Source organism: Melitaea cinxia, chromosome 25, assembly GCF_905220565.1.
Source record: "Melitaea cinxia chromosome 25, ilMelCinx1.1, whole genome shotgun sequence".
In the NCBI taxonomy this organism is placed as follows: domain Eukaryota; kingdom Metazoa; phylum Arthropoda; class Insecta; order Lepidoptera; family Nymphalidae; genus Melitaea; species Melitaea cinxia.
The window spans coordinates 9,906,418-9,978,506 of NC_059418.1; the positions used below are offsets into that span (position 1 = coordinate 9,906,418).

The 72,089-nt window shown below is 33.9% G+C and overlaps 1 protein-coding gene across 1 annotated transcript; it reads left to right on the top strand.

The window, feature by feature from the left end:
- Window positions 1-23,360: 23,360 nt before the first annotated feature.
- LOC123666107 lies at window positions 23,361-55,308 on the top strand. Its single transcript, XM_045600313.1, has 6 exons — window positions 23,361-23,417; window positions 23,664-23,765; window positions 51,423-52,443; window positions 52,627-52,851; window positions 52,991-54,238; window positions 54,563-55,308. The coding sequence occupies exons 1-6, from the start codon at window positions 23,361-23,363 to the stop codon at window positions 55,306-55,308; spliced, it is 3,399 nt and encodes a 1,132-aa protein (XP_045456269.1).
- The last annotated feature ends 16,781 nt before the right edge of the window (window positions 55,309-72,089 follow it).

The following is a 72,089-nucleotide window of genomic DNA, read 5'->3' on the forward strand; positions in this document are numbered from 1 at the left end:
CGTATAAGTGATGTAGTCAAAAGTGTGTGTGTGTGTGTGTGTGTGTGTGTGTGTATTGTGAATGAATAGACTTAAAGTAAGGAATGTGTCGCGTTGAGTGTTTTCTGTTGTGCTTTACATCTGTTTAGTATGAAAATTTTAACCATAGCAATAACGATTCAGAATGCAACATGCCAAGGCTGGGTATAGGCCTCTTTTTCCATGCAGGAGAAGGATAGTTGGCGGATATATTTCCTACTACGAGTGAAGGATCGCTATGAGGTGTTTATGATAACAACCGGGACCGACAGCTTAACGTGCTCTCCGAGGCACGGTGAGGGGACACAGAAAAATAGACAACCAGATCTATTACGGTATCGCTGTTTAGGCGAGTACATGGCACACTGCCCTGTGCCCCTGTCGGACAGCGGTGCCTTAGGTGTGTAGGTCCGTTTCACCCTGTTACGGGGGACGGAACTTCAAAAATTACTGAATAATGACCTGTCGTAGTGCCATTACTAGCCAGTGCATGAAAGCGCACCAACCAGTAACTCTCAACATTGTCACCACTGACTATGTTTACTATGATAAGAATCTTGTCACCGCGACTCAGTATTTGCAAAAAGCAATGAGCGCCATCTATCAACAAGTTGAAACTTACACCGAGCATTCAATACGTCAGACCTGTTCTTTTGTGAGAATGTTTTTTTTTTTAATTTCTATGGAAATAGGTAAGATTGCGTTTCACTTGATGTTGAATAATTTTCATCACTCATAATAATTACCGTAACAAGGAAACCTAAGTAATGACAATTATTTTAAAAAAAAAAATAACTTTATTCTGTACACCACATTTTACGAATCAAAAATTTATATTTAAGCTTATTAAGGTCCGTAATTACAAAGTAATCGTTTTTTGAATATAGAAACCGAAATTTAAAGTTTTTAAAATTATACTAGCGAATAATATTATTTACAACTACCCCTTTTAATATAATTAAAATCCCTCGAATTAACCACAACTGAATGTGTAAATAACTTCAAGAAAATATATTTTAATTATATCTTGTCATTGAATGGTTTTATTCACTTTAAGAATTTAATTTTGCAAAAAAAATTGTTCAACGTAATATTAACTCACTGGTCCACACTTTCTCAATTTACTTTTTTTGCTTACATAAATGTTGTTAAAATATATTTACTTTGACAACTACGGAAGTGCTGCCCACGCCTTCCTTAGTGTCAAGAAGGTAAAACACTGACTTTGTAATTACCTTTGTATTCTGTAAAATATGTAAAATCTTGCCACCGCGATTTAGAATTCGTATTTGATCACGAGTCCTATCTATCAACGAGTTAAAACACAACGAATATTTTCTGTGCCTCCTGTGATAAATTATATAATTTAAGTCGAGTTATATTTTTTTGTGATGGGTATTATCAGAGAAAAAAAAAAAGATTTTGTTTGGTCTACTTACGTTATTCTTTCTTCTATAGTTTCCGTTCTTGTAAAAAATAATATAATTGTCGAAGATCCGAAAACACCGATATTTATTAATTTGCACCCTTGTCTCAGTAATCAATCACTTCAAGTATTCCACACTATTTTTTCGTGCTTTAAGATTTAAATACGATTATATTTATTTACACATTTTTTTCAGTACATTTTCGTGAATACATCAGTATTATATTATATTATATTATCAGTATCTAGATTTATATATTTTTTAATTGAAACTTATGTAAACTAGTAAAAATAATCTACGATACACACAACAGTGACAACCTTGTCACCGTGATTATTAACTTGATTAACTGAGGTTAGGCACAGCAGGAACTTTCCTGTTCAAAATAAGGAGCAGCTTACGGAAGATCACAAATAAATAAAACTGTTTTCAAGGAGAGTTATGTTCTAGTGGTGAGCAAGGAGACCAGAGCTCCTGGGGGGAATGCGACGCTTTTGGTGTCGTCTGCAACGTTTATAATCTACAGTAATCGCTTACCATCAGGCAAGCCGTACGCTTGTTTGTCGACCCAGTTGCATATAAAAAATAAATAATACTAGATACTGTTATAACAATTAACACTCGCAGTACAAAATTTCGTGTCTAATAAAGTTACGCAGATCAAGCACAGTCAACATTGGATGTTGGAACGTTGTGTATGTAAACATGATGCATTTTCATTACCTAGAAAAAAAATAGGTAAAAAAACTTTTTAAGTTAAACGGTTTTATGTTAAACATACATTGCAATGTTTAAGATAAATGTACTAAAAACCAAAAAATAATAAAATAGATACAGTCGTGGGAATTATAAACATATGCATAGACTAGACTAAAATAAAACCGTGGGGCACGTCAATTGTCTACAATCGTTGATTAAAATGTTTGTTTTGTAATGTTACACTATAATTAGGCAGTTGTTCAACCGACAAAGATGGACGTGTGATAAGTAGGGCTAGAATGTGGAAACAAGCTAGCAAGCTCGATTATAAGCGAGTTTTAGGGTTTCATAGTGGTGAGCGAGTAGTACTTTTATCATATGTTTTGTCGATTAAAGACAAACTACGAGCAGTGAAACGATTCCTCGCCAGCCAGCAGTGTGAATGTCCAACGATAAACTAGTTGAAACATCTCTTTTATTTACATGGAGTGTATAACTATTGGAATTTCCATGAGCAAGAAAATAGTAAGTAATTTCCTCACCGTCTGCGGGCCAACTGCCTATTTTAACGACGAATTAAACGATTCTTCTATCGCACATTAAGTCGATAATTTGTAGACAATTGACGTGCCCCACGGTTTTATTTTAGTCTAGTCTATGCATATGTTTATAATTCCCACGACTGTATCTATTTTATTATTTTTTGGTTTTTAGTACATTTATCTTAAACATTGCAATGTATGTTTAACATAAAACCGTTTAACTTAAAAAGTTTTTTTACCTATTTTTATTTTCTAGTTTTTAGTTTTTATTTCGCATTCTGTTTAATTCATTTAGTGCTTCATTATTGCAAGGCCCATCTTAAATATTGAGGTTGTATAGTGCACTTTATTCTTCTTGTCAAGCCCTTTTATTTGATACCCATATTGGTGGGATTGATAAAAAATTGTTATCAGACATTTGGTAGCGGCGGCCAGCTTAGATTTCAATTTTGCATAGTAAATTGTATTCTACTTGTTGAGACCTTTCATTTGATACCCATGTTGATGGGATTGATAAAACCTAAGTTATCCGCCATTTTGTAGAGGCCGCCATCTTGGATTTTAATTTTATATAGTACATTGATTATACTGGTTGAGCACTTTCATTTGATACCCATATTGATGGGATCGATAAAACCTACGTTATCCGCCATTTTGTAGCGGCCGCCATCTTGTATTTCAATTTTTTATAGTATATTGTATTCTGCTTGTTGAGCCCTTTCATTTGATACCCATATTGATGGGATTAATAAAACATAAATTATCCGCCATTTTGTAGCGGCGGCCATCTTGAATTTATAATGATAATGAATAAACATAATTGTATTGTCACCAAAATCCAAAGTGTATACAAAATTTCAGATTAATCGGTTGACAGGAAGAGGGTGAAATTTGAATTACTAAATTTGACCCAAGAATAAATAATAAATAAAAAATAAAACAAACGGGGTGAGCTAAATAAAACCGTTTAAAAAGAACATACTTGATACATACACATATAAGTATATGTATAATCAATATATCAAGCATAGTCAATATTGGATGTACTGGTATGTTTCTACTTGTTACTAGATGGCACTCATCGTTGGTTGTTTATTTTGAATCGCGGTAACGACATTTTTGTATTGATATATAAAGTTGATTACGATTACTGCGAAAATTGAAAATTTCGGGAAGTCCATAACACAACAAGAAAAAAAAAAAAGAAAAAAAAAAAAAAAAAAAAAACAACAAGTATGTTGGCACTTCCCCTAATTTTCACAAATATTTAAATTATAAATTTCAAAACAAATATTCAACGTCGTCACGGACGACACTTACAGACGGTTACCAATACTGGATCGCTGTGAGAAGATTAATAATGAATCATACAAACAATTACACAATGAAATGGCGTACAAAGTTAATGATCAGTGTTTATCGTTATAGCTATTTCAACTATATGTAGTCTCTGAATGTCACATTACTCTTCTAAACACAGCTCTGCGAGATGAGCGGACAGTGGAGATTTATTACTGTCGTTCCAATGAAACCTTCGGCAACGGAACTGCAAACGTAGTGTTTTAAATTTAGCGGCTGTTTACTTAGCGGCTTTTTTTATCGGATACACTTTGGAGAGTGCGCGCAGGAACTCCATAACCTGATTCCCCCTCTCCCTTCCATCATCGTACAACCAGACGCTCTGCGTTACGCCACACTTATATGGTTGACATTCCTCTTATACGCACTAAGCGATTCGCTAGTACATTCTTGATCCGTACGGCCAAGAATGGAACTCTCTACCAGCGTCTGTGTCTGTGTTTCCAGAAAATTATAACCTGGGGGTCTTTAAGTCGCGGGTGAATAGGCTACTTCTAGCTAAGCGTGTTCCATCTAAGACCGCATTTTCACTTATCATCAGGTGAAATAGTAGTCAAACGCAAGCCTATCATTGTATAAAAAAAAATAGTATCTATTATTTACAATATATACACTGTTTACAGAAGGCATTAATTTAAAAAGATTTAAACCTGTTAAAGCTCAGATCAATAATTGTGTTTGCTCATAAAAGAAAAAAACCCGACTTTAATTACATCGACAAGTAATACAACGTAGGTTGAGTAGGGCGTAGGTAGGGCGCTATGAATCGCGCTGACAAAATATTTATTTGTGAGTATAAAGTCAAATCTGACAATTTCGAAAATAGGAGAAGAGGTTCTAACGTGTTGAACATACACATTAGAACTTTTTCATCCTCATTTTTCAAACATTTTAAACCAAATTATACAAAAAATTTATAAACTACATCTACCGGCCTTCTTAGAACTACAGTGTGTTGACGTAACGGTCAATCATTACTCACAACCACCCACTTAAATTTAATGACTGATGACTCGTAAATTGGAATGAGTTTGTGTGGCATTTTACTAATCATTGTTATTTATATTATATCTATCAATGTGTCTCAATATAATAAAATAATAAATTATTCTGAATATATAAAACGAGAAAATAACTCAAAGCCAATTATGAGTTACTTTTGCTTCAAGTTATTTTGTTTACACAGCTTATTTAAACGCCACGACGTACGTACCCTCAGGCACAATGTATACGTCATTGAAATATTAATCTTTAGGAACTTTGTTTTTTGTCCGCGAAATAACGTAATATTAACTCACTGGTCCACTTTTCTTCGTTGATTTATTTTCTAAAATGAATATCGTTAAATGTATCTTGAAGATGCGACCCACGCCTTTCTTAATGTCTAGAAGATTACGATCAAGTTCCGATTAAGGTTTCCTAGTGCGTTGAGAAATACAATAATATTAAATACGATAGAAATGTAAACAAATGACGTATTTTTTTTTTGTTTTTGTGATCATTTATAAATATATAAATAAATAAATAGTTCAGCCTAAAACAGTTCACTTCTGGACACAGGCCTCCAAAAGTTCGCCATATAAGATTAAATGTGGGCTGCGGTCAAAAACCAGCCAGCCCAGCGTGCTGAATATGGGCAACACGCGTAAGTCCACGCCATTTTTGGCGTGAATTTGTGGAGGCCTGTCTCCAACAGTGCACTACGATAGGCTGACGTGATGGTGATGATGATGAAATTTATCTATATTTATTTTAACGAGTCAAAACACAGCTAATATTATCTGTGCCTCCTGCGATAAGCTATATAAGCCGAGTTATATCAGGTAAATTGTGTGAACAGGTGAATCATCACGAGTAGCGACTCTTGTTGACTTTTATGTATTAATTATGGTATGTAAGTTAATGTGTTATGATTCCGTTTCTCCTACATGGTGATAGGGGACGGAATTAGAAAAAATTGACTAGTGCGTCTCTTATGAACTATTAGCGCTAGCTACAGAGCTAACTAAAACGTTAACTGTGCTAACGCTAGCAAAGCAAGACATTCTCATAACTGACTATAAACACAATAATAAAAACCTTGCCACCGCGATTTGTAACTTGATGAGTGCCACCTGTTACCAAGTAGAAACATACACGGTACATTCGCTTTGTTTGATCGGCGTAGCTTCGCTCGAACCATGAGCGCCATCTATCAACAAGTTGCAACATCTATTACGATAAATTAAACGATTAATAACAATAATTTAACAATAGTTATGATTCTTATTCCTTCTATGTTAAGTCAGTTACGATACTTTTTAACCGACTTCCAAAAAAGGAGGAGGGATTCGACTGTATTTTTTTTTTTTTTTTTTTTATGTATGTTACATCAGAACTTTTGACCAGGTAGACCGATTTCGACAAATTTTGTTTTAATCGAAAGGTTGTGTGTGCCAATTGGTCCCATTTAAATTTATTTGAGATCTAACAACTACTTTTCGAGTTATATCTAATAATGCGTTTTTACTTGATGCTTTTTTTGTCGACCTATGTTGTATTATACCGCATAACTTTCTACTGGATGTACCGATTTTGATAATTCTTTTTTTGTTGGAAAGGAGATATCCCTAGTTTGGTACCATGATAAGGAAACCAGGATCTGATGATGAGATCCCAGATAAATCGAGGGAAACTCTCGAAAATCCGCAATAACTTTTTACTGTGTGTACCGATTTTGATAATTTTTAATTTAATCGAAAGCTGATGCTTATCATGTGGTCACATATAAATTTTATTGAGATCTGATAATTACTTTTTGAGTAATCTTTGATAACGCGTAGTTACTTGACTATTTTTTCGTCGATCTACGTTGTATTACTTGTCGATGTAATTGAAGTCGGTTTTTTTTCGTTTGCGAGCAAACACAATTATGACAGAAGAGAACGGTCTCGTTTGTGTACCGCTTACCAGACAATTTTGATCTCTCATCTTTGATAGTTTCCCACAATATTTGAAATTAATTACATATTGCTAATAAATAAATAATGTAATAAAGTTAAATAATCACGGTTTTCCATACCAGAAATGTGTATATTTGTTTTTTTTTCTTAATTAACTCACGTCGTCCTGCCGGTTGTACCGATTTGTCTTTCGTGCAGGAGTCAGACGTGTACTTTGATCAATTATTTTTTTACAAATAGGTATATATATATATATTTGAGTTCACGACAAAAATATAGTTAGTGAGTTCATGTAAAACAGCTGACGCTGAGGTAAGTGACGCTGAGTTACGTTTTTTAGAGCTTTAAGCTTATTGTAAGATACAGGAATATTTATAGGATACTATATTTATAGGATTAGTACATCGATACGAGTAGCAAGCAACCATTTATGTTTTAGTTTTACATTTTATTTTTTTTTAATTTTTGAATTATAATTTGATTCAGTTGTTAGAGCACCTTATTGTTTGTATTACAATTATCATTTTTAAGAAGTAAACTACAGTCGCTTATCAGAGGAAATTCTTTCTTTTCGATTTATATCGACGAGCACGCATTATTAGATATAGTTCGAAAACTATGCGTAAAATGTTGGTCAAAATTAATCAAACAAAATTAATTTGAAAACCGTCATTGGATAGAAGTACTGGTGGAGACAGATTACAAGTTATAATTACTACCTATGAGACTATATTGTCATAATTTTAAAAGACTTCATCAAACTAGAGATATAAAAGCCGTAATAAGATAAATTGTTCGAAAGTAACAAGAGTCCAAATATTAGGGCTCTAAGGATAGATCTGCAGACGGACAATAAATAAATAAATATAAATAACAGAATGACAGCGAAGATTTAGTTACGGGGGGTTCCGTTACACACTGTGATGTGTAAGGAACTGCAAAAATTACTCTCTCAAGTGCTCACTGGGTGGTGACAATCCCAACGGATTTTACAGATATACTTAACAACAACGATCTCGCCACCGCGATTCAGTATTTATAGCCAACGATGAGCGCCATCTATCGACACACATATATGTGTGTATGAATGTGATTATAATTCTGCATTATAAAGTCAAATATTTTACTAACGTTTAAACCTTAATAACTTAACGTACGACGTAACGAAAATATTTATTTAATCATTTCTGATTAACTAAATCAAAATACGAATTACTTTGTACTAAGTAAATTTATTTTTCACTTTTTAGTTTCCTTTTTGAAGTCGGTTTTTTTTTGTTAAAAATTATAATGAACATTATTTCAAGTCCCAGTATAATCTCAGTTATCGGTGCACTAACTCGTAGCATCCCTTATATCTTGTTTAAATATTAATTCGGACGACAAAGGGGTTGGTGAGGCCGGCGGTTCCTTTGTTAGAGAGTGGGGGTGAATCTAGTATAGGTTCACGAGTGTAAAGGATTTGGTTTTTTAACGTATTTTGAGGTTTACAGAATGTTCAGTTTTCGTATTTTTTTCAATGTTTAGGTACTAATAAAATTGGCAATGTTACATTTTTATTTTATTTTTTAATAAGTATATGTTCACTAAAAATATTAAAAATCATATTAATATTTTGTACAAACTTCTAATCATTTTAATTTTTGTATTAAAACTTTTCTTTTTTGTTTGTTACAGGTACGTTTGAATTCAAAAGAACAACACGTAGGTAAGAGACTAAAGCGAACACATTCAAGACAGATGGTCGAGTGGACGACACACCTGACACGTCACTGGAATTCGTGAACAAAGAAACTAAAACGCGGTTTCAAATGAAATAGAAAATTGAAATCAGTCGAGTGTTGTGTTCAGTAGTGTCAGTTGATGTTATATTATACCTTAAACTGTTAGTAACGCATTTACATACATCATTATTTCTTCCTATATATAATATTGTTATTAATACATAGTATTAAAAAATGTATTCCACCAATACTGATATATTTGTATTGATGTATCCCACTTAGTGACCTGTACATATCCTGCATCAAAAATTTACAAACTAACAATTTTTAGGTCTACAATACAAAAATAAACATATAAATAATGAAAAAAGATTAATTTCAAATTTTTAGTTTTCATCTTATATCTTAAAGTTCACGACAGCCGTTTCCTATTCCGTCTCAAACTTAACAGATGTTTAAACAATATCTCATTATTATTAATAATAATAAAAAACTTGTAAGAGACTTTTCCCGTCTTTGTAAAAGAATACGAACCGAAATTAATTATTCATTATAATAAATATTCATGGTTCTGTAAGGGCTGTTATCTTGTTATGGGGCCCGCGAAGAAAACGACGATTTTCAGGATATTACGAGATTAATATACATTTTAAATCTAAGAGCAGTCGTTTGTTACAAAAAAAAATTATTACAAGATGAAAAAGTATTTTCGATTTACTTTCGAATTGACATTTTGTTTATTAAGAACAGTCATCAGTTATGGGTAGACTGGTAGAGATCTCTTACAGAGATAAGTTCGCCCTTGCCAACATTTTTTGTAAAAATGACTTGTAATTGTGATTTTTTTAAAGTGCAATAAAGATTATATATTAACAGTCGTTGCTTCTGTTCAGTTTCGTACGTTAAGAATAAATAAAAAACATCAGCAATATACGTACGTACTTAAATATTAAATATAATATATGCATTACAAGACGTTAATTATATACTATTATATTATATTTCAAGGCAAGCAGAACTGCGAGGCATGACTTGTATGTCAAATATAACTTCTTTACTTAAATAACGTCAACACTTATCAGTTGTAATGTACTACGATAGACTAGATTTAGGCTAAATGTTTTTATTTCAAAGTTTTCCATGTTGAATCCCACGAGTATGGGGGAAAGGGTGGTCCACCACAGACAGTGCCTCCTGTACTTGGGTAAGCCTAGGTCATGACCCAGCTCGGGCTTCAGCATCGAATCATTCGGATCGCAGTAAAGACTGAACCTCCCATCAGCCATGCATCCCATCCCACTATGTCGCCGCTTGGGATTTGGAGTAATTTTTTGTAGAGGTTTTCTTCCTCGCGGTCCGGCTGGATGAGGCAAGACCCTCGATCACGTATGTGGCCGCGAGACATGACCGACCCCACGAGACGGGATTACGAGTGCACGGTGAGAGACCAGGACTCCCGACCACTCTGTCCGACGGCGGGGTGAGCGCACGCCGAACTCGTCCATCATCCGTGGTGACACGCGAGAGGTGTTACCGGAGAAGTCCCCCCACCGTGTGTACGCTCACAGGTCCACTCTGATAGGGTCAGAGGAATACCCGGAGTGCGTTCCCAACGAGTTGCTCGTTAGCCGCGAATAGCAGCTCCACAACCGAGGAAGTGCTGCCCATCCCGTTGTCCAGGGTGCATCGAGAAGAGGTAACCGAACAATTAACATTTCCTCGCGAAAAAAAGGGTTAATATTTTTTAAATGCGAGTTACAATTGAAATTAACTCATAACGAATCAACTGAAATGAAATTTGTACAAAGTGAATATTCGGCATGTTGTTACTTGTCAATAGATGGCGTTCATCATGGTTTACAAATTATGAATAGCGGTGGCAACATTTCTGTCCTTGTATATAAAATTATTTATTTCAATTATGAACAATTGATTTCACATCCCTGCAAGTAACGCTTACAGCTTTTCGAGTTATAGTAGTATCTAGTTATGCACTTTACTTGACTACTGTTTCATCGACATACGTTGTATTCGCATCATTTTTCACTTGATGTACCGATTCTGATAATAATTGTTTTAATCGAAAGCTGATGTCTGTCTTCTTCCATTTAAATTTAATCGAGACCTGATGACTACTTTGTGAGTAATGATGATGTCGGAGACGCGACGTGACTTGACATTATTTATTTATCATCGTGTTAAAAATAATTTACTTAAGGATTGTTGTTACTATCAGAATTATACATTTAAATATGAAACCATACTATACATAATTTACAAAATCAAAAATCAAAATCAAAAATAGCTTTATTCAAATAGGCTCCAAGAGCACTTTCGAATCGTCATTTTACAAATTAAAACTTTAGAAATTAATTATTATTTTTGTAAAAGTGAAGCTACCACCGATTCGGAATGTAGATTCTGCAGAGAAGAATCGGCAAGAAACTTCGCAGTTACTCTTTTGAAAATAATATATAAACTGTGTTTTAGTACAAAATTAGAAACATGTTGCATGAAATACAGCGTCACTAAGTCCACACATCTTTATCAACTATGTAATCCTGCACCGAGTAATAAGCTTTATCTATTAATTTTTTAGATTAATACTAGAATAATATAATAATAGATTTAATTACTGGATCGATGTTTTCTAAAAATGTACTTTAACGGGATCTCTTATAACTGTAAGGTCGTAAACTAAAAAGTTTATAGCGGCTACTTTAATTTCTAACTTCATATTGTATTTAATACTCGTATTTATCGTAATGACATTTAATTACATTAGAAAAATATTAGAAACGACTCCGGCAACACAGCGGAGTTTTACGCTTTATGGTTCCGTCGACACCATGGGTAACGAAAACGCAAAAAATAAGACTTTCTTTTGTTGTAATTGTAATGTCGATATTATCTACAACAAATACCATAACTTAAATGGAACTGCACAAGTAAAACGTCGTCGTCCAACTTTGTATCAATAAATATATTTTACATCCACACACATCCCACGTGAATGTTAGACCAAAAAAGACAAAAAATCAAGAAAGACAAAAACGGTAAATATGTATAATTTTGCTATCGAAATATTTATAAGTACTTAGAAATTTATCTGTCTACCATAATGAAAGTTGTATAACATGAGATTGTGTGTCTCGTTCGTATTTTTAAAAAAGGCAGAAACTTTGATCTTAGTGAAGTCTACGGTTCTCCTGTTATTAGCCACGATAAAAAATTAAAGGCAAAAGCGAAACGAAAAGAAATAAAGACCTAATGATGGTATTTACAACAAAGCATTATAACTTGTGTCGGTAGATTGGTAATTTACTTTTAATCTACCGTCACATAAATGACTCACTAAAATAGTATGAAAATAAAATCTCTAACTGATTAGTTGTAACTTTCACTAAAAACTAAAAAATTATTTCACACTTTAAAATGTACGGCAGAATTTTGAGTGAATTAACCCAATGAGACAAAGACTATCGTTCGCTAGCCAATATCAAAAGAAATCAATTTTTTTTACCCACTCAAACACGCTTACGTCAACTTGATAACCTACGAATATACAATACATGAAGACATTGTCACACTGCGTTTCTATTGATCGAGAGACGGTACACGTACTAGAAACGTTACAATATTAAATCGAATTATTCAAAGAATAAATCAAAGTAGATTTGCATCGAATTGACTTCTATAATAACAATAAAATTTTAACGTTAACTATTTATTAAAAATACCGACTTCAATTACATCGACCAGTAATACAACGCAGGTAGACGTGTTCAAGTAAATACCTACTACTTACTAGAGATATTTCAAAAAGTTCTTGTCAGATCTCATTTAAAAGAGTACACATGACGAGCACCACCTTTCGATTAAAACAAGAATAATCAAAATCGGTCAATCTACTACAAAGTTTTGGAGTAACATACAAAAAATACAGTGGAATGGATACCCTCTCCTTTTTTTTGGTGTTGGTTAAAATAATAAATGTCCGGAGGTTACAAACTATTAATATTGACTCCGTTTTTAGGTATGGGGGTTCCGTTACACACTGTGACGTGGTAAGGAACTAGAAAAAATTGATCAATGAATGGAACAGACCCATCCCAACAGAATTTACAGATTCACTTAAACACAATAATAACGATCTCATCACCGCGATTCAGTATTCGTAGCCGACGATGAGCGCCATCTATCAACACATATAATGATACTTCGATCTACGTGACTTCGCTGTGACTGTAAAGGAACGACGCTTTGCTACAAAATTTGATCGAAAATTATCAACATTTTGGTAGGTGTCGCTGATGTTGATCATTTCTTTGTATATAATAAAGATATCAATAATAATATAATAAAGATGTGTTACAAAATAAATTTGGGTGGATGTCTCGTCGTATCACTCACTAGATGGCACTGATTGTTGATTTAATTGGTTGTCTGTAAAGTTGGGTTACGGACGATAGTTTAACGTGGTAACGTCACAATAAAACTTCTCCTCGGACGCATTGGCCAATCGAGTGGAAGAAAAATAGATCCGGCGCAAGCGTACAGTGTGTGTAGCTGTAAAATGAGTGTAACGGGAGAATGAGTCATCCTTTGTCGTGCATGCAGCCGCCGTTCGTTGTTTTCTTAGACTTTGTCTACGTACTGTACATGTGTTTCCTTGTTTCTTTATCGTGACGCATTTTTGTTTTATCGAGTCTCAAATCTCAACGATTTTAAAAAACTTAAAATAAGTTGATATGTGATGGAGTTACGAACTAAACATATTTCAACTGCGGTAGCTGCACAGCAGGAAATACCTTGCGCGACATCTGGAGCAGCCTGACCTCGACCTTACACAAGATCTCAGCTAAATAGTACTGCTCTCAAGCAGTATTGCGTTCCTTTGGTAAGGTGAGAGGGATCCTGGGGGGATTGGGGATATGATCGGGGTTGTGATGCTTCTGGTGTTGCAGACGTTTATAAGCTACGGTACTAATCAGTGAGTCGTAGCCTTGCTTGACGATCTAGTTGCATAAAAAAATACAATACAAAGAGTAATAAAAGGTTGCAACCGCGATATTTAGATTATCTTTCTTACTATTTACGCTCTAAATTTCAATAAACCTGCTTTGTTAAAGGATAATTTTAGTTAAAGTCGTCGTCATTCTGCGCAGATTTTGCAAGAACGAGGGTTCAAAGCGCAATTTGATCTTAAAACACAATAAGAGTCCGGCGTGTCAGCGATTTCAAAATCGCTACACGCCGGACTACTTGATACTTTGAAAAATAAAATGTATGAATATTTCACTTGATATTTAATTTTTACTGCAACTTTTAGACATTTTCATAAAAAAAATAAAGACATTGATCTCATAGAGAAGATTTAGATAATAATATTATAAACGTAACACACGCACACAATTGTTAAATATATACGAGTATATTCATACATATATCATTAAATTGATTGTGAAACTAATACTTAATCAAAAGAGTAACTGAATCACCTGGCTTTTACTGGTCAGTGCGATATTTATAGCACAATAATTGTAGGTATACCTATATGAGGTATAACATCATGTATAATTTTATTATACCTACTTTAGTAAGAATTGCAAGTATCAAGATGATTGATCAGAGCTACATCCGCAAGGGAGCGCTCTTATCGCGGCTTGTTGTTATGAATTTTAATATTTGATTAAAACTTGCTGTAGGGTTGAAGATATACGTGTAATAACACTGTTTAGAGTAATGAGAGAAATATCGTCTTAAATATAAGTTTCTCGAAGTGGACCATCTGTAACTGTTCAAATTGCTTTTTGTTTTTTTCGATTACGAATAATGAACTTCGCTGGCAAGATTTTTGTTCTTGTATATATTAAGTAGGTATATTAATTTCGAATAATTTATTTACGTCCCCTGTGAGTGACGTTTACAGTTTTACTTAAAAAATTAACATTTACCATAAAGAAGCTGTATACATTAGATTGGGTGTCTCGTTCATATTTTTAAAAACAGCAGAAACTTTGACCTTATCTAAGTCTACGGTTCTCCTTTTATAAGCCATGATGAGAAATTAAAGACATAATTGTGTTTGCTCGCAAACGAAAAAAACCGACTTCAATTACATCGACGAGTAATACAACGTAGATCGACGACAAAATAGTCAAGTTACTACGCGTTATCAAAGATTACTCAAAAAGTAGTTATCAGATCTCAATAAAATTTATATGTGACCACATGACAAACATCAGCTTTCGATTAAATTAAAAATTAATAAAATCAGTACACCCAGTAAAAAGTTATTGCGGATTTTCAAGAAGTTCCCTGGATTTCTCTGGGATCCCATCATCAGATCCTAGTTTCCTTATCATGGACTAAACTAGGGATATCTTCTTTCCAACAAAAAAAGAATTATCAAAATCGGTACATCAAGTAGAAAGTTATGCGGTATAATACAACGTAGGTCGACGAAAAAAGCGTCAATTAAAAACGCATTATTAGATATAACGAGAAAAGTAGTTGTTAGATCTCAAATAAATTTAAATGGGACCAATTGGCACACACCACCTTTCGATTAAAAAAAAAATTATCGAAGTCGGTCCACACGGTCAAAAGTTCTGATTTAACATACATAAAAAAAACAGTCGAATTGAGAACCTCCTCCTTTTTTGGAAGTCGGTTAAAAAGTGAAATGAAATGAAATAAAGACCTAATGAAGGTGTTTACAAAAAATAATTATTGTGTCGGTAGATTCGTAATTTACTTTTAAAATACCGTCACAAAGAAATGACAAAATAAGACAGTATGGAAATGAGCTTTATTGAGAGCTTAAAAAATTATTCCAATTTAAAATGTACGGCACAAATGTGAATTTCCCCTACGAGACAAAGGCTATCGTTCGCTAGCCAATACCACAAGGAATTTAATTTTTTACGGACCGGAACACGCTTACATCAACTTGATTTCCTACCAATATACATTACATGAAGACATTGTCGTTCTTATTGGTGGGACGGTACACGCATTAGAATCGTTACAATATCAAATTGATTAATTAAAATTATAAATCAGAAAAGAATTGCATAGAATCGACTTCTATGATTATAATAACATTTTAACGCTTATTATTTATTTACAAATTTACACAGCGAAAGCAATTTGTGTAATTGTGTTTGCTCCCAAAAGAAAAACCCGACTTCAATTACATCGACGTAATACAACGCAAGTAGACGCAGTCAAGTAAATACGCATTGTTAGAGATAATTCAAAAAGTCCTTGGCAGATTTCATTTAAACAGGAACACATGATAAGCACCACCTTTCAATTAAAAAAAGAATCATCGAAATCGGTCAATCCAATACAAAGTACTGGGGTCACGCACATAAAATACAGTGGAATTGATAGCCTCGCCTTTTTTAAAGTCGGTTAAAAAATGTCCTGGAGTTACAAACTATTAACATTGACTTGTTTTGCTTTTATTTGTGGTTATATCTCATAGACAACCTCGTGGGCGCAGTTTGTAGTCGCCAGTCTTCCCGCTCCTTCTTTCACTTGTGACCAATGTCTGTATGTGCCATACAGGTGATTATCATGGTTTGTATGTCCGACCTAGTTATATAAAATAAAATAAAATACTAGATTCTGTTACAAATATTATTATTGTTTATTAACTGAGTGACTCTCTGTACCCAGATAAACCCGCGAGGTTTTCGTGTACTTAAATTGCAAATTATAATTTATTTGATATGTATTGGCCAGTAAATTGAAAAAAAAAATTATATAAAATAAAAAAAATACTAGATACTGTTACAAAAATTAACACCCGCAGTACAAAATTTTGTCTTAAATAAAGTTACGCAGATCAAGCACAGTCAATATTGGATGTACTCGTGTGTTTCTACTTGTTACTAGATGGCACTCATCGTTGGTTGCTTATTGTGAATCGCGGTAACGAGATTTTTATTTTATATGTAAAGTTAATTACAATCACTTCGAAAATTGAAAATCTTGGAGTGCCGCATAACGCATCGTTATTCTGCACTCCAAATTTTCGCAAATATGTAAATTATAAATTTCGAAATAAATACTCAACGTCGTCACAGACGACACTTACAGACGGTTACCAATACTGGATCGCTGTAAGAAGATTAATAAATGAATTACACTTACACAATGAAATGGCGTACAAAGTTAATGCTCATTGTTTATCGTTATTGCTATTTCAACTATATGTAGTCTCTGAATGTCCCATTACTCTTCTGAACACAGCTCTGTGAGATGAGCGGACAGTGGGGATTTATTACTGTCACTCCAATGAAACCTTCGGCAACAGAACTGCAAACATAGTGTTTTGAAATTTAGCGGCTGTTTACTTAGTATCTATTATTTACAATATATACACTATTTACAGAAGGCATTAATTTAAAAAGATTTAAACATGTTAAAGTTCAGTTCAATAATTGTGTTTGCTCGCAAAAGAAAAAAACCCTACTTTAATTACATCGACAAGTAATACAACGTAGGTTGAATAGGGCATAGGTAGGGCGCTATGAATCGCGCTGGCAAGATATTTATTTGTGAGTATAAAGTCAAATCTGACAATTTCGAAAATAGGACAAGAGGTTGTAACGTGTTAAACATACACATTTCAACCTCTTCGTCCTCATTTTTCAAACATTTTAAACCAAATTATACAAAAAATTTATAAACTACATCTACCGGCCTTCTTAGAACTACAGTGTGTTGACGTCACGTTCAATTATTACTTACAACTACCCACTTTAATTTAATGACTGATAACTGGTAAATTCGAATGAGTTTGTGTGGCATTTTACTAATCATTGTTATTTATATTATATCTATCAATGTGTCTTAATATAATAAAATAATAAATTATTCTGAATATATAAAATGAGAAAATAACTCGAAGCCAATTATGAGCTACTTTTACTTCAAGTTATTTTATTTACACAGCTTATTTAAACGCCCTGACGTACGTACCCTCAGGCACAATGTATACGCCATTGAAATATCTTTAAGAATTTTGTTTCTTGTCCGCGAAATAACGTAATATTAACTGGTCCACTTTTTTACCGACCACCGACCGTCCGCCGACCGTCCGTCCGACCACCGCATGAGTTTTGAATTACCATATAGCAGACGAGAGATGTTATTCGCCGAGAATATACAATACAGTGTAATGTGTTCTATCTCATTCTCATACTCTGTCACACATTTGTGTGTTTGTTTCTTTATCGGGACGCATTATCGTAGTATCGAGTTTCAACTCACAACGACTCTAAAAAAGTTTTAACTTATAATAAGTTGATATTATGTTATAGAATTATAAAACAAAAATATTTCAACTGTCATAGTTGCACAGCAGGAAATATCTTGCACGACATCTGGAGCGGCCTGACTATACCTCGACTTTATACAAGATCTCAGCTAAATAGTTACTGCTCTCAAGCAGTGTTGCATTCCTTTGGTAAGGTGACCAGGCATCCTGGGGGATTGGGGATATCATCGAGATTGTGATACTTCTGGTGTTGCAGACGTTTATAAGCTCTTTTTTAAGAGATAGGAGAATATTAAACAAGACAAATTAAAATTTAACTGCAACCAAAGATCCAAGACTGGAATATGACAATATCTACTTAACTCTCGTCACACATTCATCAGCTTACTCCGTAAATGACGCATGCGTAAAAAAGGAAAAAAAATAGTATCATTATTACATCAAATTATTTAATGATTAAATATATGATACCATTAACATACACTATAGTACCACATTGGCGGTACAGTGGTAGAGAGTGAAGGCTCCATTACAACTTCGATACAGTACATTGCGTTTCAAACTATTTTTATTGTTTTGTCAAATCTTTTTTACTCTCTTGTTGCAGGTACGTTTGAATTCAATGTCATAACATATAGGAAAGTAATTAAAGCAAACATATACAAAAGAGACAGTTACCTGCGTTTGAAATAACATATCTGCTTATCACTGTCCTAGCGGGAGCACTGCAGGATGTCGGATATATTCCTTACTATGAGTAACGATCGCCATCAGGTCTATATGATAAGGACTGCTGTGTGCTCTCCAAGGCATGGTGGGGAGACCAACAAGGATAGACAACCAGACCTTTTAGGAATCGAACCTGCGTTTGTAGGACGTCGTTGTTTAGGCGCATACATGGCACACAGCACTGTGACATCATCGGACAGCGAAGCCGAAATTATGATTTATTCGATGTTATATAATTATCATCACTCGTAATATAGTAACGAGGAAACCGAATTATTATTATTTTTTATTTTTTTTATTTAATTATTTCATGCTTTACTGTACGCGACATTTTACAAGTCAATAATTAATTTTAAGCTATTAAGTTTCGTAATTACAACGTAATCGTATTTTGAATATAGAAACTGGGTTATACTACCAAATCATATTACTCATAACTACCCCATTTAATAGTACTACCCCCACTATGCGTATACAACTTCAAGTCAATGTACCTTACTCACGAGTATATTATCTTGTTATTATGAAGCTCGTTTAATCACACTGACTTACGTACCGCCAGGTGCATACGTCGTTAATATATGAATGTTTAAGAATTTTAGTTTTGAACGAGAAATGGCTCAACGTAATATTAATACACTGGTCCATTTTCTCTTGGTTATATTATTTTGTTACATGAATATTATTAAAATATGCAACCCACGGATAGTGTCAAGAAGATAAAACACCGACTTCGTCACCTTTGTATACTGTAATAAGAATCTTCCCACCGCAATTTAGATTTTGTATTTAATCATGAGTCCTATCTATCAATGAGTCAAAACACAACGAATATTATCCGTGTCCAATGTGATAAATTATATAAGTCGAGTTAAACTTTTTTTGTGATTATTACAAAAAAAGTATGTTGTTTGGTCTACATAAGTTACTCTATCTGCTATAGTTACGGAAATAATTTTTATACAAAATAATATAACTCTGTCAAAAATTCGTAAACATCGATATTTATCAATTTGTACCCTTTTCTCAGTAATCAATCACTCCAAGTATTCAACAACATCTTTCGTGCTTTATGACTTAAAAACGATCTCGTATTTAATTTCAAATTTATTTTTCAGTATATTTTCATGAATACTGGTGTACCTAAAGTTATATCCCTTTGAACCTAAAACTTTTATATACCGGCAAATACGGTGACTTATGTGTATAGGCGAGTCGTAACGATAAGCGATTCATTTTAATTTTTATTATTAATCTCACTTTAGTATAAGTTAATGTATTAGGGTTCCGTTCCACCTACATGGTGATAGGGGACGGAACTAGAAAAAATTCAGGTGAGTGTTCCTTATGAACTATTAGCGCTAGCTACTAAAGCCAACGCTAGCAAAGCAAGACATTCTCATAATCGACAATAAACACAATAATAAAAACCTTGCCACCGCGATTTGTAACTTGATGAGTGCCATCTGTTACCAAGTAGAAACATACACGATACATTCGCTTTGTTTGATCGGCGTAGCTTCGCTCGAACCATGAGCGCCATCTATCAACAAGTTGCAACATACAGCGAACATGTCTAGGAATGTTAAGTCGTTGATTGGTCTATTACGAAGAATTAATCGATTAATAACAATAATTTAACAATAGTTAAGATTTTATTCCTTTATGTGAAGTCAGTTACGATACTTTTGACAGAAGAGAACGGTGTCGTTCGTGTACCGCTTACCAGACGATTTTGATCTCTCATTTTTGATGATTTCCCGCAAAAGTTGAAATTAATTACATATTGCTTATAAATAAATAATGTAATAAAGTTAAATAATCGCGGTTTTCCATACAAGTAATTTTTATATTTACTTGTTTAATTAATTAACTCACGTCGTCCTGACAGTTGTACCGATTTGTTTTTCGTGAAAGACCCAGACTTGTACTTTGATCAATCATTGTTTTACAAATATATATATTAGAGTTCACGACGAAAATATGGTTAGTGAGCTCATGTGAAACAGCTGACGCCGACCTTAGTGACGCTGAGAGTGACATTTTTTTAGAGCTTAATACAGGAATATTTATAGGATACTATATTTATAGGATTAGTATGTCAATATATATAGCAAGCGACCATTTATGTTTTAATTTTACAATTTTTTAATTATAATTTGATTCAGTTGTTAGAGCACCTTATTGTTTGTATTACGATTATCATTTTTAAGAAGTAAACTCCAGTCGCTTATCAGAGGAAATTCTTTAAAGAAATGCTCATAATAAAATGACTTTCAAACGGCAAACGCGTTTTTTCAACCAAATATTATAAAGGCCAAAACGTTAACGAGTACACTTCAGCAAAATGCATCATAACCTCGCATTGGATGTGTATATTCATTTCAGCTTTTCAAGGTAACTTAATTCGTTGGTAATTGTTACAAAAAAGTTATTGGAGTGAATTCTTGTGTAACAACTGAAGCTGACATCTGAGACACAGTGCAAAAAAAATACAGTTGAATTGAGAACCTCCACCTTTTTTGAAGTCGGTTAGCAAGTTATCAAGCCATGATTTCATTTCCTATAACAAGAGTCGATCAAATTAATATAGAGCAACTAGTTGTAATGACACCACACCCGCATATAAATCAAAGCGCATCACAGACAGACGTGCGCTATTGTTCCTTCGCCCTGATCGGATATTTATAGAACTAAGTTCGCAAAATTTACGTTTTCACTTGAACTTGGAAAATGCTCATTAATTTTTATACGACATTTAAGTTTACAGATGTCGACTGTTACTTTAATAGGAAAACAAAATGGTTTGCGCTTTTTATATAATAACAACCGGCAGGTATCCGTAATCATGACTAATTTTTTTAAGCAAAAGAATATCTAAACCTATCAAATATGTATTTTTAATCTACTTATTATGATAATAAGACAAAACTTTAGTAACGAAATAAAAGTATTACGCATACAAGACGTAAAGTTAGATTTGCAAACCGTTATTACGGCCCTGATCTCATAACAGAGACGGTCATTTGTACCCGCTATCAAATAAATAGCACCGTACCGGAATGTAGCTTCAAATTAGGTTTAAACTCAATTATCTGGCAGTAATTATCGGAGTACGTAATCTTAGGATTAAAGGGTGACGATGTTACTGGAATACGACGCCTGAGTACAATAGTCAATTGTATTTGTCTGACGGTTTTAGACTTAGGACATTATACGAGTATGTTTAAACTTATTTAAGAACTATACGCCAAGCTTTTTCAGTTTAGTTCAGTATCAATATCGTTGTGTATATAAATATGTATTTTTGATATCGGAGTGTTTTCTTGTGACTTTCCTCCCATTGTCTAATATATTACGAGTATATGGCCCTCGGTAGCAGTTGTTGTCATAAATGTTATAACGATTGCTTCTAAAACCGTATACAAAATATGTTTCTTACACAATTTTATTTGTACAGTATAAGATATATTGTAACAAATTTAATTGATTTTTTTTCTTATACGAAAGAAAAAAGTTCACATAGTCATTCAAGGAATTTGTTTAAATTGAATTTTTAATCAAAAAGTTCAAGTCTTTATTATTCAGAGAAAAATCTGGCTTCCGGTAAGATCAACACGACGCTAACGACACTGTTATCTTTCGTTCTTTTGATAATGAATCCTCTTTTGTAAAACGAGGTTGTGAGAGTTAATGCCAAATACTGTTTATAATTATGTTAAATAATGCTTATATTGTGTAGTATTTCGTAAAAATTTTTTTCGTTCATGTCTATTAGTTATGAACATTGACCGCCGAGAACCTAGCTATAAGAGGTGTGGTCTGCATCATCGCCCTCCCTGATCCCGCCTACGAACGCTCCTCAACTTTTCAGTTGTAATCAATACGTCGCGCTGTACGAACGTACGCCGTACGTCGCAAGAACCTAAATTTATTTGAATTTACTTCAGAAAGTATCAGCAAATTTATTTGTTGAGGTAATATGTATCTATTGTGACATAAAAGTCAGTTTTATTTAATGACAGTGTTTATTGAATGAAACATTTCATGGTTTACGTGTTGTTTGTTTACAAACAAACGTCGCCTGTGCGCAAGTTCAAGGACGTCTGTGTTGTGACGTTGTTGTACACGCGGCGGTTCTGTGACACTGTGAGGCGTTTAGTTAATAACGAAATAGAAAAAGTGATTATGTGAATGTTTAAACGTTATTATTAGAATTATTAAATAATTGAGAGTTTATATATTTTAAAATTTTCTAGTAATAAAGGATTTCAATAGTAAATGATAGGAAAACTACATAAGGGTGAAAAACGGAGTGAATATAAACAGTTGACATTTATGTGTTTTATTTCAATAGTGACTTAGACTTACAAATACGTACAATATTTAAAAAAAAAACATTAAGTAAATGACATTTGGAATAAAACTTAATAATTTCTACGTAGTAAGTTCCAACTATCAAATTGGCTTCAACAAATAAAACCGAGCCCTCTGGGGCCGGGACGTCGAACCCGAGCAAACCAACAAGAACGCTACTTGTACATCCATTCGTATCATCAAACACGAAAGAAAACGACAAACCAAACAAATACTTGTTAGAAACACCACTCGAGTTGAAGAGGAAGATGCCTCTACTTGAAATACCCGAGGACTTCAACAAGAAACCGAAATTATACACGAAGGTATCAAACAATAATAAGACAAATGAAAACATTACTGAAATGAAAAATACTTCAATACAAACAACTGACGAAAACAGTCAAGAACATTGTCGAAATTCATCAAACGACATCTACTGTCACGAAAGACAGAACAACTGTCAAAGTTCGTCTGTCCAATACTGTCATCATTGTTGCTGTGAGTGTGAGAATAAGGTCAAGTCGTGTGAGGTTAGTGTGAGTGAGGTGTCAAAGTCGTGCTGTCAACAGCGAGCCGTCAAAGTGATCTTCGCGCCAGCAATGATGTCGTCAATGTTTCCTGTGGCCGGAGTGCCGTATGTGGCGAAGACACCGGTGAGGAGTAATGACAAGGTAGGTGGAGATTGTTGTTGTAAGGCAGTGTAAGGTGTTTTTTTTTTTAGTTCAATAAAATATTGATAAAATATATTTATTAGAAATAACAGAATTTCATATTTCTATAGTTAGAACTAAGTACATGTTTTATAAGTTGCAACATCCACTCTGAACAATCAAATTACCAGAAAAAGGACTATGAATAAAATTGCAGTTCTGTTAAATTTATTGCCAGCGTAAAACGAATGAGAAGGTTTTATTTGAAGCTGTATTTTAGGCTTCTAAGCTTATATTGATGGATACAAAAAAAATGTGAAATTAAAGTTTGAGTGTCATAAAAAAGTAATATTTTGTTTTTATAAAGGTGTTTGTATCCAGTTGTTTTAAAAATAAATACAAACGTTTGTATTACGTGATGTTTGTTACTCTTTCATTTAAAAATATACTGAGCTTATTGTCATAAAGTAACGTGGGTGAAATCACAGGGTATATACCAATAAAATTAATAAAAAACCCACCCTTTAATTTGGAAGAAGTCAAAATAGACTTCTATTCGTTTCTTCGACCGCCGCCGGATAAGACGCACTTAGCGAGATAATCGTAAATCAGTCAAGAAGACCTTGTGCGTCCATAGACAGCTGTGTAGAATTAGTAAGTATTATACTTATATACAAACACATTTCATAGGATACATTTTGTTTCTAATTAATTAACTTTACATACAATAAAAGATTGTAAAAACAAATAGTATTTTGTTTTGTTTGTATGTTTTAAGAACTTATAATATAAAGTGTATTTTATTTGAGTGAGCTTGTGTATATGCGTTTGACATAATATTAATGATTAATTTTAATCTAGTATAAAAGATCGTAATGATATGAAATATGAAGCGAGCGAAACTGCCATATAAGTCTGGTGTAGTATATAAAGAGTTATAATTTAAGAAGGGTATTGGGGTTTGTAAGTCGTAAATTATTTCAACTGGGCGCGAAACCCACTCGCGTCTCACGTAGCTGCTATAAAGTCAAATACTGTATTATAAGTGCGGTATCATAATATAGGGAGCTTGGTAAGATTCTTAGATGACTCGAAAAATATTTCTTTTTACGTGTTTAAAGAAACGATTGTGCTTTAGACCACACGACTGAAGTAAAACTTCTTTACGCTCGCTTGGGGAGTAAGCTGGTGAATGCGTGACGAGAGCGTTACAAATGTATATTTACGTACAATCTTCATACGTTTGTTTATATATTACCGCTTATGTGAAAATCTTTGATAAACCTTTATCAAGTGTTTTACGTTCACACGCCATAAGAACATTTCATTTTTCCTTAAATATGTAGCTCCGTAGCGGTACGCTACGTCATGTAGCACAGTGCTACGAACCACTGCACGTGTAAATACTTTTGTGACATTTAAGTATAGAAATATTAACCCCTTTATTTAAACAACTAATTTACTTTACGGTATACTATTATATAAATAATATTATTATGTTTACTATGACAAGGTTTCAAATATTTGATATTGTATAAATCGTAATACTTCAATTGTCAGTCAGGTTACCGCGTTTGTTCGGTAAGCTGTGTAAGATAATTCCACTATATTTGTAACGTCACTTATCGCGATCAGGCAGCCTGACATGACAAGAAGGCTGGGGACTGTTGGGGCGGGGAATATCAAAACAAATTGTTTTAAAAGAAACTTTGTATGAGAATAAAAATGTTGGTACATTCACGATATACATTTTTAAAACATTAATTTTTACTGAATTCTGAAATGCATAGATCGTTCAAAGCAGTTTTGATGAAGTAATATTTATATTGTTAAGATTTCAACGAAAGAAAAAAAAGGGTTCTTAGTTCATCTACTACTCACCTTTGAAAAATATAGCACCTGTGTCAATACAATTAGTATATCATCATAACTTTGTTATTTTTTTTTTAATTTCAGAAAAGTTCTTTTAGATACTTCGTACACGAGTGTACAGCTAACATCACTATCTCCTCGCCGCAGGTCCGAAGAAATAATATTATTGTTGAGGAAGTGTTCCAACACTTATTGTGTACTGAGCGCTTGACCGCTGAGAGCTCACGTGATGAGAGGCTCGTTGAGTGTTTGTTTTATTTAAGGCGGGTGTTGAATCAATTGGATTGACGAATGAATGATTTATAAACTGGATTATTTACTTTTATTTAACATTTATTAATTGCTATATTTGTCTGCAATCAAATTTAATGCACGATTAGGGTACAATTAATGTGTAGTCGTAATAAGAAACGGTCAACGACAAAATGAAACATATCTGACAGATAGTAGATCTGAACTAACGTCTGTACTACAAACAATATTTAATACGTGACGTGTTGTCATCTGAAGTGTTATAAGAATACTCATAAAAAGAATTCTCGTGAGCACCGAGCAGCAGATGAAGACCTTATGAACATAAAGAGATTAATGCGCCTTTAACATTTGATGTAAATTCTTTCAAGTCATCTCTGAGCTATAAAAATATTCTTTATAATTAGAATTTGCTCCTAAGTTTCTTACTTTGATCCTTTATGTCGTGGTACAAGTTATGGCTGAGAGCGTTTTTGTATTTAAAATAAAGTAGAATTAAGAGAACGCAATCCTGTTATAACCTCACTGTCCGCTTGTCTATTTGTTAGTTTATGTTTGGCTTGTATATTTGAAATATTATTACTGTAACAAGAGAAAGCCTCTATAGAAGAATCGTGTTTCTTTTCTGTGTTGTTTTGCTAGATATTAAGAACTGTGTGATGTTATATTTCGTGGTATGGAACTTTTTGTGTCGGAGTTCAACACAAACTTAGTTGGTTTCATTAAGAGATTAACAGATTGATCCTATACATACGGTACGGTATACATATTTTTACTTTATTGATTGCACTAAATCGCTTTTTCTTATAAATTGGGCCATCCCTAAACGAATAGGCGAAGTTTTATCAAGTGTTCAGGGGATCGCTAATAAGCATACAAATGGGGTTCTGCATTCCTTGTGCTAATCACTGTTTTCTTAAACGTTAAAGAGAGATAGCTCATGCGTGAAAGAGACGGGTATAGTTGGAGATTCTGGACATATTTAATAATAGAAGAGTAAGACATTTTCATATTTTTTTTATTTTCGCGCGTGACAGTTTCCCCGACACCAATAACTCACATATGAATATCACATCAGAACACGTGTGTGACGTCGACGTAATAACATTTTCCCCTACTTTTCGTATTTATATTAATATATAATACTCATATTATTAGAAAAAAAAATGATATTAAGGCACTGCGCGAGACAAGGAATAATTTTGAATCGTTCAAAATATGGAAAAAATATTGCTTGACCGGATCGCGGTAGAAACTGTATTTCGGATAACATTTAAATTTTTATACCACTTTTCGGTAACTAAGAGATATTTGTATTTCACGAGAAGTTGGATTCAATTTCACGACTCAAATGACGTCAGGCGATGGTTTATTATGGATAAGACTGTGTACACTTTACATGTATACTTTATAAGCTGGAGATCTGCGAATACATACAAACATAATTATATTATATCTACATGTACTTATAATAACAATAGTGACATTTTTATAAAAGTTACGAGCTATCGAACACCGCACACCGCTTCAACACTGTACACTAAGCAGCTCATAGAAGTAACCACAAGAACTAATCAAACTGTCACAACGGAGGCCTCTCTGTGTTCAACAACAAACGTCTCGTCCGCACAAGTCTCGACGAATCGTAAAGAAATAATAATCTCGATAAAAGAACGCTTCGAGTGGAGACGGACGCGCCGTGTTCGATGTACATTAGTGCTTTAAATAAAACATCGTCTTTGTTTGAGGAAACATTGTGTCTCCTTCACACGGATCACTTGTTACGTTTCTAATAGATTAGATCGGTGAGAGCGAGGCCTTTTTTTTTGGTTCTGTGATTTTGTTTGGAACTAGATTCGCGTTGTGCGGTTGTACTTAGATGTTTGGTTAGTGTATCGTCAATGTGAGTTGTTTCGTAATGTTATGTAATCTATTCCTTATTTAGGAATCTTTTAGAATAGAAATAAAAATATCAGAAAACGATTTGTTGTAAGAAATTATTATTTATAAAAACATATATTAATAGTCTGTTAATTTATAATTCTTAAAAATTGCTTACAAATATTACTCTATATTAAATTTACTCAGCAATACTGCGCCACTGGATACGGCTGCATTCAAACTGACGGGGTTGTGTTCAGATAGCTATTACTTTTGCTTTTTATTGATTTTATTTGTTATTTGATATTTTTATTTGCTTCTATATATATTTATATTGATTTACTAACATTAGATATAAGTTGTTTTTGTAATACTAACATTAAGATATGGACTATGTCTAAACCAAAATAAATAAATAAAAATAAATAAATAAATAAATTACTAGATTAAAATCCTCGCGAGCCTTTTCAAAGCAGCCCTATTTGCCAGTGTATAATATTTGCTACAGTTATACTGAGGCTTAATTTGGACTGAAATTTCTTCTTGCAAATAAAATTACTTTTTATACATCCACCTGGAACCTAACGAGTGAATAATAGCTTGGGGGGCTGCGAACAGTCAATTAGTGATGTCTGTGGAATGTCACGAAGGACGAGTTAAATGAAATACTAGAGAGATTACTTACGGTCGAAATCGGGTGAATACACGTGTACAGATGTGTGTGTTAAACGTAATCCTGTTTACATACTGTAATTACTTCGTTATATAAAGTGAAAACATTTTTGATAGAAAAGCCTTACGTTCCAGTAAAAATAATTACCTTATATTTTATAATATCTTCTTATACTTGTTTAAATTTAATTCAAAATTTGAAAGTATTTAATTATGTCGCTAATCTGAAATCACTATTAAACTACATTTGGGTCACAGTAACGAGCTTATATTGTAGCGTGTGTGTGTGTTCAGGCGTTATACATGTGCACACTCTGTACATAGCCGTGACTTCCACTGGAGAGGTTACTTTATCAATTTCTAAACAACCCTTTCTCTCGAGAACAATTTATGTCATTTCGACCCCCGTGCTACAGATTTTTACTGCTTAATTGCGTTGAAGGGTTAATAACGGGACGTGAAATATGTCCCAGAATAAATATAGGTAGAACACTTGCGTATGTAGGAAGACGGAACACGTTTAAAAGCGAGAAACATTTTAGAACAGATATTTAATATTAGATACAAGAAATCACTCAGTACTTACTTGCGTTCTGACCTTTTCGTATTTCAAGACGTAAAATATTTTATTCTGTTTATTATTTTACTTGAGAAGTTATAATACCACAGACATATAAGAGAAACAGACTGTACACAAATTACACAAACACTTAGACAGTAATAAGCAATATCTCCATCTTGTTCTCACTCGTCTGAATTTTAAATACATCTTTCTTTGTCTTTCAATGTAGTTACACAGACACATACATAGACAAAACCAAAATTGAAGCAATCCGCCATGTTGATAGATGATGATAGAAGACACATGGCTTCCTAGGAAAATTGCTTAAGTGATTTTGTTTCTTATAAATATTGAATATTAATGTGTAAATTGTGAAAATAGGACGGATTAAATATGGTAAAGTGCAATGCCCCACTTTATAGTAGTGCTACATATAATAAAACACCTGACATAACATTTAATAAGTAAGTATTGTTAAGCAAAATAACTTCGCATAAGGTTTTTTGTTTATTTTGCCAATATTCATATTTAATTCAGCTAAATATAAACATCAAGCGTTTGGTTTACGTGTATATTTTAGCAATACGTACCGTATACCTAGCAATTTCATCTATTGTCTATTTCACATATGATGGGTACGGTGACACATGTCAAATTAACTCTATAGTGAGGTGACCATGCATAATTAATTGATGTAATTCGATTATCGAGTACAAATGCGGTTAACCTTTAATCGATTATATAAAAAAAAATTTTAACTGCTTATTAAAAATTAATCATCGCTATAGTGAATAAATAATATTTTAAGGGTGGTGTTAAACGCGAGAAATGAGAATATCGACAAACCCATCAACACAGCTCACGTGGCAAATTATTTGTCGTTCGCCTTTACTCTCCGGTACTTTAGTCGAAGAATGAGCAGTGTCGTCTGTCCATACTTTGCCAACAGTATGATTGGCGTTCAACCATGTCTAGTCAAGGAATACTACGTTGTTCCAAACCGTAATGTTTTTCGTCTTTTCTAAGAATGTCACAAAGTTTTCACGCACTTTTCTGTTTGTTAACTTTTTTTTATTTTATGGAAATCCAATTTTATTTAAAAGTCGCCATAACGATGTCACACTTCCATTAAATAATTTAGCACCTTTCAAAGACATTAATTATTGTAAAACTGTGGGCAACTCATTTCTCCGCTAATAATCATATTCAACCTCAACGACCAAACATTTATTTCCTTTGCCTCTTTTTGGGAGTCGATAACTTATTATCTTCCATATTGGTGTCACCATACTTTTCTTTACTTATTTTTGACACTAAGCTGTGTGGCTACGGCAATAAAGAATATAGCCACCAGCGTCTCTTCCCGTGGGTGTCGTAGGAGGCGACTAAGGGATAACACAGTTCCACTACCACCTTGAAACTTATAAAGCCGACCGAAAGCGGCATAACCATTCAACTGCTGGCTTTGAAATACACAGGCCGAAGACAGGCAACAGCGTCTTCAGTGCGACAAAGCCGGCCCCGCGGTCACCAACCCGCCCAGCGTGGTGACTATAGGGAACACACATGAGTTCACGCCATTTTTTGGCACGAGCTTGTGGAGGCCTATGTCCAACAGTGGACTGCGATAGGCTGAAGTAATTTTTGACACTGTATTACGCCTAATTTCAAGTGCCTGTGCAAGTCGATCCACTATGTGGTTGACAGATAATAATAGACCGCTATTTTCTCACTCCCGTTCAAAGTATTTCCGAAAGCGGACAACCAATTGACTGTTTGAAACGGAAAAAAAGAAGACTTTTGTTCTTTTCGGCATTTTACAGAACAGAACACACACACGAAATGAATAACTAAAAAAAATAATAACAGAACGTAATAACAATAAAACAGCAACAAATACAACTATAGCAACTGGCAAAACCAAAACACGGGAAGCATACAAGAGACAGAAAGTACTGATTGAGATATCTCGAGTCAGTGAGATGACGCGATTCACAAGATGGCCGTTACGATTATTTATTTTAGCCGATTACTACGTGTCAATCCCTATCATTAAACGTTTCGTTTCATGCCTATAATTTTAAGTTATCATTTTTTCTGTACCTTTTTTATTTTGTTTAAAATGTAAAAACGCATATATAAATACAATTCCAATCTAATCAAGCATTAATATTTGCTTTGGAAACTAATTGGTGATTTTTAAAAATGTATATTTATCCGATTTGTTGAAAATAGTGAGCGTGTATTGGAACATATCAAATGTCACCGTACCCATCCTATGTGAAATAGATAGTAAGTTCAGTTAAGTAATATAACATTTTACTTCCCTGAAAATCTGTTTGACAGTTTTGGTACTTAAGTTATTTGGAGGGGCCGGATTCAGATTTACTTCATATATTTTATTAGATTTATTTCATTTTAATGGTATAGGTTATTTCTTTATTCTTGCTTGATACATTTACTTTTTTCAGATTTCCAAATGATGTCCACTGGAGAAATTCCTGGTTGGCAAATATGAATATGACAAATTGGCAGCCCACAAAATCTTGTGTGTTATGTTCAAAACATTTTGAAAATGAATAAAGTAGTAAATTGTTTGATTTGTCAATCATTAATGATAGGCGTAAAAGAAAATTTCTTGAGTTCATTAATAAACAAAACGATAGAGGAGGTTTGATTTACCCATTAGATGGTCTGATTAAAATTATTCAATCATGTGAGAAGGTTTCGAAGATGATTAAAGGAAAAATATTAATTACAATTCTATGATTTCATTGGTGATTTTTTAAATTATGACACATTTGATTCGCAAAATATGACTATAATAACTTGCATTTATTAATTAGAATTATTATTAAGTTTTACGTAGATTTAAGGTGTAAATACGATGCAAAAAAAAAAACTAACAACTGAACGAAATTATTTAAAAAAAATTGTCTTATTTAAAAATAAATAATTCGTAAATTCTTTTTGGTTTCATTTATATTGTCCAACTCCATCACATTTATAAATTAATAGTTGTCCCGACTTACGTTTTCCATCTTAACTAGGTATGAGCTGGAATAAATAAATCATTACAACTTATATTACAACTAAATTTAGACCTACAACAACACTTATAACCTATACCTACACCTTTTCCAATATTTCTCATCATTTAAAGTGTTAATACTTTCCCCGCAATTATTTCAAAATTTGTCATCGCTGAAACCTTCTCTGTACTGATATGATCATTTTAGGACCAAAATTAGTAAAACCTGTCCAGCCGTTCTCGATTTTAGCCAGACATTGGAATTGCAATCAATTTTTTTTTATTAAGATAATCTGTGTTGTAATTTTATAAATTGATAAGTACTGAATACGGCCCAGGAATTGTTGATGTGTGTGTAGATGTGTTAGTGTTGTATAGTTGCCACGGATTTGTAGCTGTCACCTTCGGTCTGTTCCTCTTATATGTCTGTGTATAATACAATATTTTAATGTTGGGATTGTCACATACGTTGGACATTGCAATAGTTGCTGCGATATAAACTAACCTTTTTGTAAAAAAAGCTATTGTAATAATTAAAATACACGGTAAGTTAAAATACCTCAAAATGACTTTAATCTAGATAAAAACATAACCCTACCCGTATTTATATAGCAATAATTATCGATAAAAAATTACAGAGTGGACGGCGGAGCAGACAGAACCCGCTGACCAAATGATTCATATGCTCAGCCCTCCGATCTTTCAATGAACCTGCCAAATGGGTATCTTTATTTTTACACAGACAGGTCAGTTGCTACACATACCTATCCATAATATTGTTATATAGCTGATAAGTTTGTTTGTCTGTATGCTAATATCAGAGAGGATTTATTCAATAAGCTCAAATAATTAAACGATATCGAGAAGTATTCAAAAAGTCAAAAGTAAATGAGTGTTTTGCAGGGTAGTTACCCAATAAATACTGATATTATTCAAAGTTATGCTTCTAATAATTTTCACACTTCAAGATGTGCAGTGTGATGATGATGATAATGATGACATTTATCTATTAACGAGTCAAAACACAGCTAATATTATTATCTGTGCCTCCTACGATAAGCTATATAAGTCGAGTTATATCAGGTAAATTATGTGAAGAGTTCGATCGTCACGGGGACCCGTATTAATTTTTATGTATTAATGATGGTACGTAAGTAAATGTATTAGGGTTCCGTTTCTCCTACATGGTGATAGGGGACGGAATTAGAAAAATTGGACCAGTCTCTTATGAACTATTAGCGCTAGCTACAGAGCTAACTAAAACGTTAACTGTGCTAACGCTAGCAAAGCAAGACATACTCATAATCGACTATAAACACAATAATAAAAACCTTGTCACCACAATTTGTAACTTGATGTGTGCCATCTGTTACCAAGTAGAAACATATACGGTACATTTGCTTTGTTTGATCGGCCTCGCTTTTCTCGAACCATGAGAGCCATCTATCAACAAATTGCAACAAACACCGAACATTCAATACGTCGGACCTGCTCATTTGCGAACTGTGCTTAAGACCAATTTTTTTTACCGTGATTGTTAATTTGTATGGAAATAGATAAGATTGCTTTGCACTTGATGTTGAATAATTATCATCACTCATAATAATTATCGTAACAAGGAAAACTAAGTAATGACGAAGCCTATATCCTATTCATTTTTTTGTTGACTGTCTACCCTGTTATAAAACTTTATGCATGCTACTGGACTCATGCGATGACTTGCATTCGGTGGTAGAAAGGTGAATGCTTGATATTATTACAAAAATTGACACTAGTACAAAATTTCGTCTTAAATAAAGTTACGCAGATCAAGGACAGGCAATATTGGGTGTACTCGCATGTTTCTACTTGTTACTAGACGGCACTCATCGTTGGATGCTTATTATGTATCGCGGTAACGAGATTTTTATTTTTATATGTAAAGTTAATTACAATAACTTCGAAAATTGAAAATTTTGGAGAGCCACATAACGCATCGTTATGTGACTGTCCCAATTTTCGGCATTTTTTAAATTATAAATTTCAAAACAAATACCAATACTGAATCGCTGCGTGAAGATTAATAATGAATCACACTAACAATTACACAATGAAATGGCGTACAAAGTTAATGATCAGTGTTTATCGTTATAGCTATTTCAACTATATGTAGTCTCTGAATGAATGAAATAATGTGTTAAACAACCGCTAAATTTCTACTACTCAGCTTCCATTATTTACAATATATACACCATTGACAGTAGGTCTACATTTAACAAGTCCACAATTAATCTCTACCGACTAATATAATGAAATCGAAACCTCGTCATACAATTTACATTTTAACATATTAAATCTCAGTTCGATAATTGTGTTTGCTCGCAAACAAAAAAAACGTCGTCAACTAGATTGACAATAAATACAACGTGGGTACATACGAAACAATAGTTAATAAATACGAAATACGCGTTATTAGATATGACTCGAATAGTACTTGATAGATATCAATTAACTTTAAATGGAACGACATAACGTCCACCACAGAAATCAGTCCACATGGTCAAAAGTTCTGAGGTAACATACATAAAAAAATACAATCGAATTGAGGACCTCCTTCTTTTTTTAAGTCGGTTAAAATACCTTCTCCAGTTTATATCGACAAGTACGCATTATTAGATATAGCTCAGAAACGATTCGTTAAATTTTGATCAAAATTAATCGAACCGTTCGTTTATAAATCATTTGAAACCACCGTCAGAGGATAGAAGTACTGGTTGAGACATATTACTAGTTATAATTACTACCTATGAGACTATATTGTTATAATTTTAAAAGACTTTATCAAACTAGAGATATAAAAAAATAAAATAAAGTCGAATTAAAAACCTCCTTCTTCATCAATCAGGAATCAAAATGTTATCATATAAAGCTGCAGATGAATGCCATCTAATAATTCGAAAATAGTAGGGGTGAAAGTGACAATAGTAATGGTGACGAGTGTTTGCGCAGCAATCGTACGAGAAAGGAGGTAGTCCGGTATGGACACTTCTGTGCCGTCAACATCTACCCGCAACTAAGGTCTCGCGAACAAGACGTTCGTAGATAATGTCGTAATATCGAGCTTCGCAAATTAAAAATAATAAAATATCCCGTTTTAAATAGTTTTAGTAATGAAAATAACCAATTTAAATTCTTATATAAAAATATTAATTTTCACCTTATATCTTAAATTTCACAACAACCGTCTCATATTCCGTCTCAAACTTAACAGATGTTAAAATAATACCTCATTTTTACTGACAAAAAAGTAATAAAATCTTTTAAGAAACTACAATTTTTTTGTAAAAACATACGAACCGAAATTAATTATTCATTATAATACATATTTATGATTCCGTAAATTCTGTTATCTTATTACGGGGCCCGCAAAGAAAACGACGATTTTCAGGACATTACGAGATTAACATACATTTTAAATCTAGAAGTAATTGGTTGTTACAAAACATAGAATAAATATATTTTAAATGCGAATTATAATTTCAATTAACCCTTAACTGGTCAGTTGTCATAAAATTGTACAAATTGAATGTTCGGTGTGTGTTTCTACTTGTTGGTAGATGGCGTTCATCATGGATTACAAATATTGAATCGCGCTGGCATGATTTTTGTTCTTGTATATTAAGTTATTTATAATTATTTCGATAGTCAGAACCTAGGACCTTGCGAGTAAATGGTTAGAACATTACACGTAGAAACTAGGCTCTGATTGATTTTGACTAATTTTAACAATAGTTTCAACAAGTTTTATATCACCGTGCACTCGTAGTTTTAACAAACATTGTCACTAGAACATCGTCGTGTATAACACACACAATGCCGGACATTTACTCTTTCGCATCTGCGGAACGTGCCTGAGTGTTGTAACATTGTGATCTTAATTTGATATTTTAAATGGTTGTTTAATTAATTTGCTTTTATACAAAATTATGTTTGCTCTCAAACGAAAAAAAAACGACTTCAATTATATCGACAAGTAATACAATGTACGTAAACGAAAAAATAGTCAAGTAAAAACGCATTTATTAGATATAACTCGAAATGTTGTTGTTAGATCTCAAATAAATTTAAATGGGACCAAATGACACGCACCACATTTCGACTAAATTTTCTTTTTATCGAAAGTGGTCCTCCCAGTCAAAAGTTCTGAAGTAACATACATAAAAAATACAGTCGAATTGAGAACCTCTTCCTCAACAACCTTCCTCATCAACAACAACGTTCATTATCAACTCGTAGTGTAGTCTCGAATAGAATATACTTTATTGCACGTCACTTAAGAAAGATTTACATAAAACAGTTATTTAAACATAGAGATAGTAATGTACAAAGGCGGTCTTATCGCTTAGTAGCGATCTCTCGAAGAGAACCTTTAGAAAAACAAAACTATGCATTGAAAAGGTAGGTGCAGCAGCGTAATTATCTGTATTATTTGCAGAGAAACGTTATGTATGCAAATATGATGCATTTTCATTACCTAGAATAATTGTGTTTGCTCGCAAACGAAAAAAAAACCTACTTCAATTACATCGACAAGTAATACAACGTAGATCGACGAAAAAATAGTCAAGCAACTACGCGTTATCAAAGATTACTCAAAAAGTATTAATCAGATCTCGATAAAATTTGTATGTAACCACATGATAAACATCAGCTTTCGATTAAATTAAAAATTATCAAAATCGGTACACCCAGTAAAAAGTTATTGCGGATTTTCGAGAGTTTCCCTCGATTTGTCTAGGATCCCATCATCAGATCCTGGTTTTCTTATCATGATATCAAACTAAGGATATCCCCTTTCGAACAAAAAAAGAATTATCAAAATCGGTACATCCAGTAGAAAGTTATGTGGTATAATACAACGTAGGTCAACGAAAAAAGCGTCAAGTAAAAACGTATTATTAGATATAACTCGAAAAGTAGTTGTTAGATCTCAAATAAATTTAAATGGGACCAATTGGCACACAAAACCTTTCGATTAAAACAAAATTTGTCGAAATCGGTCTACCCGGTCAAAAGTTCTGATGTAACATACATAAAAAAAAAAAAAAAAAATACAGTCGAATTGAGAACCTCCCCCTTTTTTGGAAGTCGGTTAACATGATACGTACACATATATATGTATAATCAATATATCAAGCACAGTAAATATTGGATGTACTGGTATGTTTCTACTTGTTACTAGATGGCACTCATCGTTGGTTTTTTATTTTGAATCGCGGTAACGAGATTTTTGTTTTTATATATAAAGTTGATTACGATTACTGCGAAAATTGAAAATTCCGGGAAGTCCATCACACAACAATTGTGTTGGTCTTCCCCTAATTTTCACAAATATTTAAATTATAAATTTCAAAACAAATATTCAACGTCGTCATAGACGACACTTACAGACGGTTACCAATACGGGATCGCTGTGAGAAGATTAATAATGAATCACACTAACAATTACACAATGAAATGGCGTACAAAGTTAATGATCAGTGTTTATCGTTATGGCTATTTCAACTATATGTAGTCTCTGAATGTCCCGTTACTCTTCTAAACACAGCTCTGGAAGATGAGCAGAGTTGAGTTTTATTACTGTCGTTCCATTGAAACCTTTAGGAAACGGAACTGCACAAATAGTGTTCCGAAATTTCTACTACTCAGCTTCCATTATTTACAATACATACACCATTGACAGTAGGTCTACATTTAACAAGTCCACAATTAATCTCTACCGACTAATATAATGAAATCGAAACCTCGTCATACAATTTACATTTTAACATATTAAATCTCAGTTCGATAATTGTGTTTGCTCGCAAACAAAAAAAACGTCGTCAACTAGATCGACAAGCAATACAACGTAGGTAGACGAAAAAATAGTCAAGTAAATACGCATTATCAAAGATTACTCCAAAAGTTGTAATTAGATCTTGATGAAATTTAAATGTGACCAACATCGGCTTTAAATAAAGTCGGTACACTCAGTTAAAAGTTATGCGGATTTTCGAAAGTTTCCCTCGATTTCTCTGGGATCCTAGTTTCCTTATCATGGTACCAAACTAGGGATATCTTCTTTCTAACAAAAAAAGAATTATCAAAATGGATTCTTAAACGACGGAGTTATCCCCGAACATACATAAAATATATATATATATATATATATATATATTTATATACGGTCGAATTGAGTAACCTTCTTCTTTTTTAACCAACAAACGAACACAACCTTTCACGTTGAACAAGTAATATTTTAATATTACAGTTCTAAAGACAGTCCTGTGACAACGACGTACAGGTGAGTTTTAGTAATATTAAGTTCCTGCGGCCTGTTACGGGGTAGAGAACTCCAAAAATAGTAACTAATTTGTGGTTTTGTTTCGATGTCCGAAATAATCTCATGTAACTATATACACTGTAATAGTGATCTTGCCATCGTGAGTCAGTATTTGAAACTTACAATGAGCGCCATCTATCAACAAGCAGAAACCTACACCAGACATTTGATGCGACTGGTCTGCTGATCTGCGAACTATGACGACTTAAGACGAAACCTTTACTGCGATTGTCAATATGTACGGAAACAGATGAAATTATGATTCATTCGATGTTATATAGTTATCATCACTCGTAATATCGAAACGAGGAAACCAAATTAAGATTTTTTTTGTTTATTTATTTACAACTTTATTGTACGCAACATTTTACAAATCAACAATTTATTTAAAGCTCATTAAGGTTTATAATAAAAAAAAATCGTTTTTTGAATGTAGGGACTGGATATAAAGACATTTAAAGTTATACTAACAAATCATATTATTCACAACTACCCCCTTTAATTTTACTACATCCAATATGCGCAAACGACTTCAAGTGAATGTACCTTACTTACGAGTATATCTTGTTGACAGACTTACGTACCGCCAGGTGCATACGTCATTAATATATTATTCATCATCATTACAGCCTATACAGTCCACTGCTGGACATAGGCCTCCACAAGTTTACGCCAAAAATAACGCGAACTCATGTGTTTTGCCCATAGTCACCACGCTGGGCAGGCGGGTTGGTGACCGCAGTACTGGCTTTGTCGCACCGAAGACGCTGCTGCCCGTCTTCGGCCTGTGTATTAATATATTATTAACCTATAAGAATTTTAACTTTGAAAGAGAAATGGTTCAACGTAATATTAATATACTGGTCTATTTTTTCTTGGCTATATTATTATGTTAAATGAATATTATTAAAATATATCTACTTTGACAGCTAGGTAAGTGCAACCCACGCCTTCCTTAGCGTCAAGAAGATAAAACACCGACTTCATCTTGCCACCGCGATTTAGAATTTGTATTTAATCATGATTCCTATCTATCAACGAGTCAAAACACAACGAATATTATCCGTGCCCAATGTGATAAATTATATAAGTCGAGTTAAACGGTTACCATCAAGTGCGCCGTACTATTGTTTGCCAACCAAAGACTAACACCCGCAGTATACATTTAAAAAGATTTAAACATCTTAAAGCTCAGTTCAATAATAATTGTGATTGCTCGCAAACGAAAACCATCTGATTAAACCTAAAGATTGTAATGTAGCCATATAAGATCAAAAACAGCGGTCAAAAACCAGCCAGCCCAGCGTGCTGAATACGGGCAAGACGCGTAAGTTCACGCCATTTTTGGCGTGACTTTGTGGAGGCCTGTCTCCAACGGTGGACTCGGATAGGCTGACGTGATGGTGTGATGATGATGACGATGACATTTATTAACGAGTCAAATGACAAAAAACAGCGAATATTATCTCTGCCTCCTGCGATAAGCTATATAAGTCGAGTTATATCAGGTAAATTATGTGAACAGGTGAATCGTCACAAGTAGCGACTCATGTTTATTTTTATGTATTAATTATGGTATGTAAGTAAATATATTAGGGTTCCGTTTCACCTACATGGTGATAGGGGACGGAATTAGAAAAATTGGGTTATTGTGGCCATTATAAACTATTAGCGCTAGCTACAGCAGTAACTGCAACATTAACTGCTGTGCTAACGCTAGCAAAGCAAGACATTCTCATAATCGACAATAAACACGATAACAAAAAACTTGCCAACGCGATTTGTAACTTGATTAGTGCCATCTGTTACCAAGTAGAAACATACGCGGCACATTTGCTTTATTTAATCGGCCTAGTTTTGCTCGAACCATGAGCGCCATCTATCAACAAGTTGCAACATACAGATAACATGTCTATGAATCAGTCGTTCATTGGTCTGTTACGGGTAATGAATCGTGGTGTTAAGATTTTATTCTGTCTTTGTAAAGTTTTACGATACTTTTGTCATACTTATGATACTTTGTGATACTTACGCCAGTTACGCCATTTTTGCGTGAACTCGTGTGTTTTGCCCATAGTCGCCACGCTGGGCAGGCAATTACGTATTGCTAGTTAATAAATAATTTAATAAAGAATGTATTAAAGTTAAATTATCGCGGTTTCCCTTACAAAACATGTGTTGTGTTTATTTATTTGTTTTATTAAGTTTAACTCTCGTTGTCCTGACGGTTGTACCGATTTGCCTTTCGTGCAAGAGTCAGACTTGTTCTTTGATCAATCAATTTTATACAAATATACTTAAATTATATATTTGACTTTATAACAAAAATATGGTTAGTGAATTCTTGTGTAACAACTGACGCTGACCCTTAGTGACGCTGAAAGTTGCGTTTTAATAGTGATTTGAGCTTATTGTAAGACATAGGAGTATATGAATATATATATATATATATATATATATATATATATATATATATATATATATATATATATATATATATAGGTACATACAGGCATAGCAGGCAACAATTTATGGTTTAATTTTAAATTTTGTAATTTTTGAATTATTATTTGATTCATTTGTTAGAACACCTCATTATTTTTTAAATTACGATTATCATTCTTAATAGTAAACTCCAGTCGCGTATCAGAGGAAACATACAGATTCTTTAGAGTAATGCTCATTTTAAAATGACCTTCAAACGGGAAACGCGTTTTTTTCAACCAAATATTATAAAGGCCAAAACGTTAAAGACTACACTTTAGCAAATTGTATCTTAACTTTGCTTATTATGAGAACATTATTCTTAACTTTTCAAGGTAGCTCAATTCGTCGGCAACTATTTCTAAAAAATTATCAATCATAAGTTATCAAGCTGTGATTTCCTTTCCTATAACAAAAGCTGAGTAAATTAAATATACAGAAAATATACAGCAACTAGTTGTACAATAACACGCTCTCATCTTAATCAAAGTGCATCACAGACAGACGTGCGCTATTGTTCCTTTACCCTACTACTATATATAGAACTAAGTAGTATAACTACCCTATTTATAGAACTAAGGTCGGAAAATTTACGTTCTCACTTGAGTGTGAGAGTGTTTTTTATAGAAAAACTCAGTTTACTAGTGTCGTCTGTTCCTACAGTAGTCGATTTTCATTAGATTGTTGGTGTAGGTGACTATCGATTGTTATTCATACGTATTTATACCTATATTTCTAAAGGACAATAAAATATGTTTATCCACAGAATATACATTTTGAAACCACTTTCGATCACAATAAAACTTACTTAAATTTTTTTTTGTATGTATGTATGTATGTATGTGTGTATGTATGTGTACATGTATGTATATATGTATGTATGTATGTGTACATGTATGTATTTTGTGTATGTTGTAAATATTTAATATGTGTACCTATATTCTTACGTATGGTCTACGTAAATTTATTTGTTCTCATAATTTTGTATGCTTATCTTATTATTCTATATGTGTATGTATATATGATTTTATGTATTTATAATTTTATTTATATTTTTCTACTTTTTCACAATCTCGCACTTTGTTAGTAATAATCTCCTTGTACCGGGGGTTGTCTGGAAGAGATTGCTTAAAGCAATAAGACCGCCTTTGCATGCTGTCATTATAACTACTTTTAACTTGATTTTATTTTTGTACTGCTGTTTTTTTCTTTTTTTCACTACGTAAATGTGTTTGACTATATTTATGCAAGAAGTAATAAATAAATAAAGAATGAAAGATAAGTTTATGTAGTAATACAAATAAGAATAAAATAATCAATAAGAACTAACAAAAAAAGAATTCACAATTTAAAATTTTGACAGATTTCTCACTACGAGACCAAGGCTATCTTTTGCCAGCTATAACCAAACGGAATCTAATTTTTTTTACCGACCCAACTTACGTCAACTCGATTTCCCTCCAACATACATTACATAAACACATTGTCACTCTGCGTTCCTATTGGTCGAGGGACGGTACACGTATTGGGATCGTTACGATATTAAATCGAATTATTAAAAGAATAAATCAGTAGAAATGCATAGAATTGAATTCTATAATTAAAGTAACATTTTAACGTGACTCATTTATTCACCAATTTAAACAGCGAAAGCAACGAATCTAATTGTGTTTGCTCGCAAACAAACAAACCGATTACAATTACATCGACCAGTAATACAACGCAGGTAGAAGTAGTCAAGTAAATGCTCATTGCTAGAGATAATTCAAAAAGTTCTTGTCAGATCTCATTTAAACGAGAACACATTATAAGCACCACCTTTCGATTAAAAAAAAGAATAATCAAAATCGGTCAATCCAGTACAAAGCTCTGGGGTAACATACGAAAAATACAGTGGAATAGACACCTCTACTTTTTTGGAGTTGGTTAAAAAAATTAAATGTTCTAAGTTTAAAAACTATTAACACTGACTCCGTTTTGCTTAATTGCTTTTATTTGTGTTATATCTTATAAACAGCCCCGTGGGGCAGTTTGTAGTCGCCAGTCTTCCTGTTCCTTCTATCACTCGTGACAAATGTATGTATAGGCCATACAGGTGTGTTCCCAGATCTCTGACGTAGGAAAGCGAAGACTTCGTTATGAAGGTTCCGTTACACACTGTGACGTGGTAAGGAACTAGAAAAATTAATGATATTTAATATTGTTTTTGACGCCCCCAGCTGTAATCGCAACGGAATTTACAGATTCACTTAAACGATCTCGCCACCGCGACTCAGTATTCGTAGACCAACGATGAGCGCCATCTATCAATACGTAGAATGATACTTCGGTCGGCGTGACTTCGCTCTGATTGTGACGGAATAACGCATTGCTTTGATTTCGATCGATCGATCGATCGATGGTAGGTGTCGCTGATGTTGATAACTTCTTTAATTAAATGAAAATTAATTTAGTCGCCAGATTCTTAGAATATTTAATACTAAATTAATAATAATGATGAGTTTTAATGAAATAATACAATTTATCGTAAATTACTATTAAATTAATAAAAATTATTACACATGTATTATACATATAAACCTACCTCTTGAATTACTATATCTATTAAAAAACCGCATCAAAATCCGTTGCATAGTTTTAAGATCTAAGCATACAGGACAGACAGACAGCGGGAAGCGACTTAGTTTTGTAATATGTAGTAACAAGGTCTTAAGTCCTATTATGGTTTATGGAACTCCAAAATAGAATACAGACTGTAATTGCGTTATAAATTTGTGATGTCCGAAATCATCTCATGTAACTATATACACTGTAATAATGATCTTGCCATCGTGAGTCAGTATTTACATCAACTGACAATGAGCGCCATCTATCAACAAGTAGAAACTTACATCGAATATTCAATACGTCAAGCAACAGCTTTCGACGTGAATAATAACCATCAAAATCAGTCCAACCAGTAAAAAGTTCCGTGGTTAATTTACATAAAAACAGTCGAATTGAGAACCTCCTTCATTTTCGGACGTCAGTTAAAAATATATTTGTTATTAGATAATTATTTATGTTGTTTTCCTGAAGATGCTAGCGTAAGTTTTTTTATAGGTGTAGAAAGTAGCGGTGTCGTGTTTTAAATCGTCTGTCATCAGCGCGATAATTTGATATTTTCTTTAATAATAAACTGACATCAAGAGATTAGCGTCGTTGTTGTTCTAGTTGAATAATAAGACAGAATCTTGAATTGTAAAATTGAAGTTTTCTGAAAATCACATTGAGTAATATCGAGGAATACTGTTACTTTCTTGAAGTGACTTTTTTAACAATTTAGAATACTGAGCTATAATGAAATTAAGAACACAGTGAATATTCAATGTATATCTGTGACTACTTGTGCTATATGGAGCCTGTGGAAGTAAGACATTTATTAAATTACTCGTATACAGTTATTATTATTATTACGGACATTGATTACTTTAACATACCTCCCAGTCCTATTACGTAAACTCGACTGTCCATCCGTGTATCCTCTGTCTACCCACTAGAGCTACCCACAGAATAGTAAATGTTCGAGTATGTTTCGTCTTGTTGATAGATGGCGCTGATCGACAGGTACAAATAATAAATCACGGTGGCAAGATTTTCCTTATTGTATATAAAATCACTTAAGACCATTTTGAAAACTGCACACAGGTGAAGAATAGTAAGGATTACACGCTTACTGATCTTCACCTTGTACCTGACATCTATATCCATTTTTAAACATTTTTAAAAAGTTTTAGATTTCCGATCGCTCAGAAGTTCAAATGAAACTAATTACTTATATCGTATCGAGATCGACAGGCACTAATAATAGATCGCGGTGGCGAGATTTTTATTTTTGTATATAAAATCAATTATGATCATTTCGAAAACAGGAATTAGGTGATGAAGAGTAAACCTTACATGCTTACTCTTTATCAACGAATTCCTCTTTCCGAATTTTTAACAGTATTGAAAAAATTCCAACAAGGTATGTCTTAAGATTGACACGACTAAAAATTAAAATCAGTTTCCCTTACAAAACATACGTTTATTCATTTAATTTATCATCAAACGTCACACTTGTGAACAATCGATGAAATTAGTTTAGCTGTGCCGTCCTTACACGATATATTATATAATGCAAATGGTTGTAGTTTTAATTAAGATTTGAGCAAAAACTTGTATTTTTAGAAATATTTGAGGTCAATAATATAGTTGTATTTCCCCTTTTGGCTATAGGATGGGTGAGGTCTTATGTGTTGAGTTGTGTTGGTGGTGAGGCCTTTTTGAATGTTTAATTTAGTTGCTAATTATTTTGTAAAACAAAAGCTTGTTAATCTCGATATAGGTAAATAAATGCATAGAACGCTGGAACTAGAAAGACCGAGCGAGGGCGAATTTAAATATTAGTCAACTGTACGTTTTAATGTATAGAATTTGTAGTAATTATCTTAATGTTAAATGGTTTAGTAGTTTTTTCTTTATAAATAATAAATATCTACACAATACACACACGGTCGTCTGTTCCTAAAGTAAGCAACTTAAGGCATGTGTTATAGGTAACAGCCGACTGGTATAGCTACATTTTTTTTCGATAAACTTATAAATAATACAAATATAAATACACAAACAAATATTTATATTACACCCAAACTTGGGGTGAGAATCGAACCCACAACCCTCGGAGCAGAAAGCAGGGTCACTACAAACTGCGCCAACGGGTTAGTCAAGATAAATAAGAAATATCTTCATTCAAAGTGTATTGGTTAGAAATCACGATGATGTAAGCGTGTTTGGGTCAGACTCAAGATTTGATACTAACAGCGACTACCATCAAAAACAAGTTGAAACTTGCGTCAAAGACTCAGAAACTACGAAAAAAGTATTTGAAATTTATGTCAGTTACAAATACTGAACCGCAATTTTTGAAGTCGGTTAAAAAGGTTGTATTTTTAAAATAACCAACAAACGAACACAACCCTTTACGTTGAACGAGTAATATTTTAATATTGTACAGTTTTAAAGACAGTCCTGTGACAACGACGTACAGGTGAGTTTTAGTAATATTAAGTTCCTACGGCCTGTTACGGGGTAGAGAACTCCAAAAATAGGACCTAAGCTGTAGGTGTGTTGCGATGTCCGAAATAATCTCAAGTAACTATATACACTGTAATAGTGATCTTGCCATCGTGAGTCAGTATTTGCAACTGACAATGAGCGCCATCTATCAACAAGAAGAATCTTACACCAGTCATTTGATGCTACTTATTTGCTGATCTCCGAACTATCACGACTTAAGACGAAACTTTTACTACGATTATCAATATGTACGGAAACAGATGAAATTGTGATTCATTCGATGTTGTACAATTATCATCACTCGTAATATTTTAACGAGGAAAGCAAATTGTGATTTTTATGATTATTTATTTATTACTTTATTGTACGCAATATTTTACAAATCAACAATTTATTTTAAGCTTATTAATGTTTATAATTAAAACAAATCGTCTTTTGAATGTAGAGACTGGATATTAAAACATTTAAAGTACGTAAGTACTAATCATATTATTCACAACTACCGCATTTAATAGTACTACACCCATTATGCGTAAACAACTTCAAGTCAATGTACCTTACTCACGAGTATATCTTGTTATTATGAAGCTCGTTCAATCACACTGACTGACGTACCGCCAGGTGCATACGTCGTTAATATATGAATGTTTAAGAATTTTAGTCTTGAACGAGAAATGGCTCAACGTGATATTAATACACTGGTCCATTTTCTCTTGGTTATATTATTTTGTTACATGAATATTATTAAAATATGCAACCCACGGATTCCTTAGTGTCAAGAAGATAAAATATCGACTTCGTAATTACCTTTGTATACTGTAATAAGAATCTTCCCGCCGCAATTTAGATTTTGTATTAAATCATGAGTCCTATCTATCAACGAGTCAAAACACAACGGATAATATCTATGCCCATAGTGATAAATTATATAAGTCGAGTTATACTTTCTTTTGTGATGGGCATTGTTAGAGAAAGAAAAGGACTTTGTTTGGTCTACTTACGTTATTTTATCTGCTAGAGTTCCAGAAATAATTTTCATACAAAATAATATAACTCTGTCGTAAATTCGTAAACATCGATATTTATCAATTTGTACCCTTTTCTCAGTAATCAATCACTCCAAGTATTGACGAACATTTTTCGTGCTTTATGATTGAAATACGATGTCGTATTTAATTTTTAATTTATTTTTCAGTATATTTTCGTGAATACTGGTGTATCTAAAGTTATATCCCTTGGAACCTAAAACTTTTATAAACCGTCAAATATCGGTGACTTATGTGTATAGGCGAGTCGTAACGATAAGAAATTCATTTTAATTTTTATGTATTAATCTCACTTTAGTATACGTTAATGTATTAGGGTTCCGTTCCACCTACATGGTGATAGGGGACGGAATTAAAAAAATTGTCCTATATGTGTATTATAAACTATTAGCACTAGCTACAGAGCTAACTAAAACGTTAACTGTGCTAACGCTAGCAAAGTAAGACATTCTCATAATCGACTATAAACACAACAATAAAAACCTTGCCACCGCGATTTGTAACTTGATGAGTGCCATCTGTTACTAAGTAGAAACAAACACGGTACATTCACTTTGTTTGATCGGCATAGCTTTGCTCGCCGTTCTCGCGGTTCTTTGCTTCCGTAACCACACAACATAAAACGATTAACGTTACACTAAAACTAAACCCATATTGTACATTACTTATAAAGATATGTATGATATATCCTATATCCTAAATCGACTTTTTAGAAAAGTTTCTCTTACAATAGGATCTCAGTAATTATAAAATATTTATTATACACAATTGCTGAGAGAGAAAAAACGTCACGAAAGTAGTATCTTTGATCTCTGGAGAGCCATTTACTTTTTTGGCTTTATTTTATTTTTATTATTTTTCATCGTTAACACATTAATATTACAAATATTTTACAATAACGACGAGTATTTGAAAGATTTATTGAATGTTTTCTACTCAGATAACTTTAAATACGATCGGTTAGTCGACAACAGTAAGTCAGTTCGTTACACTCTGTTACGAGGGACGAAACTCCAAAAATATCTGTGATTTATGACTATTATATGTTATAATATGTTTCGAATAAAAAGACACATTGCCTATAAACGAAGTGATAAAAAGCTTGTCCTCGCGATTCAGTATTTTTAGCCGGAAACGAGTGCCATCTATTAACAAGTAGAAACTACAAAACTTCTTTTTCAATGTTCTTGCTTAATCTGAATGAATGCAATAGTAATTTTATTTTATTTATGCATTAATTTTGTTTAGTTAGTTCCAAAAGTGGAAAAATAGAACGGGTTTCAACAATGTACCATAGAATGGAGAAGACACGGAAGGGACTGTTTGATGCGGTCGAGAGAAAATTTAGAAGACCGTAGGAATAGTATATGTTCTATAGTTAGCAATTAACCTAGAATAATTTTACTTATTTTTATGTTTATCTTTATCATTCATAGTAGTGGTCATTTATATTATTATTTATTATGAAATCATGCCAATACAAATTCTGTTTAATTGTTCTGTTAAATTCCAAGACAGCTCTGCAGCACGAACAAACTGCGCAGTTTTAATAGTTGTGTTAATCCCCTTAGGGAACAGAACTGAATACTTGAAGGAGAAGCGATTGTCTGACGAGCGAGGTGTATTACCTCTACTTGATGTGAAAACAAAATAATAATATTATAAAATGGGCAGAAAGCAACGGCAAGTAACTTGAACTGTTACTTGTAATTGCTTTCGCCATCGACTAGAACTATATTATTGCATACATATACAACACTATAAATCTTGCCACCGCGATTCAGTTTATGAATCCGCAGATGAACGCCATCTATCAACAAGTCGAAACATAATTATACCAACGAATATTCAGCCGTTGATTGGTCGGTTACAATTACTGAATCGCGGTTGCAAGAGTTAATCTATACTTATTATAAAAATAAGTCCCCCGGCCGCGTCTTTCTGTCCTCCTGTCTGTCCTCCTGTCTGTCCTCCTGTCTGTCTGAACGCGATAAACTCGAAAACTACTGAACGGATTTTTATACGGTTTTCAACAATAGAAAGAGTAATTCTTGAGGAAGGTTTAGGTATATAATTTATTATGCTTTTATGTAAATTAGCTGAAATACAGCGACAAATGTTGAAGAGGTCGCAAAAAATCTCGCCAAATGGGAACTTTCCACGCGAACGCCGCGTAAACTAGCAAAGATACAGTTAAGTAATGTACTAGAGAATTCAAAATCTATAAAAATACTACAAAAAAGTCCGCGATAGCATATCTCTATCTCTTACGGTTGACTTACAATAACCACTTTTATGTTAACATTTTTAATTAAAAACATTACGTTATTTTCAAAGCTATTTTCTTTAGTTCGGTATTAATCCTTATCCAAATGAATATGTTAGTTAGCTTAGTCATTTAATGCAGATTAAAATTGCTCTTTACACTAAATCAATCAGATGAATAGTTTTTGAGATATCGTTGTTAGAAGTAATTAGTAGCGAAACATTTTTAATGCTTGGCGAGCATTGAGATGCCTACGGCGAGTCCATCCCCTCTGCCCCGCATCGCTCGACCGCCTGCTCAAGCTATATAAACCGGGCGATGTAGCGCGCGATCCGCCATAGTAAACAGACTTTGGTAGCAACTGAACGCATTGCGTATATCGACTGTCATCGGCTTACTACGGGTATTGCTGTTCGGCATTAAATCTTGCTATTGGTTCCTATTATTATGCTATTGTTAGTTTTAATTAATTATTTTCATACTTAGTAGGTGGTGTAAGAAACCTTTCAGTTTACTTTCTTCTTTTCGTTTGGTTATTTCGTTACTTTTTAAATAACCAAGTACCTTACTTTTCCGTACTTGGTTGCTATAAATAGATTTTTGTAAATAATTTTCGTGAGTCTATTTAAGTTCATGTATATTCCTTAATTAATTATTTTCATACTTAGTAGGTGGTGTAAGAAACCTTTCAGTTTACTTTCTTCTTTTCGTTTGGTTCTTTCGTTACTTTTTAAATAACCAAGTACTTTACTTTTCCGTACTTAGTTGTTATAAATAGATTTTTGTAAATAATTTTCGTGAGTCTATTTAAGTTCATGTATATTACTTTTTTGTTACTTGGGTGTTGTAGGGAAGTTGTTGTAAATAAACATTATTTAGATTCATTAAACTGTTTCTATTAAGTACCTCTTTATTCAATTTCTTATTAAACTTAGGTAGATAATCATGCCGAGAAGAAGGCCAAATATAGGACGCAGTACGTCTGCTGCTAAAAGACTTCGTTTGAATCGGAATAGTGAAAATAATGAAGAGAGAGAACTGCGTTTATCATTGGACCGTGAAAGACATGTTTCACAAAGACTGCGTGAATCCTCTGCTGAACGTAACGTACGTTTGTCGTTGGACCGTGAAAGGCATGTTTCACAAATACTGCGCGAATCCTCTGCTGAACGTAACGTACGTTTGTCGTTGGACCGTGAAAGGTATGTTTCGCAAAGACTGCGTGAATCCTCGGCAGAACGTGATTTACGTTTGTCGTTGGATCGTGAAAGACATGTTTCACAAAAACTGCGTGAATCCTCTGCTGAACGTAACGTACGTTTGTCGTTGGACCGTGAAAGACATGTTTTACAAAGACTGCGCGAATCCTCTGCTGAACGTAACGTACGTTTGTCGTTGGATCGTGAAAGGTATGTTTCGCAAAGACTGCGCGAATCCTCGGCGGAACGTGATGTACGTTTGTCGTTAGATCGTGAAAGACATGTTTCACAAAGACTGCGTGAATCCTCTGCTGAATGTAACGTACGTTTGTCGTTGGACCGTGAAAGACATGTTTCACAAAGACTGCGCGAATCCTCTGCTGAACGTAACGTACGTTTGTCGTTGGACCGTGAAAGGTATGTTTCGCAAAGACTGCGCGAATCCTCGGCGGAACGTGATTTACGTTTGTCGTTGGATCGCGAAAGACATGTTTCTCAAAGGCTACGCGAATCCTCTGCTGAACGTAACCTACGTTTATCTTTAGATCGTGATAGACACAATGCTTTAATGGAAACTGAAACATCTGAGAGAAGACAACTCCGACTACAAAACGATCGTATTCGGCACATAAATTTTAGGAATAATATGCCAACTAATGGAACACAAAATAATAATAGATGGTCCAATAAAGAGTACTCGGCAATGAATTACAGTACAACAATTGATTATCAAAATTATCGTATCGTTTGTATAGGTTCTCCTTCCATTGTTTGTCAATACTGTTCGGCACTGAGATGGAAAGATGAGTCAAAAGGTTTATGTTGTTCAAATGGTAAGGTAAAATTAGATGAAATAGGTGCTCCACCTGAACCTTTAAATTCTCTACTTGATGAAAGTCATCCAAAGCATACAGAATTTATGCGTCATATTCGGCGGTATAATAATGCGTTCCAGATGACTTCATTCAAAAGTCAACGAGTAGTTGAAAACGGCTTCATGCCAACATTTAAAGTCCAGGGCCAGGTTTACCACCTTGCAGGTAGTCTTCTTCCACAAGTTCCTGACGACCATAAGTTTTTGCAGATATATTTTATTTCCGATCCTGAAGTTCAAGCAACGACTCGATGTAATATTAGTAATAGTAATTCAAGAACACCACTTGATAACTCTATAGTCAGGTCATTGCAAAACATGTTGCATTTGCATAATAGATACGTACAATCTTTTAAAACTGCAATGGAAAGTATCTCTCTCGATGTCCCAGATTACAATGTAGTAATTCATGCCAGCAGGGTACCTGACGGTGAACACCGTGGACGGTATAATGCTCCTTCTACCAGTGAAGTAGCAGTTGTTGCTGGACAACAATTTGACAAAAGGGATATCGTTCTTCGAAGCCGCGACGAAAATCTCCACAAAATTTCCGAACTACATCATTCATATGACAGTCTTCAATATCCATTGATGTTTTGTCGAGGTGAAGACGGATACACAATTGATATTCCCCAAGTTAATCCTTCTACAGGAGACAGAGTACAGAAGAAAGTTTCATGTATGAATTATTATTGCTATCGTTTAATGGAACGCCATAATCATTATAATGTTTTACTAAGGTACGGAATGTTACTGAATCAATATGTTGTAGATCAGTATGCTAAACTAGAATCAGAACGTTTAGCTTTTATACGAAATAACCAAACACAATTACGCGCAGAAAATTATATACACTTACAGGATGCTTTACATTCTAATGAACACACGACAAACAATATTGGGCAGCTGGTAATATTACCGTCATCTTTTACTGGCGGACCAAGATACTTACACGAAAAAACTCAAGATGCCATGACCTATGTCAGGAATTACGGGAAACCTGACCTCTTCATTACTATGACCTGTAATCCTAATTGGAAAGAAATAAAAGATAATCTGCATTCCACCGCAACACCTCAAGACCGATATGACATTTTAAATCGTGTGTTTCATTTAAAAGTACAAAAACTATTACACTTAATAAATAAGGTAAACGTATTTGGTCCGACACGCTGTCACATGTATACGGTGGAGTGGCAAAAACGTGGGCTGCCACATATACATTTGCTTTTGTGGCTGACAAATAAAATCAGGCCCGACCAAATTGACACAGTTATAACGGCAGAATTACCAGACCAAGACGAAGACCCAACATTGTATGACATCGTGGTAAGGAACATGATTCACGGACCCTGTGGAGCTTTAAACCCTAACTCGCCATGCATGCATGAGGGAAAATGTTCAAAAAAATTCCCAAAACCATACCAGAGTCAAACTTCAACTGGTGATGATGGCTATCCAAAGTATAGAAGATTATCACCAGAGGAAGGAGGACGCAAGGCTGCTATTCGTAATTACGAAATTGATAACAGATGGGTAGTGCCTTACAATAAACTATTATTAAAAATTTTCGAGGCGCATGTTAATGAGGAACTTTGCAGTTCCGTGAAATCAATAAATTAAATATGTCACTAAATACATCAATAAAGGAAGTGACCAGGCTACGTTTAGTTTACATTCTACAAATGAAGTAGAACAATTTCAATCTGGCCGCTACATTTGTAGTTCTGAAGCACTATGGCGGATTATGTCCTTCAATATTCATGAAAGAGCACCAACTGTCACACACCTCGCTGTTCATTTAGAAAACGGACAGCGGGTGTATTTCACTGAAAATAATGTAAATGACATTGTGAATAATCCAAGAGATACTACTTTAACAGCGTTTTTCAAACTATGTGCAGAGGACGACTTCGCAAAAACTCTGACCTACGACAAGGTGCCTGCCTATTATACCTGGAATCAAAATACGAAAAAATTCCAACGACGAAAGCAGGGGGCGGTAGTTCTCGGGTACCCTGGCGTGAGAAAAACAGATGCTCTTGGAAGGGTGTACGTGGTACACCCTAATAATGCAGAATGTTTTCATTTGCGGTTGTTACTCCACGTTATAAAAGGCCCTACTTCGTTTAGAAGTCTCCGCACTTTTGAAGGTGTAACTTACGACACATTCCAAGGGGCTTGCAAAGCTATGGGCCTCCTCGAAGATGACAGTCACTGGGAGAGTACGCTCTCTGAAGCAGCCATATGCTGTTCACCAAAATCACTTAGGTGCCTTTTTGCCATTATGATATCGTTCTGCCAAATCACGGACCCGCATCTTCTTTGGCAAAACTATCAGAAAAGTATGTCCGAAGATATACTGCAACGCAGACGACAAGAACTGTCATCAGATGATTTAGAGTACGACCAAAATATTTTTGATGAAGCTTTAAATGAATTAAATAAAGAGGTCGAATCTCTATCAGGTAAAAGTATAAAAGATTTTGGTTTTAACTTGCCGTTAAATTCAAATCTTTATGCAATGAACAACATCGAGGATTTACGAGAGACTGACTATGATTACACCCAACTCTTACAGACAATTCAAGATGAACATCGCTTAAATCCAGAACAAAAAATTGTTTACGACCAAATATTGTCATCAGTTAATAGTAATGAAGGGAAAATGTTCTTTCTAGATGCACCCGGGGGCACGGGTAAAACATTTATAATTAATTTATTATTAGCAAAAGCAAGGTCTGACAGAAAAATTGCTCTTGCCGTGGCGTCGTCCGGTATTGCAGCCACACTTTTGAAAGGCGGGCGAACTGCACATTCCACTTTCAAACTACCTTTAAAAATTTGCAGTGACGACGTCTCTAGCGTTTGTAACATCTCAAAACAGAGTAAAACAGGTAAATTAATGCAGGATTGTAGCTTGATTATTTGGGACGAAGCTTCCATGTCCCATAAAGCATCAGTTGAGGCATTAGACAGGACAATGCGCGATTTACGCAACAGAAATTGCCCAATGGGTGGCTGCACCGTTTTGTTTTCTGGAGACTTTCGTCAAATTTTGCCAGTCATAGCAAGGGGGACTAGAGCTGACGAAGTCAATGCATCACTCAAAAGATCTTATCTTTGGCCACATATTACAAAATGTGAACTTAATACAAATATGAGAATTTTGTCCTCCAGTGAAGACAATAAACAATTTTCAAATAACTTACTTCAAATAGGTAATGGTGCATTTCAATCTGGAAATGTTAAAATCAATCTTAGTAACCTATGTGCTTTGGTTCAAAATGTGGAAGAATTGGTTGAGACCGTATATCCCGATATTACTAATATAACTACAAAGACTTTATGTTGGTTTAAGGAAAGGGCTATATTGGCACCTACTAATGAACAGGTTGATAAAATTAATCATTTAATTATTTCCAAGTTTGAAGCACCATCACAGATATACTATTCAGTTGATACAGTTTTGGATACCGCAGAGGCAGTACATTATCCAACTGAATTTTTGAATTCTTTAGTTCCTCCCGGAATTCCTCCACACAAGTTAATATTAAAAGTGGGTTCACTAGTGATATTACTTAGAAATTTAAATCCCCCAAAATTGTGTAATGGCACGAGACTCAAAATAGTTAAATTAAAAAACTTTCTAATCGAATGCACTATTTTAACTGGCTGTGGTACTGGTGATACTGTTTTAATTCCCAGAATACCGATGATTCCCTCCGAATTACCCTTCCAATTCAAAAGACTGCAATTTCCAATCAAATTAGCCTTTGGTATTACTATTAATAAGGCACAAGGCCAAACTTTAAAAGTTGCAGGAATAGATTTAACTGATCAATGTTTTTCTCACGGCCAGTTATATGTTGCCCTTTCAAGGGTGACATGTAAAAATAATCTGTTTGTGTTTACTAACAATCCGTCAGAAGTAATGAACGTTGTGTATAAGGAAATATTTCAATAGAAATAACCCTTATACACAACGTTTCAAGTAAAAAGTATTCACTTTTAAATATCCGGTGCCTACCTTACAGCTTCATCATCAACAATGTGTAGATATCTTTGTCATCACATATACTTCTTTATCTATACCTAAAACACTGGATGTGTCTATAATATGCGAGGAGTTATTTCAATTACTCTAGGCTCCCATCACCACATCCTGACCTGGTTACTATAGGACCAGCTGCAATATTTACTCTTTCAAACATAATAAGAATTATCCAAGTCGATACACTGGCCTCGAAGTAATAGGGAAACATAGTCATTATTGGGGAGTTTCGACGATGATATGATATACCTAATCATCGTATTTTTAAAAACAGACAAACAAGTTACACATAAAAATACCAAAATCGTCATAGGTTTGCCTATAATATTTAAGAAGTTCCTGCGATTTCACCAGGATCCCATCATCAGATCCTAACTGGACAATGGGACCACCTGCATACGCACCATATATTAAAAAACATCCCTACGAATTGAGAACCTCCTCCATTTTTGAAGTCCGAAATCCACACGGGCGAAGCTGCGGGCGGAAGCTATCTATATAAATAAAAATGAATGTTGTTAAGCGCATAACTCGAGAATGGCTCGGCTAATTTATTTTTTTGTATGTTCCTTAAGGCCCACGGAAGGTGTTAATACAAAAAAAAATTTACTATTGACAGAACGAAGTCTGTCCGGGCAGCTAGTATAAAATAATTGTAACGTAAACACACATATTAAAATCCTTTTTTCCATTTTTAATACTTTCAACAATTTCAACAAGTTTTAGGTTTCCGTGAACTCATTGCTATAAAGAATCATTACTATTAAATATCGTCGTCTGTCCGTCACAAGACTGACACAAACAATTATTAAAATTGATTTTCTGTACATGACGCGTGTGTATTTGATTATTTTATAGTTAAGTAATGCAGTCGATATAACTGAACGAAACCCTTAGTACTTGAGTCCGACTTGTACTTGAACAGTTTTATTGTACATATAGATGAAAAATATATCGATGAGTTGATTGTATTAAAAAAAAATATATATATATATATTAAAGTTTAAACTATCTTTACATAAGAAATGCTTTTTTTTCAATCTTAATATCACTAAGGCTGACTTGATGATTTCAAATCACCGAAATATCAATGATTTCAAAATGCGTTGTAAAACTGTTGATGCAACTTACCTGTTACATACTCCATATTATAGCGTCACTCTTTGTCTCAGTGTGTACATTTGTAAATATATTAATTAAGTAGCAAACAGTAGCAGGTCGTTAAATAAGGTTAACTGTAATTTTAGTCTCTGGTAGTTTTATTGTAATTTATATTTACAGTAAAATATATACAATAAAATTGGAGTGTCTGTTTGTAATAATAATATGCGTCTGTTTATCTGGTTGCTCCGGCTAATCTCAGAAACGGCTGGACCGATTTCGACAGGACTTTCATTGGCAAATAGTTGACGCAATACGAAGTAACTTAAACTAATTTTAGAAATGTATTTATTTTATAACTCCGCGAACTAAAAAATAAATTTTTTGTTAAATTCCACGCGGTCAAAGTTGCGGGCACACCTAATTTTCAATAAAACAGCGATTTAAGACTTATAACACATGACGAGTAGCATTTGTTATTGTGGAAGTATGTACCGAATATTTCTGAAATATATGAATGGGTTTTTGTATAAATAAATTGCATTGTAATATTATCACGAAGTTCACATCGATATACCTCCGTTAAACTTGCTTTGGTCATGATAAACAATCAACTAATACAAACTATCGTAAGTCCTATTTACATTGTAAAGCTATCCGAACAATATACGGACAGGGTAATTCAGTAACAATGTTCCGTGGACATTGGACTGTCATTGTTGTACGGAACTGCAAAAATTGTTTTCGAGTGAAGTGAGGTGAAGTCAAGTTACGACCAAATATATCTTTATTTACTGTATATAGTGTAATTGAAATCTCGCCACCGTGATGTAGTATCTATAACAGATGGTCAACGCCATCTATCAAGAAGTTGTCACACACACCAAACATTCATTTACAAATTAAGAATCGCGATGGCTAGACTCGAGTTCTCTCCATTAAGGTCGGTTACTGCTTTTCACGAGACCGTGATCATCGTCGATAAAAGAAATCGCAACAGTCTACCATCCTACGACTTTTCCGGGGTTTCCTTCTGCCCTGTGAGAATTGCACAAATCCACTTTTTTGTTAATTTCTTAAAACTAACTACAATATTTAGGTAAAATGGCTCGTAACACCCTGTCACGGGTTACGATAATCTAAAAATTTTATATAATTAATATATAAATGTTCATTATTGCTACAAAACAAACAATGTATATATTACAATAAAAAATTTCACAGCGCGATTCATTGTAGCTGACAATGAGAGCCATCTATCAACAATTTCATACAAGACCGAACATTTTTTACAAAGTATGAATCGCGCTGGCAAGATTCTATTTCTCTTCATAAAGTCAATAAAGATAATTGCGAAAATTGATAACCAATCTTTTACGTACAGCTCTTGTATGTGCAGGACTGGTTATCAATTTTTAACAATTTAAACAAAAGATTTAACTATTATAATTAATTAATTTAACAAACCAACCCGCCTGCGCAGCGTGGTGACTATGGGCAAAACACATGAGTTCACGCCATTTTTGGCGCGAACTTGGGGAAGCCTATGACCAGCAGTGGACTGCGATAGGCTTAAGTGAGTATGACATATTTTGAAAGGTCTATTACGTATACAGTCTTCAGTTTGATATTACAAGGAAACGAAATATGAATAAAATTTATTGCGAACGTAAAACGAATAAGAAGGTTTTATTATACACAGCGTGATATTAATCGTTCTTAGTTTTTGCCTATATATCTAGAGAGTAATATAATATTAAAAGTTTTAGTGCTATGAAATACCTAAGACATTGTTTTGTTATATTTAATACTTTTACTAATTGACCGTACATAATATTTTGGTATTACGATTCAAATAACGTCGTGCGTTGGTTTAATCTAGATAAGACTGTGTACACTTTTGTTCCGTTTGCCTCGCCCGATCACGCTTTTCGTAACGATTTCGGCACGCATTCACTAGCTTAATCCCCAAGTCAAGCGTGCATAAAGAAGTTTTACTTCAGTAAAATTGTTTGCATATCATATATATTTTTGGCGGCTAGGGTACCCCTCCGCAACGCCCCGTAAGGAACTTGGTTCAAAAAAGCATAAAACAACAACATACGTTTGAAATCGTGTCTGAAAACAGAATCAAGTTTCATTCGAGCAAAGTGACAATGGTAGTGGTAAACAAGCCCTTAGAATACATTAGAAAGAGGGTAGATGCAAATGATTACTTGTAATCTATTCGTAACTACCTACATACTAATTTTATCAGAACGAAACAATATCAGGAACTAGAACTAACTAACGACAAATATACAAATATGGTAAATAACCCGTTTCAAATATCCATACTATCATAATAAATATTAATTTATTCTACATTTGCGTAGAATCTAGATATCTACTATATGTATGCATGTGAGTATGTATGTGATTATAATTCTGCATTATAAAGTCATAATAAAATAATTGACATCAATACGATTCGTCTGAGCTACATCTGCGAGGAACAGTCTTGTCGCGGTTTGTGGAATGACTATTTAATTAAAAGTTACTAAAAATTATGTCGTTGGTAATTTATGTCAATAAAAAAAAGCTATTTAGAACCCTGAAATATTTAACTGTGTGGCTATGGCATTAAAGAATAAAGCCACCCCCTCCACTCTTCCCGTGGTTGTCGTTAGAGGCGAATAAGAGATAACACAGTTCCACTTTCACCTTGAGACTTAAAAAGCCGACCGATGGCGGGATAACCATTCACCTACCGGCTTTCAAATACACAGTCCAAAGACCGGTAGCAGCGTTTACGGTGCGACAAAGCCAGCCACGTGGTCACTAACCATTTTAATTTTTATGTATTAATTATAGAATATAAGTTAATGTATTAGGGTTCCGTTTCTCCTACATGGTGATAGGGGACGGAATTAGAAAAATTGTGTCATTTTGCGTCTTCTAAGCTATTAGCGCTAGCTACAAAGCTAACTAAAACGTTAACTGTGCTAACGCTAGCAAAGCAAGACATTCTCATAATCGACTATAAACACAATAATAAAAACCTTGCCACCGCGATTTGTAACTTGACGAGTGCCATCTGTTACCAAGTTGAAACGTACACGGTACATTCGCTTTATTTGATCGGCGTAGTTTTGCTCGAACCATGAGCGCTATCTATCAACAAGTTGCAACATACAGCAAACATGTCTAGGAATGTTCAGTGGTTGATTGGTCTGAAACGGGTAATAAATCGTGGTGTTAACATTTTATTCCTTCTATATAAAGTCAGTTATTATACTTTTAAAGGCGGGAGGACGGTCTCGTTCGTGTACCGCTTGCACGATGATACCGTTCTCTCATTTTTGATGATTTCCCACATAAGTTGAAATTAATTATAAATTACTAATTAATAAATAAAGTAATAAATGTAATGTCCGATACAAGACATCTGTTTGCTTATTTGTTTTATTAAATTATGTGGTGTCATGAGACACCAGGTAGGAACGAAGTTCTTTCGGAAAGTATAGAAGCAACACAATTTGAAAAAAAAACTGTTGAATTTTATATAATTTTTTCTAGTTCTTGATTTTTTTTTATTTTGTTGATTGGTTTTTAATTAAGTACATAAAAGTATTTAGGAAATTTAGTATTTTAGAAAATAACGCTTCAGCCTGTAATATCCCACTGTAGGGCATAGGCCTCTTTCCCCATGTAGGAGAAGGATCAGAGCTTAATCCACCACGCTGCTCCAATGCGGGTTGGCGGATATATTCCCTACTATGAGTAACGATCGCTATCAGGTGTACATGATAACAACCGGGACCGACGGCTCAACGTGCTTTCCGAGGCACGGTGGGGAGACCCACAAGGACTGCACAAACACCCAGACCACTGCAAACACCTGTATGGCTAATACAAATGTTTGTCATGTGTGGGGATCGAACCCGCAACCGCCGACGGAACAGGTACAATCCATGGCTGTAACCGTTGCGCCAACGCGGCGTCAAGGCGTAAGAAAATAACAAATAGCGTAAAATAAAATAAATCAAAAAAAAAAAATAATAATAATAATTCAAACTATTATGTGAAATAAAAAAACATGTGTTTTTATTTATTTTTGTCGACAGTATAAAATTACATAAATAATTTGAAAAAAAGTTTACTAGTAATATTTTAGTTTAACAAACGTCATATTATACAGTCGTGTGACTGATATTACGTCACTTCCGTTATATATTTTTCTTACGGTTTTAGTACCAAATTTTTTTCGGTTCGGTCGCCAAGTCAAATGTCATGCCTGCCGTAAGGAACTTCGTTCCAATAATCTCGATAAAAGAACGCTTCGAGTTGAGACGGACGCGCCGTGTTCGATATAAATTAGTGCTTTAAACAAAATATCGTCTTTGTTTGAGGAAACATTGCGTCTCTTCACTCGGTTCACTTGTTACGTTTCTAATTGATTAGATCGGTGACAGCGAGGCGTTTCTTTTCGGTTCTGTGTTTTTATTTGGAACTAGATTCGCATGGTGTAGTTGTACTTAGATGTTTGGGTATTGTACTGTCACTGTGATTTTAGTTTCATCAGTGAGTTGTTTTATAGTCATTTATATTTTGCACATGCTTTTGAGATTTTACTGTAAGCTGCATGAGAAACCGCGGGTCACAGTAACACTATTCTCCTCATAACCACTCTGTACATATAAAATTGTATATCATGTAGTATTATATCGCCTCTTTGATAAAAATCCCTCCCTTGTAATAGAAATTGCTTTTTTAAGTCCATCTGGAATCTAACGAGCGAATAATGACGGGGGGTCTGCGAACAGTCAATTAGCGACGTCTGTACCGTGTCAGCTCGCGGACGACGTGTTCTGTTGTGAGTGCGCGACGAGTTACAGGGAGTAGTGTAGCGGTCACTTCTGATCGACATCGAGTGAATACACGTGTACATATATAGTTATATGTTAAACGTAAACCACAAGTTACATAACAAGCCATTGAGTCTGTCTAGACGCCGTTCTGTTCGAGACCAAATATTTTTTATTTAAAGTTGCTAATGAACTGTTCACGGTATGGTTCACATCATCCGAGGTGTTTTCATACTCCAACTTATCGTACATTCTATAACGCTAATTCGTTTTTGATCAGAGCTTGTCGTGAATACAATGAGCTTTTTGAGAATTTTGATTTATTTCATTTATCTTTAGCTGAATATAAAAAGCAGTTGTCGAATTTCATTAAAACAACTTAATGTGGAATGAATTTTATATTGATGATTTGTGGTTTTTTTTTTAGAGTTTTGATGTTGATTAATTAATTATAGCTTATCATTACTATGGAGTGCTTTTATGAAATAATAATAGTTGGTGGAAACTTGCTAGATTTTGTAAAATTAATTTGTGTTAGTATTTTTTATTATGTATGTCTGTTTGTTTCCCAAATATAAAATAAATAAATAAATAATTCTGTTCACATACCGTAATTACTTCGTTATACGAAGCTATGTAATTTCAAATATAAAGCTTACATTCCAGTAAATAGATTGCTGTATATTTTATAACGTCTCTTAATAATAATTAAAATAAAATAAAAATTTGAATGAATTACTAATGATCAAAAAGAATTATATATTTAGAAAATAAAAATAATTTGAAATTCGAGTTTTTAGCGATTTTTTTTGTAGTTTTGAAATAACCAGTACGACAATACGGCAATTTCGTAGGTAAAAAACCCTATTAAATATAATCAAAAGGTCAAGCGCAGTCAATATTGGAAGTACTCGAAGGTTCTACTTGTTACTAGATGGCGCTCATCGTTGGTTGCTTATTTTGAATCGCGGTAACGAGATTTTTATTTTTGTATATAAAGTTGATTACGATCACTTCAAAAATTGAAAATTTTGTGGAGTTCATAACGCAGCGTTATGAACTCCGCCAAATTTTCATACTCGTTTAAATCATGTAAATTTCAAAACAAATACCTATTAAACGTCGTCACAGACGCACTCACAGACGGTTATCAATACTGGATCGCTGTGAGAAGATTAATAATGGTATTACACTAACAATTAGGTACACACTGAAATTGTCTACAAATTAGTAATTACATGACTGTTCAGTGTTTATCGTTGTAGTAATTTCTCTGAATGTCCCGCTACTCTTCTATACACAGCTCTGTGTGACGAACAGACAGCGGAGTTTTATTAGTGTCGTTCCTTCGAATGAAGCTGCAAAAATAGTGTTTTGAAATTTAGCGGCTGTTTACTTAGTATCTATTATTTACAATATATACGCTATATACAGAAGGCATACATTTAATAAAATAAAGATTAGAAGAAAACAAAAAACCCGCCTGCGTGAAGAACGGTTAATAGAAAATCAACTGATAAAAATTCAATAATTAAACAAAGCCAGCGAAATATATCTAAACAATATCAAATATTATGTACACACTGTACACCTGAAATATCAATACGGTAGTCCTTCGAAGTTTTGTGCAACATCGTACATAACATACAGATTTGATTTATAAAACGTTGAAGATTGAAAATATTAAACATAGGTATATTGACTAAAAAAAAACAATATAAATCTTGTCACCGCCATTCGGGTTCTTTAACTCGGCGTTGCTCGCTATGGGTAAAATTCACCCAGCCCTATAAATTTTTGTTTATATTTTTTGATTAGCAAATCACAGCGCGCCGCGCTTCTTGGTACCTTCAAGTTATGTCTTTGACTTTGTACTCTCGACTCGACAGTCAGTTAGCGCGACGCGCTTGCGAACGGTGGACGTGCAAAGTGAGTATGGGTATTTTTCACCCGTAGCGATTATTTATGTTATATACTTTTTTGAAAATTAATATACGTTGTTTTTGTAATTAGACCATATCATGGCACGCCATGTAGTTGCTGATGAAGATATTCAACAGTATTTGGAACAAAGCGATAGCAGTTGTTCCGAAATTGAAGATTTTGAAGAGTTTAGCGAACACGATACTGACTCAGATCAAGAAGGCGAACTTTTTCACGAAAACTTACCGGAAAGTGCTAGTGAGCCACCAATTTCAGTTACCAGACCAGGCCTTACTATACCAGAATATCTAGAAGACGTCCCTGTAAGTACCTTGCAACGTGGTTATTATTTAGGCAAGGATAGCACAACCCAATGGAAAGTAAACGAACCATCTCCGCGTGTTAGAACTCGTTCTCATAACATCGTGCTAGAGGCACCAGGGCCAAAAGGAGATGCTAAGCAATGTATGAATATTGTTGATGCATGGAATCTATTTTTTCCCAATGACGACTTACAGTTGATTGTTGACTGCACTAATATGTATATTGATAAACGTAAAGAGAAGTACCAAAGAACACGAGACTGTAAACATACCGATGTGATTGAAATGAGGGCCCTGTTTGGATTATTATATTTCATTGGCAGACTACGTGGAGCTCATTTGAATACTGAAGATCTATGGGCTACGGATGGCACTGGATCTGATATTTGCTTAGCAACAATGTCTCGGTCGCGGTTTCATTTTCTTCTTGCTTGTATAAGGTTTGACGATATACAAACAAGATTGCAGAGACGAGAGCATGACAAACTAACGGCAATTCGAAAAGTTTTCAACAATTTTTGTACAAAAATAAAATTATATTATTCTTTGCATGATCAGGTCACTATCGACGAAAAGTTAGAGAAAACACGTGGGCGTTGCCCTTTTCGTCAATACATACCTAGTAAACCGGGAAAGTATGGCGTCAAAATATAATTATTGACAGATGCGAAATCATATTACACTTACAACATGGAAGTTTATGTAAGCAAGAATACAGGGCCCTATGATGTTAGTAATGCAGCTATTGATCTGGTAAAGCGCTTGGTTGAGCCAATAAAACATAGTCATCGGAATATTGTAATGGACAACTGGTTCACTTCTTTTCAACTGCTTCAAGATTTGTATAACGATTACGGTTTGACAGCTTTGGGCACAGTTAGAAAGAACAAAAAAGAAATACTATCAATATTCCTTTCAAATAATAGGGAAATCTATAGCTCCATGTTCGGCTTCCAAGAAAACTGCACTTTGGTTTCTTACGTGCCAAAGAAAGGAAGAGTTGTTTTGTTAGCCTCTGCAATGCATCATGATGCACGAATTGATGTTTCAACTGGTGAAAAGAAAAAACCAGAGATGATCACTGATTATAATAGCAACAAATGTGGAGTTGATGTTGTGGATGAAATGTCTGGCACCTATTCCGTATCTCGCATTACCAAGAGATGGCCGTTGGTAATCTTTTATGGATTATTGGAAATAGGTGGTATCAATGCATATATAATAGTGAAATCTAATGAACAAGAAAGAAGTCTGAAATGCCAACCAAGACGACAGTATATAAAGACATTGGTCCTATCTCTTATCACACCGCATGTCCAGAAACGATCAAAAATACTCAATTTGCCCCTCTACATAAAAGAGAAAATAAAATTTGTACTTCGAGATAGTAACAAGGAAGGAGAGCTGCCAAATAATGATACCGAAAATGAACCCATGTCCATGACATCAAGAAAAAGGTGTGCCACGTCAAGATGCCAAGTTTGTCCACCCAAAAAGGATCGAAAAACCAACTCATGCTGCCAAATCTGCAAGAAAATGTTATGTAGAGAGCATTCATTGCCCGTATTTTCTGAATGCGTACTAAAAATTGAATAATTATATTATAAAAAAACTCATGTTCCTAAAGACATAAGACTGATTGTTGTTTTTTAGTAATTTTATTTTGTTATTTTTATATTGATTTAGAGAGGTAAGATATCATAAATGTGTATAATTTCTTTTCCTAAATTAAAAATAAGACTGTTTTTGTAAAAATTAAAGCCATATGATTGATAAAAAAATGAAAAGTAATATTTTTTTGTTTGCAGCAGTAGTTATAAAAAACAGTTGCTGTTTGCTATATAATTGTAGCGTTTATCTATTTGTTTAATAAATACTGTTAACGATGATTACTTACTTTTATTTAACATTTTACTAAACTTCCTTTACGTATGAACAAAATAATAATAATAATAATAATACATAAGAATAAATGGATACACGATATAAAATTTGGGTATTTTTCACCCGTAGCGAGCAAAAGTGTTGCTTAAAGGGATGCGACGAACGCCGGAGGAACATACACTTAACGTCTGCTTTTTGTGTGAAAAATGGTTCATCGTAATATTAACTCACAGGTCCAATTTTTCTTGGTTTACTTATTTATATATTATAAACATACATACGAGATACGCGCGAAAATCATAACCCTTCCGCGGCAGTTGGGGTAGCTTTGCGTATAATTCTTAAATAGGCTTATACACACTCGTACAATGTCCTAGGTCTAAAACCATCACCCTCATTACAATGGAACTTTTGTACCCAAACATCGTATTCCAGTAACATCGTCACCCTTTAATCCTAAGATTACGTACTCCTGTAATTACTACCAGCTAATTGAGTTTAAACCTAATTTGAAGTACGGTCGGGTCCAGTGCTATTTATTTGATAGCGGGTACAAACGACCGTCTCTGTTATGAGATCAGAAATGTAATAACGGTTTGCAAATCTAACTTCACGTCTTGAGGTGTGTTATACTTTTATTTTAACAATAATTTTACTTTTTATAATATATATATATTATATGGAAGAACATATTTTATTGCCCTTTAGAAATATAGTTACAAATAAGTACTATGTATATCAATCGATAGTCACCTAAACCAACAATCTGGTGAAAATCAACTACTGTAGGAACAGGCGAAACTAGTAAACGTAATTTTTCTATAATAAAACTCTCACACTAAAGTGAGAACGTAAATTTTCCGAACTTAGTTCGATAAATATCCGAGTAGGGTGAAGGAACAATAGCGCACGTCTGTCTGTGATGCACTTTGATTTAGATGTGGCCGTGTTGCCGTACACATAGGGACACGATATCGCAACCATAAGTATCGATATCGATATAGTATCGGTATCGAAACAAAAGTATCAAATTAGTAATAGCATCGAAACTCAAGTATCGATATGAGTAAGTATTGAATAAATTTTGAGTTTCCCTGTTACTTTAAATTAATTCACATCCACAACAGAGGCGCGCAGACCATGAATGAGACCTGTTGTGATTCATTAATGGACCACAATGAAAATAAAAATAAACAACTTAGATACAAAAAAGGTTTTATTTCTACTAAACACATTATGGAGAAGAGATAAACATAATAATTGTGTTTGCAGACAAACGAAAAAAAACCGACTTCAATTACATCGACAAGTAGTAATACAACGTAGATCGACGAACAATTAGTCAAATAACTACGCGTTATCAAAAATTACTCAAAAAGTAGTTATCAGATCTCGATAAAATTTAAATGTGACCAAATGATAAACATCAGCTTTTGATTAAATTAAAAATTATCAAAATCGGTATATCCAGTAAAAAGTTATTGCGGATTTTCGAGAGTTTCCCTCGATTTCTCTGGGATTCTATCATCATATCCCGGTTTCCTTATCATGGTACTAAACTAGGGATATCCCCTTTCCAACAAAAGAAGAATTATCAAAATCGGTAAATCCAGTAGAAAGTTATGCGGTATAATACAACGTAGGTCGACGAAAAAAGCGTCAAGTTAGTTGCTCGTTTATTTTTTCTTTTTATGGAATCGATACTTGATGCTAAGTACTGATATTAGTACTAAGTATCGAAAGGAAGTATCGAATTTCTGAATACTAGTATCGAATCAAAAGGTAGCGATATGAGTAAAGTATCGGATTCGATATCGTGTCCCTACGTACACATGTTCGTGACTAACGCGCAGCGGCCGTGTGCTGTGCGCGTTAGACGCATTTTGACTAGCCCGTTGGCGCAGTTTGTAGTGACCATGCTTTCTGCTCCGAGGGCTGTGGGTTCGATTCCCACCCCGAGTCTGGGTGTAATATATATATTTATTTATATATTTATATATGTATTATTTATAAGTATGTTTATCTAAAAAAAAAAATGTAGCTATACCAGTCGGCTGTTACCTATAACACAAGCATTAAGTTGTTTTATTTAGGAACAGACGGCCGTGTGTGTATTATGTAGATATTTATTTATTTATTTATTATTATTTTTTATGTGTGGAATCTTGTGCGCTCGCGTCACCGAGACGCTTGTAGCAGTATATTTGTAGCCACACAGCTGACGGAAAAATATTACTGGTATTCAAATGTCTCGCGAGCACTTTTAAAGCTGCGCTGTTTGCTAGTGTATAATATTGTGACAACAATTTGAAAAGAAAAGCCTTACGTTCCAGTCAATATAATTACTTTATATTTTATAAGATATTCTAATAATTCTTAAAATGAAATAAAATTTCGATGAATATAATTTTGAGGGCAATCCGAAATCACTATTAAACTACATTTGAGCCAAAGTAGCGAGCTTACATTGTAGCATCTGTGTATGTTCAGGCGTTATACGTGTTCACAACAGTACTGCAGGCAACCTCGCTTACACACAGGACACACTCCGTACGTAGCTGTGACTTCCACTGGAGAGGTTACTTTATCAACTCCAATCAAACCTTGCTCAGAAACAATTTATGTCATTTCGGCCTCCGTGCTATAGATTTTTACTGCTTAATTGCGTTGAAGGGTTAATAAAGGGACGTGAAATATGTTCCAGGATATATGAGGGTAGAACACTTACGTGTATAGAACACATTTAAAACTAGTCGATATTTCGGACCAAACATTATTTTAAATTATGTTTAAAGAGTAATACAAACGACGAAGCTATTAATACTGAACTGCATTTTTATTTTTTTCACCTCATTCTGCACATCTTTGAAGCCGGAAGGCGTAGATACCAGAAATATTATATGTATGTATATATACAAAATATGTGCTACTGTGGCCGCTATTGAGATAAATATTACAGGGAACATCTGAAGAAACAGGGTTATGTTAAATGGAGTTGTATTGTGACATTGAAGCTAATATTCGAAATAACAACACCATAATTTTACATACAATATTATTTACAATTTCTGTTATTTTAAAAGATATAAAAGAGATATCCACGCCCACACTCATCACTCGCCTTCGTCCTGATATTTTCGAAGTTCAAATTTTAAAGCTTGGTTTTCATAACACACTCTTTCTGCTATCGTTTTATTCGTTTTTAAAACGTTTTTAATAATCAAGTATTTGACAGTGGGAGTTGTCACATCGACGGCCTTATGTAGTCATTACGTGTTCAATTTTAACCCTTTATTAGAAAATGCTAAAATAATATTTAAAGTAGGTGCTTTAGCTCCAGAGCATACAATATCATTTTAATCGGTAACTTAAAATATAACCCTAAGACTAAATCAGCATTTATTATCGATGAAAAAAACGCAGAGTGGACGGCGGAGCGGACAGAACCCGCTGACCAAATGATTCATTGCCTTTTATCCCAATTTCCTGATCTTTCAATTAACGCCAGTCTGGTGGATATCTTTATTTTTACACAGACGGGTCAGTTGCTACACATACCTATCTATAATATTGTTATGTAGCTGATAAGTTTGTTTGTCTGTGTGCTAATATCAGAGAGGGTTTATTTAATAAGCTTAAATAAATAAGCCTCTGTCACCGATCAGTGTGCTCATTACCTTCACGATTTTCGAATTTTAACATGATTAATAATCTCATTTCAAGATCAAATTGTGCAGTGAACTGTTCCTTCGTGATCTGAATTACAATGTAACTCTTTTTCCGCTCACAGTCGGTTAGATATCGAGAAGTATACAACAAGTCGAATGCTAGTGAATAATAAATAAGTTTGAGATGAAAGTCAAACACAGCGTCGTTCGCTTCTCTCCAGGAAAAGGGAAATAGTGTTTGTTTGGAAGTTTAAGATTAAAAAAAGGTCTTTAATATTTACATGATTGTGTAATGTACAAGTAAAAGTGACTTGACTGATTTCTAAAATATATTGGTTTTTGTGGGACCTTCCTGTCAGGTAACTGAAAACAAAATTATGAGGTCATTAACACAGACGGTAAAGATATCGCTCGCTTGGCCAATTATTTAGGCAAATTACACACAAACCCTAAACTTTAACGAGAACGTCGTGGTTTGCTCGAGGATGCTTACGTCAGTTTGTTTACTGATGTAATCTGCTTATAGGTATAATATAAAGTTAGTTTAACACAGTTACATAGTTCCTAAATCCCCTTCTACACTTTGATCACATCTCTAGAATGTTATTTTGAATTTAAAAGAAGGAGACGTTTGAGTGTCTGAATCAATTACACAACAGCGCACATTTCATCAAGGTAGACCGCAAGAGCAATAGAAATGAAAATATTATTGCGCGCTGTGTTTAATTTAGCTAATTGGAACGCGTCGTCGCCTGCGGCGATATAGTGATGTCTTCCGTACAGTTAATCGATATGCAATTTATTTTCTTATAATTATTTATCTATCTTTCAGTTACAGTAAAAAATAAATAAAATGACCCTTACGTTTTCTAGATCTACAGCCATAGTGAGGTTTATAGATAGCTGGACATGACTGAGATGGTAAGTTGTTTATACACAAAAGTTTTTTGCATTTGTTTGGTAATTCTTTATTCATACACGCTCTTAAGATGAGCTGATATAAAGCTAGCATACGCATTTTATCTAACAGGCTCAATGAAATGGATGATAATGTGAATGGAGTCACGCGTACAGACAGATTGTTAAATATTAATAAATACTATCTTAAATATACAACTTACTTTACGAGTTAGAAATAGAACTTTCTCGATTTACAATTCTACTAATTCTATTATAAAAGAGGAATGACTCCAGAAGTGAAAGACTAACGAAAAATGAGCTAAATAAAAGTATATTTTAATGAACATTATTCCAAGTCCGAGTATCTCTCATATAGTCTCAGTTATCGATGAACTGACGCGTACCACCTCTTATATCTTGTTTAAATGTTAATGCGGACGACAAAGGGTTGGTGAGGCCGGCGGTTCCTTTGTTAGAGGGTGGTGGTGCACCTGGTAGGTACTAGAAGTATGTACATGTATTATACATATAAACTTTCTACTTGAGTCACTCCATCTATTAAACTAACCGCATCAAAATCCGTTAGGTAGTTTCAAAGGTTTGAACATACATAGGGATAGACAGACAGAGGCAAGCGACTTAGTTTTATAATATGATATAATAAGTTCTTAAGTCCTGTTGCGGGTTACAGAACTCCAAAAAATACCATATAGACTGTTGTTGCGTTGTGATGTCCGAAATTTTGTAACTTTATACACAACCGCCAGCCCAACAGGTACAATCCATGGCTGTGATCGTTACGCCAACGCGGCGTCAGATCTCAATTAAATTTAAATGAGAACACATGTTTGACACCTTTAAATTGAAAAAAAAAACCAACGTCAAAATCGGTCCAACCAGTAAAAAGTTCCGAGGTCAATATACATAATAATTGTGTTTGCTCGCAAACAAAAAAAAACCGACTTCAATTACATCGACAAGTAATACAATGTAGATCGACGAAAAAATAGTCAAGCAACTACGCGTTATCAAAGATTACTCAAAAAGTAATTATCAAATCTCGTTAAAATTTATATGTGACCACATGATAAACATCAGCTTTCGATTAAATTAAAAATTATCAAAATCGGTACACCCAGTAAAAAGTTATTACGGATTTTCGAGAGTCTCCTTCGATTTCTCTGGGATCCCATCATCAGATCCTGGTTCCCTTATCACAGTACCAAACTAGGGATATCCCCTTTCCAACAAAAAAAGAATTATAAAAATTGGTACATCCAATAGAAAGTTATGCGGTATAATACAACGTAGGTCGACGAAAAAAGCGTCAAGTAAAAACGCATTATTAGATATAACTCGAAAAATAGTTGTTAGATCTCAAATAAATTTAAATGAGACCAATTGGCACACACCACCTTTCGATTAAAACAATATTTGTCGAAATCGGTCTACCCGGTCAAAAGTTCTGATGTAACATACATAAAAAAAAAAAAAAATACAGTCGAATTGAGAACCTCCTCCTTTTTTGGAAGTCGGTTAAAAAATAGTCGAATTGAGAACCTCCTTCAATTTTGGACGTCAGTTAAAAATATATTTATTACATATCTAAATATATATATTGTTTTCCTGAAGATTTTGTTAGAAGGTGTAGAAAGTGGGGGTGTCGTATTTTAAATCGTCTGTCATCAGCACGATAATTTGAGATTTTCTTTAATAATAAATCAAGATATTGGCGTCGTTGTTGTTCTAGTTGAATAGTTAGACAGAAACTTGAATTGTAAAATTGAAGTTTTCTGAAAATCACATTGAGTGAGGAATACTGTTACTTTCTTGAAGTGACTTTTTAACAATTTACAACACTGAGCTATAATGAAATTAAGTACACGGTAAATATTCGATGTATATTTGTGACGACTTGTGCTATATGAAGCTTGTGAGGTAAGACATTAATTAAGTTACTCGTTTACAGTCAACTGAGATTATTACGGACATTGATTACTTTAATATGCCAAATAAACCAAACTTTATTGTTTTTCACTTTATTTAAC

Excerpts from the sequence above, each read along its gene's own strand:
- LOC123666107 (XM_045600313.1), top strand. The coding sequence starts at position 23,361 with ATGCCTCTACTTGAAATACCCGAGGACTTCAACAAGAAACCGAAATTA. Across the intron at positions 23,766-51,422 it reads CGGTGAGGAGTAATGACAAG|ATGACTTCATTCAAAAGTCA; the intron begins GTAGGTGGAGAT and ends AATGCGTTCCAG. Across the intron at positions 54,239-54,562 it reads CTCAAAACAGAGTAAAACAG|GTAATGGTGCATTTCAATCT; the intron begins GTAAATTAATGC and ends TACTTCAAATAG.